The sequence below is a fragment of the Amphibalanus amphitrite genome, unplaced genomic scaffold (assembly GCF_019059575.1).
Source record: "Amphibalanus amphitrite isolate SeventyFive unplaced genomic scaffold, NRLGWU_Aamphi_draft 000657F_arrow, whole genome shotgun sequence".
Classification (NCBI taxonomy): domain Eukaryota; kingdom Metazoa; phylum Arthropoda; class Thecostraca; order Balanomorpha; family Balanidae; genus Amphibalanus; species Amphibalanus amphitrite.
Window position 1 is genome coordinate 79,949 of NW_024882151.1, and position 70,211 is coordinate 150,159.

Here is a 70,211-nt window from a genome sequence, read left to right on the forward strand (position 1 = left end):
CGAATAGTGACTATTTGCTTAGTTTTGATATGGCCCGAGTTTTGATATGGCCGTGAGGAAAACATTGGGTTCTAATACCGCCCGGTCGGTATTAGAACTGCCCTACCGGCCGATCTGACCGGCCCGAATTTATACAGGCCGGCCTTACGGTCATTATTGATACGGGCCGGGCAGCATTAATACGGGCCGAGTTTTCAAACGGACCGTAACGTTAAACATACTAAGTGTTAAGTGTTCTACAAAAAGCAAGACTGTAGAGCTTTTGCGTGTATAGATCTTTTGCGCTGATGTTGATATTTTATTATACAGAATAATTATATTTTTAAAAACACTTTGGATTATGGGGCTGCGGATTCCGGCGAGGGGGGAGGCAGGGCATGTGTAACCGAAGGTTTGTTGTCAATAGTTAAAACACTATTCTTTAGAATTGTGTTTTTCTATTGAAAAACAAATCTGAGTTCCCTGACAATTTGGCAAAAGCTGCCTGAGATCAGTACAACTTGATGCTCTTGAAAACGGCTGGTCCAAATATTCTGATTTTTTCAGGATTTCTAGTGGGCCAGGTAATCTACGTTCTGGTATGGGTCTCCCCTCCGCGGACCATCTGGTGCACGTGCCACGTGACTTTAAAAATTCCCGTGTTAAGCCAATGGGGAAAATGAAAAAATGCGTTCCACGGCAGATTGCTCGAAAACGATCCAAACGACCCCCCATTTTCTTACATGCAGATCAACCACCATTCGGTGCACTACCCATGGGTATGTCGCAAAGTGGCCGGAAAAGTCCAGAACCACGTGCCACGTGCCGTTGAAAATGACCCTGCACACCGGAAATTGGGACTTTTGGTCATTTCGGCGCACCCATGATGCATAGTGCATACTATGGCGTGGGTGACCAAACAGATTCCAGGACAAAAAGTCAAAAGACAAAATGTCAAAAGACAAAAAGTCAAATGCAAAAAGTCAAAATGGATAAAAGTCAAATGGAAAAAAGTCAAATGGATAAAAGTCAAAACGGATAAAAGTCAAAAGACAAAAAGTCAAATGGCAAAAAGTCAAAACGTCCAAAAGTCAAAAATGCAAAAAGTCAAATGGCAAAAAGTCAAAATGGCGAAAAGTCAAAAACGCAAAAAGTCAAAAGCAAGAAGTCAAATGGCGAAAAGTCAAAATGGCAAAAAGTCAAAAACGCAAAAAGTCAAAAGCAAAAAGTCAAATGGCAAAAAGTCAAAATGGCGAAAAGTCAAAAACGAAAAAAGTCAAAAGCAAAAAAGTCAAATGGCAAAAAGTCAAAATGGCGAAAAGTCAAAAACGCAAAAAGTCAAAAGCAAAAAGTCAAATGGCAAAAAGTAAAAAAAAACGCGAAAAGTCAAAAGACAAACGTCAAAACCGCAAAAGGTCAAATTAATAAAAGTCAAATGGAAACAAGTCAAAAATCAAATATGTAGAAAGTCAAAAGAAAAAAGTCAAATATTAATAATTTGTATTGTCTTATTGTAAAACGAAACTAAAAAAAAAAACCTTAGTCAAAGCCACTTGAAGTGAAAACGGTTAAATTCAAATGGAAATAAGATAAACAAGACATAGTCAAAAGTCAAGAGTCGTTCATTGTATCATTGTAAAACATATGTATCAACCCTCGCATGACCAGCGGATCGATGCGACCCGTGACGTTTTCTCGCGATAGCTTCCGAACGACGCGGCGGATCGTGATGAGAATTTGCAAAGCTGATGGGGCAACCCTTGCGCATATTTTAGTACTAGATGCCGGCATCACTACCGGGTTGCCTTGGACCAGAATCGGAGGCGAAAATGTTTGGAATGAGTGAGATTCGAACCCACGACCTTTCTATTTGTAAAGAGTTTTTTGGTCATATCACGTGCTACGTTTATGCTAGAGCGCTCATTCTTTCAGCATCTTGTAGCGCTTCTCAAGTTCTATCAGTATGCCAAGTTTCATGGTGCTAGCTCAATAGATGACGGTTTTAGAGCGTTTTCCGTCAAAAACGTTGTTTGCCTCTGGCACGTGCAGCTCGCACCCCTCCGGGACCGACCCCCCCTGGGATGAAGGTTTACTATGGGGAGCATGTGGCCTGTGAGTATGGCGGCTGTATCATCATCCGTTTGGCCTGTAGCCCTGACAACAAATTTTTGCAGAGCCCCACGTGGCGGCACGTGACACGTGACACGTGGCACGGATCGCCACGTGACCGACGCCATCGTCTTTCCGGCGGATCGTTGCGTCTAATGGTACCAACCCCGTCCCGATCGGACCAGCCGTTTCGGCGCTAGGACCCAAAATGCTCGACAGACAGACACACACACAAACACACACACAGACTCACAGGCCCGAGCCAACTTTTCCGCAGCGACCTCCCAATGGGAATCTTCGTTCGCTCGGGCGCGCTACGCGCGCCCTCGCTCACTACGATTCTGGATAATAATTTTGACCAGGTCAGGTCACAAGTTATGATGTCATAAGAGATACAGCCTCCGGCTGACTTTTCAATGGAATGATATTTTACCACAAATAGATGAGGCGTTATTGATACAAATTCAAACCTTTTATGCTGTTTTGGTCTGTGGTCAGGACGTTATACGATACCTATCCTTGTGCAATGTGCATCCCAACCATTGACCCCGAAAGGTCATCTGAGGTGAGCGGGCTCGATTAACCTCACCTTTACCCAAAATCACGTTTTTGTAACTATGCTGACCAGCTGCGTGAGGTAGGACCGGCGAGGATGTGGACAGTGCTGCGGCCGGTGATCGGGGCGGGGAAGAGTGCCACTGCTGCTGCGCCAGCGTGCGCGCCGGAAGCGCTCAACGCGTATTATGTGAGCGTGGGCCCCACCACCGCAGCCAGCGTCCCTGCCCCGCTGCTGCGGACCCCGGTACCTGTCAGAATCCCTCGCGTACTCACATGTTCCTTACAACTTCAGTGGGTAGGGTACGTTGCGCTGTATAATATTTTTCAAAAAATGAAAAGATCGATGCTTCGACTTTTATCCTTTTGACTTTTTATTTCATACTTTGACTTCGACTTTTCTATTTTATACTTTTTTCATTTTTTGACTTTTAGTCTTTTGACTTTTACCCGTTTTGACTTTTTGCTTTTGACTTTTTGTCTTTTGACTTTATTCCGTTTTGACTTTTTTGTCTTTTGACTTTTACTCGTTTTGACTTTTTGTCTTTTGACTTTTTTCCGTTTTGACTTTTATCCTTTTGACTTTTTGCATTTTTGACTTTTTGTCTTTTGACTTTTACACGTTTTGACTTTTTGCTTTTGACTTTTTGTCTTTTGACTTTTTTCCGTTTTGACTTTTATCCTTTTGACTTTTTTCATTTTTGACTTTTTGCATTTTTGACTTTTTGTCATTTGACTTTTTGCGTTTTTGACTTTTGCACATTTTGACTTTTTGCTTTTGACTTTTTGTCTTTTGACTTTTATCCGTTTTGACTTTTATCTTTTTGACTTTTATCCCGTTTGACTTTTTGCATTTGACTTTTTGTCTTTTGACTATTTGTCTTTTGACTTTATTCCTTTTGACTTTTTGTCCGGTTACCGACCAAACAATGGGTGTCATCCGGTCGGCAACTGTTTAAGGTGTCGTCCAGTGGGCCAAAGTGGTAGTTTCAAACTTTTGGGATCCACCACTCTGGGGATTCTTTTTGACAATATACTTACGTTTCTTGGCGCAATGTTCATTCCACCCAGCCGGTCGTCAATGCGTTAGATGACCCAAATGACGATTGACCTGAAGGAAGTTGGGGACGAGGAACACGCACGTGCCATCCGTTTTTTGCTCGGGCGCTTTCATCTAGGAGATTTTTGCAGATACGTCAATGCGTTAGATGACCCAAATGACGATTGACCTGAAGGAAGTTGGGGGCGAGGAACACGCACGTGCCATCCGTTTTTTAATCGGGCGCTTTCATCTAGGAGATTTTTGCAGATATCTTTTTGATTTGTGAAAATGACCAGCCTAGCGGTATGCCAGCCGCTGATAAATTATTATCTTGCTGCGGCCGGGCGCTTATTTGCGGTGTTTGCGTTTGGCGGCTGGCGGGCGACTTTTAGTCGTTTTCGGTTAGCAGTTAGCGTCGGTGCGGTGCGGGCGGTTTTATTTTTTTTTCGGCGTTTCGGCGTTTTTTTTCTGTGTGGTTTGCGGCGGTCGGGTGATTTTTTGCCGTTTGCGTTGGTTTTTCGGGCGTGCGTTTTACACGTTTTGCGGTGTTTACGTTTTGCGGCGGGCGGGCGTTTTGTGTTTTTTGCGGTGTTTGTCTTTGGCGGCGGGCGGGCGGGCGGGCGGGCGATGCGGGCGGTTTTCTTCTTTTTTTTGCGTCGTTTGCGGTGTTAAATTTGTTTGCGGTTGGCGGGCGGTTTTATTGTTTGCGGCGTTTTTGCGTTTTTTATTTGCGGTTTGCGGCGGGCGGGCGTTTGTTTATTTTTTGCGACGTTTGCGTTGGCGTTTCGGGCGTGCGTTTTGCGAGTTTTGCGGTGTTTGCGTTTTCCGGCGGGCGGGCGTTTTTCACAGTTCAAAGTCCAAACCTTCGGGCCACAGCGCTCCTCGAAAAGCGCTGCCCTCGAGTAATTGCAGACGTTGAAAATCCCAAGGTGTGCAAACTGCAAACACTAATTTTTGCACATCCACATTTCATTGCGGGCTCATGCGGGCTAATAAGGGCTCTCACAGGCGCTTGCTTGTCTCAGCCCGATGCTCGAGGGCCCCAGCCCGAGCCTGATGGCCCCGCACCGGAACTTTAAGTCCTAAACAGGTACAGTCCACAGCAGAAGTAATGTGTGGTTTCAGTCATGGGTATGTTCTGCTTCTGAAGCCTAGGAACGATTAGCCAGACTGCAACGAGACTTTAAATGTAGCTTACATGTATCTTCACCCTTGCAGCTACAACTTTGTCTATTGACGTCTTCTTTTCAATCAGTCCGCATTTAAAAATCGTCGGTCAAAGCCATCCGTTGAGATTGGTAAAACCACACATTAGGTACTTTAGCGGTGGGCTGTACGTGCGGGTGTTAACTTGCAGGTTATCTCAGGGCCCCATGGGCCAGTATCGAAAGGCTCTCGCCGACTCTTAAGGGCCCCGCCCCCAGCCCCCTTAGGTCTCTTGGGGCCGAAGTCTGAGGGCCCCGCACCGGTACCTAAAAGCCCAGTTATCCCAGCTGGCCCCGCCAGTTTCTAAGGGCCCTCACCGGCTCTGGAGTGGTGAGGATGACCCGGATACCATTTACTGAAATGGATAGGTCATCTGAGGTCAAATATGGTAAAAAGTAGTTTTTCCACGATATAATGGTGCTTAAAACTAGTAAATAGTGTGGTACCAAACTGTCATGACATGTCGATCGCTAGGTGCAAAAAGACCTGCTTGGGTCAAGACAAGACCTGACCTTGACGTGGGTCGAATAGTGAAAGTGACCTACCGACTACCGAGGTCTATCAAATACATATTTCGAACCATCTCGACGGAAAAAGGATGGTACAAATTTTATGTCTAACGAGTTCAAAACGATTAAGCTAAAACGGTCGGAGCTTGGGCGGGGAAGCTACCCCGCCTGCCCCCCCCCCATCCCCGTGGCGACGATAATGATTGAAGCCCAGAGGCTTTGCCTGTAACCGTACTAAGTTGAATTATCGGGCTGCAAATGTAGGTACAGGTAATCGGTCGGCTGCCATTAACCCGCGCTGGGGGTGGGGAGGGGGGACTACAGAGAACTCCCCTCGCTTTTCTGCAACATCTTCTAAACGACTGGGCGTATCCATGCACACGAAACTTGCAGTACCTACTACCTTGAACCTTCGGCTCCATCACTTTGACACCTCGTGTTCCAATGAAAATTTATTCGCCTCTCATAGGTCAACCGGAAATAAATGACACTTGGACTGAAAAGCCGTGAGTGCATGGAGCTTCCAAACGAAATAAATGATGATGATGATGATGAGCGTCAGAGTGACGTCATGTATGTATGTATGTATGTATTGTATTCATAAAAATCTCCACATCGTGGCTCTTCCGATTTCAGAGTCAGTACATTAGTTAAACACAGTGAACATGTTCATAAAACACGAAAAAATGATGGTTTAAAAATCACTATAAATTGCTAAAATGCGATAAAACTGAGCACATCTACTCCCCATGTCTCGCGATTCACCTCCGTGGGTGACACAGTAAACGACTCCTCCTGAGCTCGGCTGGCAGGCGGTTCCAGGCGGTGGTAGCCCGGCACATAAATGCACGGCGAGCGAGTTCTGTGCGCACGCGTGACATTTGCAGCAGCATACTCTCCGATCCCCGCGTGGTCCTTTCTGATACATCTGAACGGGACACAATCATCGTGCGGAGATGCTCAGGCGACTCAGGTGACCCCAGAATCCGACAAAGTGCCGCCAAGTCACATTTAGTAATCAGCTCATCAATTTTGAGCCATCCCAGTTCTTTTAAAGCGGGAGTAATATGCTGAGACCTCTTTAGTCCGGTGATGATCCTGGCACCAAAATTTGTCATGTTCGGCCAATTTCGATGCAAAACATTCAGCTACGGTAATCGCTCCCAAGAGCTTAGTTTCTTACCGATATGCATTTTACTTTTTAAGTCCCATGCTTTTCATGGTTTTTACTTTTAGCTAAGTGTTTATTTTAGCTTTATATATGTGCCTACCTATTTACTGTATGACACTTGGACTGAAAAGCCGTGAGTGCATGGAGCTTCCAAACGAAATAAATGATGATGATGATGATGAACGTCAGAGTGACGTCATGTTCGGCCAATTTCGATGCAAAACATTCAGCTACGGTAATCGCTCCCAAGAGCTTAGTTTCTTAACTAAATCATTTTTCTTAGATGAGAGAACTCAGAATACATACGGATCTGTACCTACAGTGGGGGAAGCCGGGGGAAGCCCGGCATAATAAGCTCTTTTTTATTTTTATGACATACCTTGCGTGATGTATAAAATGTTGATACCCTGTTAGCTTGATAAGTTAACTAGCCGTGTTGTCCCAAACACGGTTGCCTGGCCGTGTTGTTTATGTTTTTTTTAGATTTCACCTCTGTCGATCGTCCCCCCCCCCAGTCAAAAATCCGTGGCGACGCCCCTGCCTGCAGCCTCAACGAATAACTTCTAGTAAAGTTATCCATCAAACCAAATACCATCGACCTCCTAACCTTTCGGTAATGCCACCAGGCGCCAACAGCTAACAGCTCTGTCCGCAATTCATTGCTTTGTTAAGTGCATCTGTACCGGCCGAGCAACGCGTTGCCACGCGGCGCGCAGCCGGCGCCGAGTGCAGCTGCACCTAGCGAGCGAAGAGCTAGCACGCGGCGCACCGATTTGGCGCGCTTTTGGTTCCCGCGCTTTCTTGCTATTTGGCGGGAGACAGAGTGGCGGCGGCGGCGGCGGGAGCACAGAGCAGCCACCGGCAGTCGGCTCTGGTTGTTAATAAATATAAGCGGGATCCACTGTATAATACCTAGTGGCGTCATATTACCTAGTGACGTCACATCGTGAAGATGTGCCGCTAAACACGACGCATTCGCCGCCTGTCAAGCGAGCCTAAAACTAATAGTTTATAACAAATATGCCAGGTGGCGCTTCTGAGTCTCTTGAGTGGATCCATCTTTTCTGTATTGTTTTGGATGATACGATTCTGGATGTTGCATGCTTGGATGTTTCGCTCTTGGATGAACCGTCCTTGGATGATACGATTCTCAGATATTCTCGTGCTGCCATTTTGGATGATACGGTTTTGGATTCTGCATCCTTGGATGTTTCGCTCTTGGATGCTCTGAATGCTCCCAAAAGGGCCGATTTTGGATGTTATTTGGAGGTTTTGATCACTGGATGCTGCGGTTTTGGTTGTTGCGTATTTTGGATGCTGCGCTCTTGGATGCTTTAATAGCCCCCCGTTTCACCGGTGATAGCAGCACGCCACTATCAAATTGCGCGAGCTGACGTAATGTGATGACGTCATACTGCTGACGTAAGGGATAATTCTGGCGCACGATTGCCGCAATATTATTTTACGTCATCAACTAAATGTTCGAAGTTTACGTCCAAATTTTCCTTAAAACCAACTTTTTTTTAAATACATCATATTAAAAATATATATATTGAAAATAAATATACTATCATGACTGCATAAACTCCTACTTTTAAAGGCTCATACGTCACTTAATGCCGCGGCCAAGGTCGCGGCAATCGTGCGCCGGAACTGCCCATCACGTCAACAGTATGGCGTCATGACATGACGTCAGCTCGCGAAACGTGATAGCAGCGTGCTGCTATCACCGGTGAAACAGGGCCCTGCCCTGGGCCCTGTTTCACCGGTGATAGCAGCAAGCTACTATCAAATTGCGCGAGCTGACGTAATGTGATGACGTCATACTGCTGACGTAAGGGGCAATTCTGGCGCACGATTGCCGCAATATTGTTTTACGTGGAGCCGATGCAAAGGCTATTCCCCCGAAGACTCATCTGCATCTGCATCAGCTAAATGTTCGAAGTTAATGTCAAAATTTTTCCTAAACCCAACTTCTTTTAAATACATCATATTGAAAAAATATATATCAAAAATATATATACTATCATGACTGCGTAAACTCTTACTTTTAGGCTCATACGTCACTTAATGCCGCCGCCAAGGTCGCGGCAATCGTGCGCCGGAACTACCCATTACGACAACAGTATGGCGTCACGACATGACGTCAGCTCGCGAAACGTGATAGCAGCTTGCTGCTATCACCGGTGAAACAGGGCCCCGAGTTCGGAGTTCAAGTTGTAGTTGTACCGCGTGTTGGGGCGTCAGAACAGTTGAACTTTTTCAAGGCCCTATATACCAGGTAGGGTCGTCCGGCGATTCTACCTGATCGTGACGTCAGCTCGTGACGTCATCTGGGGGCAAGTCTTGAAGTCCCGTTTAAGTCCTATGCAAATGGGCGATTTTTGAAGCGCTGTAGAACAAACTCTGCTAAAGCTAGCACAAAACTTAGTGCATCATCGGAAAGTCGAGACACTTTTCTTTGAATTATCTAAGAAGCGTTTTTCACTAAACCCATTAGTTTTTCCAAAAATGCGTAAAAAGCCCCCATGCCTCCGCAGCCTCCCTTCCGCCGGCCGCCACGCCGCCGCGGTAGTGTAGTGGTTAGGATGCTTGCGCCGTAATCCAAAGATCGTGCGTTCGAATCTAGGAGCGGGTAATACTTAAATCGAAATTTCAAGCAGAATATGTGTTTTTTCTTGATAAATCACTTATATTACAGCTAACCGTTCATAAAACTGTCGATAACAATTGACTGAAACCCAAAATATAGAATACATTCTAATAAAACAAATTCAAATATGGCGGCCGTTGCGCCAGGCTCCGCCCCCGACTCCGCCCCTTCGTGTGACGTCATCTATGCACTTGGACACACAGGGAGATAGGGGACGACGGGGACGACATGGGCCTGAACTTTTTATGTCTTGCTGATATTTCAAATACCAGCTGTTTGTGATAATTGTTGCATTTTATTGAAATGGGAGGTCGGAAGAAGGGAAAATATGACAAAGGTTAGTGATTCTCTCAAGTCTAAAATAACTAGACCATTTATTTAGATAGGTACCTAATAGTATGGCAATTTGAGAAAATTTTGTTGGGATAGGGTAGTATAAGCGAGAATAATGAACAGAAATTGACTTGGTGGTTAATGGGGACATGAGTGTTGCACTTGAGATTGCCTACAATTTAATGAAAATTGATGGCTTTGTAGTCATTGGTGTAGAACCTCTATTACATTAGGTCATTGTATTGCACAATCACCTTGTAACATCGGGGTACCCAGACTGTGAGGGTGCAAATCGTATGCCACAAAGTTCACTTTTTATTATTGTCACAAGTGTCTTTTCACAGTGAACTATAAAACAAATCTTTATCTAACCTGACTTAAAGGAAAAGGGCCACCTTCGTGAAATATGAAGATATCGTTGTTTTTCATTTTTACATTATTATTTTTCATTTTCTTTTTAAAACTGGTGCCAGAAGTGCACAATTCGCGAAAAAGTATTTAAAACTATTTAACATATTGGTACTATGTTGATACTCTCTACGGCACCTACTGTATGATGGCATAGCGATGACGTCACACTCAAGCCAATCAGCGTTCAGAAGACAGACTCGTCGGATTGTGTCAGATAAGCTGATTGGTTAAAGCTGAGCTGGTTGGAGCTGATTGGTAAAAAACCAAAGCCTCGCCGCGGGTGGCTGTATTGTCGGATAAGAACGCATTCCTGGGATAAGGATGCATTCCTGGCGTATTTTCTTTTAAAATTGCCGATAACTACGAATGGAGGCCGAAATCGGCCGTAAGGAGGTAGACAGGCAGGTTTTCGGACACGGGCTATAAGATGGCTATCTCAGTTTCAATCCCCATGTTAAAGGTGGCCCTTTTCCTTTAACCTTCTCTTCAGCCTGCAACCTACCAACCTGCCATCCTCAACCTGCAGCCTACAACCTACATAATTTACTGTGGCATATGTGTGGCTAATAGGAACTGGGGAACATATGGATGCCTCCCGACTGTTAAGCATAACTTGAACTTTGGTTGATGAGGTTTTGTCTGTGCCAGGGTAGGGGCAAAGTGTGGTAATTTTAATTTATAGTCTGCAGTGGGTCAGGTCTGCCCAGTGCAGTGCAAATTAAATGGTATGTGGATTTTGAGTGGAGTGGTGCAGGCCCAAATGTTACAATGCTCAAATGCTCTGCTGGCACAGTGTTGTTTAAGAATGTCAGGAAGTGAAAGCACAACAAGGTGTGCCAAATGGTAAGGAACTAGTTTAGTGCAGGCTGGTGCTGCTGATTTCCAGCCTTTTTTTGGTGGGAGCTGGTGTATATTTGTCACCCTGGTGCTTAATGTAGCGCAGCAGCTCTGTTGATATGCTTCCCCCAGTCAGGAGTAATACCAAGAGTGATGTCTTGCTGGTGGCTTACCAATCTAATTACTTTTTAAAATACAATTCAAGGTTGCAGAAGAGTAAAAGCTTATTGTATGGTCAGATTTTTTCTGGCATACATTTATTTTGTTTCTGTGTATTCATTATTATTATTTTAGGCTTCTGTGAATTACTGGCTTGGTTGGTAAGGACTTGTGTAGATTACCTTCAAGTTATGCCCCTGGTCTGGTTCATTCCCAATGTTGCCATACATTGCAGTCTGCTAACTTTCACCAGCAGCTGCTTTGAACTCAATCCTGGCTCTCTCCACCTCATTAATCAATCACAAAGCATCAGGTGGACAGGTCTAGGGGAGATTATGATAGAAAAATGGGTATCCATACAATACAGCTCTTCTTAACCCTCGCCCTGGCAGGGGGGGGGGTCGATGCGACCCCCCCTAAGGTTTTTCGAAGATAGCGTAAAAACGGCGGCGCGCAGCGCCGCCAAATTTGGCACAGCCTATGGCGCAACCTTTTTACATATGACCTGAAAATTTCAGGTCCGGGTGACCTTGGGTCAGGTCACCAGGTCAGAAAAACCGGTACAAGGTCATGGTCAAATTTCAATTTTCTGTTTGCACCTGTCCAACTCACAGTTTTCGACTGATTTCCTTCAAACTTTCAGGATGTGCTAAGTTCACCGAGTTGTATAACATATAGTCCGTTTTTTTTTAGGTCACTGACCTGAGGTCAGTTAGAGGTCATTACGTCGTAATGTTAAGCCTATGGGAAAATACTAAATTCGGAAAATACTGGAGATATCCGCTTCGTTTTATCACTTTTGTGCTTTGAAACCACGGTACTTAACAGCAGGTCACTTGGTGCTTCTTTGTTTGGTGTACTTATCCATGGGTCAGGTCAAATGAGGTCAACTGAGGTCAAATGACGTTTTTGCCAATAACTTGGCACATAATTACGCTAAAGCTTAAAAAATGGTATCATTGTGTTCCTGGTGATGAGCCGAATCAAATGACATGCGATATGATGCAATTTGGTTAACTTGAACTTAATTTATTAAGTTAAGTTTACTTAAAATTTAAGAAAAACTTTAAGTACACTTGAGCAAGCTAAAAAGTATATCATTCGACGCGCCTTGACGTGCTGAGTTCACTGGTGCTTTTCTTTTTGCTCTATCTTAATTAGATCAAAAGTTATAAGCGAAAAACTTTTGACCTGTTTTTAGCGAAATTTTTACATTTATACCCCCCAAAACCCCCCTAAATATTGACCTAGAGCAACCAAATTTGCACAGGGGCGAGAACTCCGGGGGGGCCCACCTACCTACCAAATTTGGTGTTTCTAGGTGCCATAGGAGCCAATCGCGAGGGGGGGGGGGTCGCATCGACCCCCCCCCCCTGCCAGGCCGTGTTATGAAAAATGCCCTGCCAGGGCGAGGGTTAAAAAGGATTCTGATAGAAAAATAGGTTTCCATGTTACTTCTATAAGAAACCTGTTCTAGCATTTTCTTACCTTAGTTCTGGGCATGCCCTTCAAGATGCTCTGATCCAGTGATGCCTGAATCATTTAAATCACCAGAGCTAGTGTAGAGCAATACATCACCTTGAAAGCATACACTGGTTTAACATGCACACTGTGTTGGGAAACCTTAACCTTCCTGTCTCTTTTAGTCAACATTCTGCATTAGAGGCATCAAGGGGTCCACATGGATTGTAAAAACCAAGCTGAGGTTTCAAAGCAGCCTGCCTCTATGGTAGTAAGGGCCACTCTAGTCTTAGCTGCTGGTTGATATTCACAAGGTCACTCCCATCATTCAATGGTGTCCATGTCTTCAATTTCAGATTTTCGTGGAAAGAGGAAGACCTATGAGCCCCCATCTAACGACAACTCTGAGGATGGATTCGATCCGGAACAAGGTGAGCACAAAGCTAAATTGAAGCCTGCTACAACAAAAATGATATCCTGCAATGGTGGTATGATGCCCTAGCTGCGGACCAGTTCTTTAGTTACTGCATAATTTGGTGTATTCTTGTCCTCTGTTTCTCTGTATAGATAGAACAGTTTTAATGGATGAGTTTCTTTGTCAGCAGATGTGTAATTATTTTCTGTCTCATGTGCAGACGGTGTGCCAGACGCCGCGAAGCACGACGCCGAAAAGGAAGTGTCGACCACCGAGGACGAGTTTGGAGCCAAGGACTACCGGTCGCAGATGATCCTCAAACCAGATCACGCGTCGAGACCACTATGGGTGGTAGGTCTCAATTAGGTCCCACGTGTTACACTATTTCCATGATTATTGCTGTCTTGGACTCTTGCTCGACAAAATTGGATTTTCATTTATGTTTCATTGGTAGTATTCAGTATTCATAGAACGATTACCTGATATGCACTTGTATAACTTCGAAACCTTGTCATATCGAATAGCTTACTTGTTCTGACATATTTGTTACAGCCTTTGCCTCAATCACACTCAAGCTTATGCCAACCAGACTCTTGCACTGTGCCCTCACGCTGTTTGATTTCTTTCCTCTTCCCCAGGCACCGGACGGCCACATCTTTCTGGAGTCGTTCTCGCCCGTTTACCGGCACGCACACGATTTCCTCATAGCTATCTCGGAGCCGGTCTGCCGGCCGGAGCACATACATGAGGTGAGTGCTGAAGGGAGCCGAGGGGAGCGAACCAACCAACAACCCAACTGAGGAAGTCCTAGTGAAGTCAGCCCGACATTGGGTGAATGAATTATGTACTGAGATCAACTCAGTATCATTGAAGAGCCAGTTCTGGCGATATCATTCCAGTGTCCTAAAATTGGATATTGGTTGGGTGTGTCGATGAAGAAGAAAAAAATCCTAGGATGAGAAAAAAGAAAGTAAGTAACTGAAGCATTTTTGCAAAATGGTGTAATGCCAATTTTTATGCCAACTGATACCAGGATTTCATGTCAGGATCTTGACAGGGTGTGGAACAAAAGGATGTGGGTGCATCAACTATCAAGTGACATGTGAACTGGTTGTTGGGAATACATGAAACTCTTTTCAGAGATGAAGTAAAGTCGGTCATTCATATTTTAGAGATGAAAATATTTTCCCCATTAGGTGTGATTTTGCCACCAAAAAGTCTGAAAAAAAAAAATGGAACACTGTATCGTTCAGTAATGGTGACGTTCGAAACGACTTATCAGTTGTAGGCGAGAAAGTAAAAGGCGTTTTATTCTAAATACGTGGCCGCACATGAAGGCACGAACGTTGTTCACTGCTCCGTTGACTCGATGTCTTCCGTTTGCAGTACAAGCTGACGGCCTATTCCCTGTACGCGGCTGTGAGCGTCGGCCTCCAGACGGACGACATCATAGAGTACCTGAAGCGGCTCAGCAAGACGTCCATCCCAGACGGTATCATAGAGTTCATCCGGCTCTGCACCGTCTCCTACGGCAAGGTCAGGCAGGGACGGTTGTTATTTGGTGCCCTAGCAACCAGTGAACCACATAAATCTGTCTTTGACCTCGTTTTCCGACCCTCTGACACCTCCTTTCCTCGTTGTTCCTCAGGCCAAACTCGTGCTGAAGCACAACCGCTACTTCATCGAGTCGCAGCACCCGGAGGTGATCCAGAAGCTGCTGAAGGACCCGGTCATCTCCGATTGCCGGCTGCGCCAGACGGCCGAGACGGACACGGACGCTCTCATCACCGAGAAACAACAGAAGGCCGACAAAATGCAGGTACTGGACCGTCACAATTCCATGCTGCATTAAAACTATCACGTGTTGAAGCTCCTTCAGTACCAATGTCCGGCCGGCACCTTATTAGACAGAATTAGATACCTACGACGCTCAAGCTAATCAGAGGCTTATTAGGCGTTTTCTTCCCTTTTTCTCGCTTGCCAGTTAAAAACATAAAGTTCGGGTACTATGCCAATATTGCTACGTGCCTGACACTATTCCAGACTGCCTGCTTACCACGTTACGTCGACCTCTCCCCTCCTCTGCGTCTCCGTGCACCTCCTAACACTAGGCTCTAACTCCACCCTCCCCTGCGCCTTCCAGTTCGGCAGTAAGCCGGAGACCGCGCCGGCCGCCGGCGGAGAGACCGCCCCAGCCGAGAAGGAGGCGCCCGTCGCCGTTCCTGACGACATCACCAACTTCTACGGCCGACTGGACGACGACGATGACGAGGAGGCCGCCGAGACGCAGACAGTGTCGTTCGAGGTTCAGCAGGTACGGATAGTGAGATTGCAGGAGATGTTAGAGGCTGAGGATGATGTTATCGTTTGATGGAGGCCATGTCGATGTTGTAACATACCTATGCAAAGGACGAGAGCCATGCTTGCCATAAAATGAGAGGTTGTAATGCTATTTAAATTTGGAAGTACAAAGTTATACCTCGTAATTGAAGGAAGCGTCTGCTATTTAACCGTAAAGCAGTCAGGGTAGCAGGTTCTACACTCAATATGACATGACATTTCTTGTCATTTGTGAGCCATCCAAAAAGCTATTCACTGGACGTCTTCTAATCTCGTTCTGATCCCCGCCCAACAGGACCGTATTGAGGTGATCCAGAAGCGGTGTATCGAGCTCGAGTACCCGCTGCTCGCCGAGTATGACTTCCGTAACGACTCTGTGAACCCGGACATCAACATCGACCTGAAGCCGGTGGCCGTGCTGCGTCCCTACCAGGAGAAGTCGCTGAGAAAGATGTTCGGAAACGGACGCGCCCGCTCCGGGGTCATCGTCCTGCCGTGCGGTCAGTACGGGGACGGAAGGGGAGCCGAGAGAAAGGATAGAGGAGAGTTGAATAAGTGAATTAAGGAAGGTAATAACTAATAGCTGGGGTTATACAGGGTTACCTGGGAACAGCGTGGAGGGATATGCAGCCCTATGTAACGTCTTGTAGTGTAATTTGAACTGATGAACGGATGCTTCAGAGTGTCGGCTATCTGATTTTGCTACAACTTTTTAGCTTATTTTTGTTTACCCTTAATATTTTCAGCAGACTTTGACGTTTTTTTCGAGAAATTCATATGAGCCACCACTGATCCATTCCAATTTCCATTTCAACGCATTTATCATCTGCTCACTGCTGAATAAAACATACGCACGGGATTCTGCAAAGCCAGCTCACATTTGCATTGTGATTCGTAAGCCAACCTCATGGACACCCCACCCGATTCGGGAAAGTCCCTGCCCTGACCTGATTTCTCTCTGCCGTCCACAGGCGCCGGTAAAAGTTTGGTGGGCGTCACGGCCTGCTGCACGGTCCGTAAGAGGGCGCTGGTGCTCTGTAACTCGGGCGTCTCCGTCGAACAGTGGAAGGCCCAGTTCAAAATGTGGTCCACAGGTGAGTTTAGTGCTCAATGCTCATGACTCTGATTGGTCGGATGGTAACCGATCGAAGTTTCGGAGAGGCACTGCAGTTATGAAGTTTTGAAAAGAAAAAAACTTTAACTGCGAATCAGTTTTTTTTGCACTTATTTGCCGACTTTTCGGTCATGCTCATACATAACAAACTTCCTCGAGCCTCTGAAGTAAAATACGACCCCTTCTTCCCCTGACCCACGCCGTCTATCATCTGCAGCGGACGACAGCATGATCTGCCGGTTCACCTCGGACGCCAAGGACAAGCCGATGGGCTGCAGCATCCTCATCACCACATTCAACATGATCACGCACACGCAGAAGCGCTCGTGGGAGGCCGACCAGACAATGCAGTGGCTCAAGGAGCAGGAGTGGGGAATCATGGTGCTCGACGGTAAGGAACCGAGGGAGAAAGGGGAGATGGGATCACAGAGATGGGAGAATATATGACGATCAAATTAGTGATTTTTTGTTGGTGTGAGGACGTATGAGTGAAATGTTTCGGCGCTACTTTGTCCGGCTTCACATGTTTCTTATCTTGCTTTCCCGCTACGCACCCTGATCTTTATCATGTTCTGTCCACCAGAGGTACACACCATCCCTGCCAAGATGTTCCGGCGCGTGCTGACCATTGTACAGGCGCACTGCAAGCTCGGATTGACGGCCACCCTGGTGCGAGAGGATGACAAGATCGCCGACCTCAACTTCCTGATCGGTATGTGGCGCACGGGTGTGAGGAACTGACTTATATCAACTGGAGCCGTCCTCACTCCTAATCTTCTGCTGTCTCTGCTGAGGGACTTTGTTAATTTTGATTGTCCACTCGAGATCAAATATATGACGATAGATGCTAAGTTATGCTATTGGTTCGAATCCAGTGTTATTGAATCCAGCTCTGAAACGGCCAGACATTCAGAGGTGGCCTCCACTTCAAATTCGCGTCTTCGTAGCCTCTTTGACTCTGAGGAGTGCTAACCCCTGGTCCAGCCCAAGTTTTTTTTTTCTTCTCTGGCCTCTAACCCTGACCTGTGACCCCCAGGCCCGAAGCTGTACGAGGCCAACTGGCTGGAGCTGCAGAAGAACGGCTACATCGCGCGCGTGCAGTGCGCCGAGGTGTGGTGTCCGATGGCGCCCGAGTTCTACCGCGAGTACCTGGCCTGTCGCAGCACCAAACGGCTGGTCAGTGGCGGACGAGGGGCGGTCGGGAACGGGATTGGTAAAACAATAGAACAAATAGATATGAAACGGACGTGATTGTGATCATGGCCAACTACTATCTCTAGATAGGTGTGCCGATTTTCGTACCTCCTTAAATTGCGTGACTTTTTGGTAATGGGAAGTTACCACAGTGCGGCCGCGAACCACAATCCTAATTCGTGTGTACAAATGTTATGGTTGGACTTTTTTCTGACTTGCTCGAGTCGGTATGTGACTATATCGACCTGCGACTTTCAGCTGCTGTACGCCATGAACCCGAACAAGTTCCGGGCCACCCAGTTTCTGATCCGCTACCACGAGAAGCGCTCGGATAAGATCATCGTGTTCTCGGACAACGTGTTCGCGCTGAAACACTACGCCATCAAGATGAACAAGCCGTACATCTACGGACCGACCTCGCAGGTAACCATGGGAGAGCTGGCGGTCGTAACGGCGCTCGTAACGTGGAATATGTCTGGTATCTGGCGTGGAGAGTTACCATGTTCTGTGTAACTGATGACTCAGCTGCTAGCTGTTCCATTATGCACGAGGGGTAGGTACTTGTTGCGTCGTGTCGCCATGGTATTCTGATACATGTGAGTCATCAAATGCATCGAGATGTGGCTGAGACTTTCACCTCAGATATCCATTCTAAATTAACGAAATCATGTGACCGGAATGCGGCAAATATATTTAATTAAGTATGACCACTCAATAATCATTTCCAATGCTTCCACAGAGCGAGCGGATCCAGATCCTGCAGAACTTCAAGTTCAACCCCAAGGTGAACACCATCTTCGTGAGTAAGGTGGCCGACACGTCGTTCGACCTGCCGGAGGCGAACGTGCTGATCCAGATCTCCTCCCACGGCGGGTCCCGCAGACAGGAGGCGCAGCGGCTCGGCCGCATCCTGCGCGCCAAAAAAGGTCGGTGCATAGCCGAATGGTGACGGACTGAAATGGAATTGCGAAGTCCTGCTAGTTTTAGCAGTGGTTTTTGGTTTCGACCTGGTTTTACGCTGTAAGCTTGAACTTTATCGCCGGTTTGGAATTATTGCATGGGACAGAGTAGGATATTATCACATTTTGATCATAATGTCCCCGCACTTCATGATTGATGATGAGCATTAATAGCTTCTGAATTCCGGACGCCCTTAGACGAAATATTTGTCTCATCATTAACAATGTCTACCTGGTTTTCGCTCACCCGCCTATTTTTTCCAGTCTTTGATTGTATTTCATCCTCAAGCGATGCAACCGTTCCCAATCTTTAGCACCACAAAACCTTTACATCACCTTCACCGCCACCGCCAGGCGCCATCGCGGAGGAGTACAACGCCTTCTTCTACACGCTCGTGTCGCAGGACACGGTCGAGATGAGCTTCTCCAGGAAACGGCAGCGCTTCCTCGTCAATCAGGGCTACAGCTACAAGGTCATCACGCGCCTCGCCGGCATGGACGAGGTAAAAGCAGGACTTGATAGGCAATTAGTGGTTTGAATGGGGCCCGCTTGAGATCTAGCTTTTGTTGTTGTTGTTGTCGTTGTTTTTTTTTTTTTTAGTTGGTATCTTATCGCGGAATGGGAACAGCTCTTGACTTGGTTTTGGTAGATCGTTTACTTTTTTGAGCCACAAATGAAAGCTGTTAGTCTGATGGCGGATCTGCTGATAGGTAGTTTTAAATAAAATTTGCTCGTCGAATCCCTCCGCACCCTCACCCCTGTCACGCTCTCCGCCTTCCCAGGACCGTGACCTGCTGTACAGCGGCAAGGAGGAGCAGGGCCAGCTGCTGCAGCAGGTGCTGGCCGCCAGTGACCTGGACGCTGACGAGGAGCGCGTACCCGGCGAGGGAGGCCGGCCAGGCACCTCGGGAGGCTTCCAGCGCCGCGCCGGAAACATGGGATCCATGTCCGGCGCCGACGACGCTCTGTATATGGAGTACCGGCGCAATATCAAACATCCGCTCTTCAAGAAGTTCCGCATCAAATGAGCGGCGCCGCTAGGCAGTCTGTGGAAACGGATGCCCGGTGGAGAGCGAAGATGGTAGAGAACACAGGCTTTCCAATGATGACCAGTGTCTGAACTGGAGCGCTATCTGTAGCGGATGACCGTGCGATATGCGCCTGAACATTGAACGACAAAACCTAGGCCGGCGTGTGCCAGCTGCTGTATGGCTGTGGTTCGAATGCTCTGGTACTCTCTTAACGTAACTAGCCGGTCAGTGTAACTATGGGTAGGCGACTGTCCTTCCCCGAAGAGGACCATCCGGCGCAGCCCTTAAACCCAGTGCAGTAGGACTACTGTGATCATTGCGAGTCGCACCATCAGGTGATGGAACTACTGGGTCTGCGAGGCCTTGATGGATTTGTTGACGACAGTTTCTCGAATCTGTGCGTTCCAGCGTTTGTCGAGGGTGTTTGCAGTTTTGTACGGACGTGTGAAAGCACAGAAGTGACAAGTTAGTTGTGAGCATTAATCGGAAATCTGCAAATATTTGATACTGAGTGAAAACGATTTTACTGTTTGCGCGAAAAGCCTCTTCGCATGAAAGCAAGATGATCAAGTGGCATGGTTTGATTGAAGCGAGACGTGTTCCTATATTTATGCGTGATGTGACTTAGTATGAATACAGAGCAGCTTTCATTATTTTGTCTCACGGGCTAGCGAAGTATCTAGCTCGAAGGCACTACCTACAGAACTACGTGCACTACACTACCTTCAACTACATGCTACGCGCACTTCTTCAGTATGCGTTGACCGTACTTGGGCCGTACAATTATCATTTCAAATACGGGATGCGTCATTATTTGGTGTATTCACAGTCATATATAAATGGCAATACGGCGCGACGCAATAAGGCTCACTATGCATATTCCCTTTCGCACAATGTCTTATAATGTCCACCGCTTATATCCGATTGCATAGTTTGTGATGGTAACATACTCGGGGCTCATTAAGAGGTACACGAGCATAATACGAGTAGATATAGCACGGAATGCATAAACATGGAGCAGTGGTACAGCAGAGATTACGCGCTTATTGCCAGACAGATCTTCAATCCTGATTGACAACATTGGACCATGCGGAGGAGTAAACTCCATTGTTCAATTGCTTAGCGTGTACGAGTAAAAGGTGACAATTCAATTTATATTTGAGTACATGGTCATCCATCTACACGCTATCAATCCGGTAACATAGAGATCGTGGCATACAATAGAGGACCGTTAAACCATTATTGTTCGATACATTTGATAAGCGCCGTGTCCATAGTATGTATCGACCTTGATATCTTGGCAGGTTCTAAACATGGTATTGTCCCGAGTAAAACAGCCCAGGGTATAATGATACGTCTTATTTTACCGGAAATATAACTACCGAGTAGATAATCTGTAAACACACACCATAATACTGAGGGTGCTAACGAGCGTGACCATTACGAGAACAGAGATCCCATGGCTGTCTGCATCACCCCACAACTAGCACAGGCAGTTGGCTCACCGATCAATACACAGAGTATGCAAACCAAATATAATCCCGTCAACGAACCGATGTACACAGTACATACATACCTCAGCCCGCCGTCCCACCACTGAGTCTAATACTGAAGCCGCTCGGGCAGAAAGACGGTTAGTCACAGCTCTCTCTGAGGCGTCCCCAACACACGTCATCCTCTCGCGAGTTCTCCGATCGGCCTGGAGCCCATGGACCCAGTACTCTGGCAGCCGACAGTCCCTGAGCAGCATCAACATTGCTCGCTAGACTGAGCGCGAAACAACCCTACAATGTCGCCCTAACGTGACACCAGGCGAAAGGACCTGTGACCTGATACATTAGCTTCACGAACCATCAGTGCTCAGCGAATATAAAACCAGCGTGTGCCGGGAATGTTATCGGCCGTTGTGGCCACAGCCACGGCTATGCTCATTTGTACACGTTAGAGTGGGCCCTTATGCCAGTCGCACAGCCACGTCGAGCACCACTCGGTCAAGGCCTCTGACACCCACACACCGACACAGCCTTCAGATCCGGCCCACGCCCCCCTGTGACCTCCTCCGACGCTCCATGTCCCCGCCTCGCCACGTCAGACGACCTGGACAGAGGCGCGGCGCCGCTGCTCGAGCCGGCGGCAGCGCGCACAGCCGGCCGCCTCCGGGTAGCAGAGGTAGTGGTAGCAGGCGCCGCAGCCCGCACACTGGCGCACCTCGGGCACCTCGAACGGGAACAGCACCTGCTGGTGATGGCACGCCTCGCAGTGGAACGCCCGGCCGCAGCACAGCTGGTGGACAAAACGACGCCACTGAGCGCGCAGCCGGCCGGCCAGGGAGCGCAGGCGGCGCGGGCAGCGGCAGCAGCGCGCCGCCGGCCGCCGCCGGTGGCGCTCCTCGCGCTGCCGCTGCCGCCGCTCGGCGCAGCCCCAACAGTGGAACCCGCGACCGCGACACAGCTGAGGGCGGCCCCAGGTCACCGGTCAGGTCAGATGGGATCAGTGGGGGACGGAGCAGCCCCGGCAGGCGGACAGAAGCGACAGCCAGCAGCCAGCCAGTCCAGTGCAGCTACATACAACAGCACCGCAACTAGGCAGTGGCACAGTTGGGCAGAAATAAGCGCGGTTATACTGCATACACCGTGAATTATAACAAGCGATACCCGAATACCATGTGTTGAATATGTTAACATATCAGCGTAGCGTTAATTGTGCAACTGTATAACCATTCGTACGCACCTGATTCCATGTATATACAATGTGTACAGTTCATGAGGAAAATATAAAGAGGAGAGAAGATAAAGTTACAGTACGCCAGCCACCTCTACATTCACCACATGCACAAGGCTACACAATGCCAGGCGGCATATCACATATTCATAGAATAATCATAGATGAGCAGTTTCCCACGGCACGGAAAGTAGCGACAGAATGAAAATAGCTCCAGCCAGCCGATCCCGACAGCACATCAGTAAGTAGAATAATACCCATTACCCATGGGTGTAAGACACCGGGTGACAATAGTCCGTACAGAACGTGAGAAGATTGCCTGTGACAGGTCGATCGTGGCGTCCTGTGACAAAACAGCCATGAAGGCAAAAAAGGCAGGACAGAATGCAGGATCATCATATGTTGACGCGACGCGCACATGCCACGCACATTCGGTAGCGTTCGACCCGTACACCAAGCAGCGAGAGCTCTAGTGTGGCATAAATGGGGGCCGGGTAGGACAGGACGACAGGCTAGGATAAAAAGGGATAGGAGGATAGAACAGGAGATCAATAATTAGGCAGTCAGATGGTAGACCCAGCACAGAATCGACCCAGCACAGAATAACTACGCTGTGTGGAATGATAAAAGGAACACGGGCTCCTTACAACCTAACTACATCAACATCTACGGTAAACGGGAGCTGATATGACACACGATATGATGCGTCAGGTCAGAGCAAACATCAGAGCAAACAAATACAGAGAAGTGGCAGCTCCGCAATTACGTGCAAGGACATCCAATTCGCCAAATCTGTCAACAATAAAATGTAGACAAATACTGGGAAAAGATGAAAAGTTCTCGTCCCAATCGTGCAAGATTATTTTACTAAACGTGCGGAGCTAAATTGCTGAATAGTGGGTATATTATCAACCAACAGATATCTACCACATTGTGAATGCTGACTGAAGACTCTTACAGCCCTTCGACACATAATAATATGCATCTGTCGAGTCACGTACAATCTAATTTCATATCATAGCATATGCATTGATCGGGCACTCCGTGGAGGGCACCAGACCTAAAAATCAATTTCTTTGCGTGCAGGACTTGTCCTTCACTCGGTGTTCGTGATAGTGCAGACAAGGTCGGCCCAGTGTTTAGCCGTGATCTGACGACATTTCTTCAGGTATAAAATACATACACGCTACCTTTTAGCAATGCTACCCCAATACCAAATACCCCTAAAACCCCGTGCCCCGCCATCTGCTCCCATATGCTCTCGGTAGCGACCGACAACCAAAACCTCCCCGCAGCCACCCACTCCCCTTTCTAATGACGTTACACTATGAGTTATGACGTCACCCAGCCATCAGCTGGCTTACCTGACAGAGTCGACAGTGTTCCAAGTAGGCGTTGTACTTTTTCTGAAGGTCGTTGGTCAGCACCCTGCTGTTGGCCTCGACGAGATCTCGCAGGGAGTAGAGGTCAATCTCATCCATGATGTAGGCATCCGGCAGTGGATGGGTGCGCAGCAACCTGTCAGGGAGAGTGAACACTTAGCAAGACTGCGTGATAATGCCGAATTTATTTTAAGGAGCTCGGAAGTAAATCTCCCATCGGTGATGTTCTGCAGGTGACTGTACAAATGGACTCACGAGTCACGGATACACTAGTAAGTGAGCTGTGATATAGTGAACTCTGGCAGCTCACTGTACCAAGTTCCGTTTTTACCCAAAGTTCCCCTGGCATCTCCACGTCCACCTCACTCACTGTTTGGCGAAGCGGCACGACCCGACGTATTTCTGCGCCGAGCTGAGTCGTCTCCGCAGCACTCGGCACTGGTGTAGATCTGCGTGGTTCAACACCGACGCGTTGATGGCGTTCACGTGGAACAGAGGGTCACGCCAGATGGATAGCAGAAGTTGGTGGGAGAATATAGACACCGGGTACCTGGCGGAGAGGGGTGGAGGCCGGTTAGATGTCGCTTCAGCAGCGTTTATGGCGAAGAATTTGACGCCGCACAAGACGCCGACATAGCATGCATTTATTTTTTGTCGTTCGTTGGACAGCCAAAAACAAGAGAAACTAGGAAATCTAACTTCATATTCTGAAAGCAGGCGCATGCCAGCAAATGGGAATCATTTAAATGGATCACTGACGAGTAAACGCGAACAAATCCTACAACCTGCCGCTCCGACAATCAATATCAGTTTAATTCCTTCCGCACCGGAAGCAGAACAGTTTAAGCGGGCACTCACATGGTATAGTCGTGTTTGTGGATGATGCGCGCCGGAATGTAGAACTGCTGGTTGCTATGACAACCGGTGCAGAAGTAGCGCCCCAGGTACTCGCACCAGCGGAATTTCTTGGCGAGGGACGGTGACACCTTGAGGCCGCAGCCGGCACAGCGGTGGGACTGACGGGCCATCGCCACCGAGCGTCTGGGAAAGGGGTAGGGGGACAGCATGAGTCGGCTAGATGGAGATTACTGGACTAGCGTAAAGCAGCAGCAAGAGCTGAGACAAGTGGTGGCTGCAATACTTGTGATTGTTATACATATATTTCACGCGATTGATGGTCGCTGCTTACGAAAATGCAAGTTTAATCGCTTGCCCATTTATACAGGTGAGTGGTGACATCGAAAGCAGGCACGATTGTTTACTGTCGACTCTGTAAAAAGTGGACTGACAATAAAACCATGCTCACAAGCTTGACTAGTTCTGATTCAATTACACAGCAAAATACCAAACTAACCACAGCAGTGCACGTCACCAGGGCTCCCACGCTACGGTACTGACTTTCCCTGTTTGTGAATGGAGAATATGATCTGGGCGCGCGGTGGCGCCCACTCGGCGGTGCCGCGGAGTGTGACACCCGGCGGCGCCTTGCCCGTGGAGCTGGTCGGTGAGGTCCGCTCGTCCGGCTCCCCGCGATTGGCGTCCAGACTGGGCATCGGCAGCAGCTAGGTAAAGAGAGGAGAAGGGGGCGATCAGACAAACGCTGGGTATGATCTGCGACCCTTTTCACAATAAAATGTTACATTGCACATATTCTAAAGGCCAATGAATGGTGGCTTAGAGAACCGGAAAGTAGAAAGACTCAGTCTCTTAATTAGGGTAGGGTGGGGTAATTTGAACATGTGGGGCAATTTGAACATAGTGTGAATAACACAAAATTACGGAAAATCCATAAGTGGCATGACAATAAGACCAATGAGAGAAATTATCGTAACTAAAAGGGCTATCATATGAACGGGGTTTAAAGTTTCAGGGAATGAAGATGTTGACGCACAGTGCAAAAAATCAATTTCGCAAGGATAAACGCCTAAGAACACGTCATTGCAACTTCAATGCAGCGCAAAATCTTGCATTGCTAGCGCCTAATACGCAACGGCTTTTGTTGTACAATGACCTAATCAGTGCCTTCAATCCACGAAATTTGCTTTTGGACCCTGTTTTTAAAAATGGCAAAATAACTATTAGCGTGGGGTAATTTGAACATAGTGTGAGGATTTCAATGAAGACAGGGATAACTCCGAAAAAAACAACGCTCCCAGTTTTTTTTGCCAATATTTTCGACCCAAAGCAGTAGCAGATAAGTGATGCCAGTTTTATAACATTTACGTCTAATATCCGTCTAATGTCCTGCATTTTCGTTGATTTACCGTCCAAAAATGTTAAACTCAACTATTTGTCCAAATATGCCCGAAAATTATGCAGCTATCAACACTCAAAACCGTCATTTGTATTGCTTATCATATAATTTTACCAGCCGAAAAGTGTTCATTATATTGAGAGCTTAACAAGCTTTCCATTCGCCAATCAATGCTACGCACGATTACTTGATAAAATGCTTAAGTGTGGCAGGCCATCGCCCAATGTTGTCCAGACTACTATACCTTTGTGCAATCAATTCCGAATTGGACATTTTAAAGCATTGGAATTCCGAACGTTCAGGTTCCGATTGGCACCACTATAACAGATTAAGTAAGGTTTGGTAGAGTTTTTACCGAACTGTGATGATAGACGTTCTGTTAATTGAAGAGAGGCGAATTTTGTCAACTGACCGGTGTGCAGCGTGCAGATATTGATACTCTGCAACTGTTATTTTTGTTGTTGTGTTGATTTTTCAAATGAAGGTTTGTTTAGAATTGCTCTGCCTATTCGTTTATGGGTCAAACGACATCGGTGCTGGCGAGACTATCGTTTTTATGGCAGGTAAAGGCAGTATGTTCAAATTACCCCACGGTGGGGCAATTTGAACACACCGTGACTTGGTGGAGAAGTGATGCTATGCTATTCAAGGTATGCTCGGCTCGTCCAAAAATGAGGCTTGCATGGTGAAAGCAAGGGACACATGCGCTACTGAAACAGTTTTTCTTCATCCAGGGTTGAGCTGGAATTTGGTACAACGAAGAAGACGTAAAAATATGTTCAAATTACCCCACACTACCCTATTATTCTGAGCGACATGAAGTTGTTATTCTGACATCATCACTCATTGATTAACAATGTCAGAACAGCTCGAGATCAAGAGACGAACCAGATACTGAAAACGGCGGCCACACAAACTAATGCGTCGCATATTGTGAAAAAGATGATCCGTGACCACATCTGAGAACGGCAAGCTAAAAAGTCGTTAGTGACGTTACTGGTTTATGATGACCGACAAGGATATCAGCGTGGCCTCTGTAGCACATACCCAAAAGAACCACTTGTGGGCTGTAACACACATAAGTACAGACTGTACCTGACATGTTTTACAAACATTTATACTACACCTAACGCATAACACCTAACATAACAATATCGCTCAAGTTGAACAAGGCATTCATCAATCTAATTAACTTTAAAAAGGAAAAGGACGTAAAATCTTACAAACACATCCACTGGAAGCGTCCACCAAAAAGATGTTGCCATCTGGTGATTGAATGGCGTGCCTCACAACAGATCCACCACCCCTTCCACCCTCCCCGCGCACTCACGCTCTGCGGCACCTCATCCTCCCCGACCAGCCAGACCAGGTCGGACGCCTTGGGCAGCTGTTTCTCGGGGAAGCGCGACAGAAGCGACAGCGCTATGTTCTCGGCGGTGGCGGAGCGCGGCGCCGGGGCCAGCGGTACCGGCGGCTGAGGCGGCGGGGGGTCCGGCTGACTGCTAGGGATGGAGACCGGGGCAGAGCGGCGGCCACAGCCGGGGACGACGGGCGCAGAGACGCCACCTGCCGGGTACAGCGGGACGGGGTCAGGAGACTCGGCCAGACTGGGTCACACGAGTCTGACGGAACTGACTCACAAGTCAAAGTGGACCGACTGAATAAATCACACTCTAGTCAGTAACAAGGAAAGAAAGTGAAAGTAACTTGACGCCTTAAGTCCAAAACCACTTGCGCTCTGGTGCGCTCTGGTGCGCACTGTGCAGATAAAATGGCTGGAGGTTGCAGAGGGAATACCAGCAGAATATTGAGGCGATAAATCTGATAAAACTCTGCAGCTTTCAACAATACATGAGCCTAACTTTCCATGACAAAGTACAACATATCCGTGACCAAATCGCACCTCATTTCCTTCCACCAGAGTCAAAACAAAGCGCGGAAACATTCCGCTAAAACCACGGTACAGTGGCACTGGTAGCGCGGACAACACTCTAGAACAGCCCAATCCCATCGACACTCGAGACCGGACCGGGCTTCACGAACTAATGGTTCAAGTCCGGTCCGTCCCATCGACCCATTGACTGTCATCACGCCACGTTTGACTCACCGGGGTCGTGAACGGCTGAGCTCGGGGGTGTGTCGTCCGTCAGTTCCAGATCGGAGAGGCCCGAACAGGACGACGGGGAGCCGCTGGCTGCCGGGGGACAACGACAGAGGTCAATCGAGGTTACAGGATATGTGGAGATGAGCGCAAGTCACCGAGGGTTAAGATGGAGGTGATAACAGGTCTGCGCAAGTGATAACTGAATCAGATAGTGGAAGGCTTAGCAGCAGCGTAAATTACGTAACGGCAAAGAGAACATATTTTGCGGTACATACACAATCGGGTTACCCGAATTTCAGTAAAACGTGATAAAAATAAATACCAGGCGATAGACTACTCAAAACACGCCTAGCTCATTCCTCACATCTTCATCATTCTGAAAGGCGAAAGCCTGCATCATTTCATGATACCCAATCCAACCGACATCCCCACCTCATGTTTATTCTCCTGTCTATCAGGACCGACAGCAGAGGCAGAAACGCAGTCAATTGCGCACCATTTCAGCACGGACAAGCCTGCTAACCAGGCCCCTGCCTGAGCGGCCCATCACTGCATGGTGCCGACCGGACCGGCCCAGAGCACGGCTCGGGCGGACCGCGTGACTAGCGCCGTATAAACAGAGTGCCAAGGTCGCGAGGTCCGTCCGACCGTCCGTCCCAGGCCGGGAACAGCTGGGTGACACCGGTACGGCAGGGGGTGTTTAAGGGGTGAAATTAGCAATCGAATGTGTCTGAAGTTAATCTCGGGGAATAAAGATCGCCAAACGGCATGCGATCGCAGCTGGAGCCGACAAGTGTAGGTATTTGATTTTGTTATTTCTTTTATTTCTTATTTTTAAAGAGCCACATCAATACGCCACACATCTCTGGTGCTTTTCAAACATAAATGCAAACCAGGTTTATCTTTTCATCTTGTTCTGTTTTTTTTTTTTTTTTTGCTTACATACAGATAAAAACAAACACGGCAAACCACAGCAGTCACCGTGCGATTCGCCACCAACTTGAATTCAATGAACCTGTACCCTATTCAAATGAACCTGTACCCTATTCAAACAAGTGACTCAGACTCCCCACAACCAAATAACAGAGTGTGACTCATCCTGACCAAAAACACCATCCCTCGCTCCGTGCCCGCCGCATAGCGCAGCGTGCCTCCACCTCGTGCTGCACACGTGACATCCTGCGCGGCTCGCTGTCCCCGCCCCTCCCGGTCACGTGACTCACTGTCGCTGATGAGTCGCTCCCGGTCGGAGGCGCCCGACGCCCCTCGCTCCACCAGTCGCCGCCGTAGGTCACCAATACTGGCTGTCGGGTTCGACCGACGCCGCTCTCCCCCGGACTTTGACAACATTCGCATCTGCCGGAGGGGAGACGCAAACAGGAGGGAGTTAGGCGTAAGAGGTCACGTGAGAGGGAATGGTCCGCTTTGCGATGATTGTCTCAATCACGTGATGTGGTGGAGTTTGTAAACTGGGTTCATTGTTCGGCTGTGTGGCGAACGCGTCTGAGATATGACACGAGTGGAGATGGTACACGCGTGTCAATTGCCGGGATGTAAGTCGCAAACACCGTGGCCATCGGTAGTAAACAAGATAGTACGCAGGGAACTGGAGGCACAGGAAGACAACGGCACTTCGTAACTAAACCATGTCACGCAGATCAATGCAATGACACCAAAGCCGAGAGGTATATGTAATGTGTTTATGATATAATTGATATACAATTAAGATATACAATTGAGAAGTTCAACCAAAATAAAATATGCAACACCCGACAACGAATGGCGTTATACATCGGGAATGCTTATGAGTCATTACCTACCTCTGATCCGACCATCTCAAAGGCTGCGATGAGCGACTCCGATATCCGGAAGTGGGCGTTCTCTCGGTCCAGCTCTGCCACGTTCCGTTTGAACTCGTGTGAGCCGAGGAAGTCAGTCAGCGACTGACCGTCGCGCGGCTTCGGGAAATATCCGTCCAAGCCGTACACCAGCGAGTGGCCGCCGCCCGACTCGACAAAGCTCGGGTAGTGCTCCCCGTGACGGCCTCGGTACGGCAGCGAGCGCGGGATGAAGCCCAGCTGCTCGTGCTCGGACGGAGAGGGCAGCGTCTCCTCTGCGGGCTGCGTCGGCGGCCGGGACGAGGTGGTGGCCGCGCGCACCAGCCGCCGGCCGCCGGACGGTGAGGCGGCCACACGCGCCGGTCCAGCGCCTGCGTATGTGGCTACGGCTGAGGCGATGGCGGCGGCTGTGACGGAGGCGGGCACCGTGGCCGACTGGGAACGACCGTGTGTCGGCCTCTTCGGTACGGCGCCCGTCGGCCGGCTCTGCGCGGCGGCAGCGGTCGGACCAGAGGCGGCGGGAGGCCGCGAGGGCCCAACGGGAGGCTTACATGCGCCAACCGAAGCACTATCCGCAGCCGGCGCCGCACTGTCCGTAACATCCTTCTCCAGAGCTTTCACATCCGTCCGCGCTGTCGCCGGTGAGGTGCCTGTGGCTGCGGCTGCGGCTGCGGCCGCGGGTTCTGCGGGCGCGGTGGGCCTTCGTCGGCGCGTCAGGCGCTCGCTGTACCGCCGCCGCCACCGGCTGGGCGCCCCCTCCTCCGGCGGCGGAGCGTAGTCGATCTGGAGGATCAGCGGCGCCAGCGGCGGCCGGTCGGGCGGCGGCGGCGCCGCCGGCTCGGCTGCCAGTTCCGGCCAGCTGCGCGCCCGACGCATGACGGGACGGCAGACGGTTCCCGTGAGACGCGCGAGCAGATCGACTCTATCTTGCCCCAGGCAGCCTTCTGCTGGCACTGCAACAGGCTCCAGGGGCTTGCCAGTGGAGTCCCTCTGTGGTTGGGTTGGCAGCATGACTAACTAGCTTAACTGTGGAATAAAACAAATGATTACCATCAGCAACTACACAGCAACACCAACCCTACATTATGAACTAGACATATAGGTACATTATAATACTGGTGAGTTTAAGTAGAATAAGGATGAGGACAGAATTACAAGTACTTAGAATTTTGAAACCCTGTATGCCAATGATCTATCAACTAAATTTGTTCTTTCAACACATTGAAGAATACAGGCAATACTAACCTATCTCCCAAGTCCCATAGAACTTTTAATCACCAACCCTTTCTAATGATGATGAGAGATGACGACGAGCAGTGATGATGAGCGAGGAACCAGTGGCGCAGCCAGGGGGGGGGGTCAGAGGGTCAGCTGACCCCCCCGAAATTTCTGACAGGGGCCCGCTCTGGGATAGCGAGAGAGAGAGAGAGAGAGAGAGAGAGAGAGAGAGAGAGAGAGAGAGAGAGAGAGAGAGAGAGAGAGAGAGAGAGAGAGAGAGAGAGAGAGAGAGAGAGAGAGAGAGAGAGAGAGAGAGAGAGAGAGAGAGAGAGAGAGAGAGAGAGAGAGAGAGAGAGAGAGAGAGAGAGAGAGAGAGAGAGAGAGAGAGAGAGAGAGAGAGAGAGAGAGAGAGAGAGAGAGAGAGAGAGAGAGAGAGAGAGAGAGAGAGAGAGAGAGAGGGACGGAGGGAGGTGAGAGGTCCTAATATAATCGGACCAGCCCGCTTCGAGAAATGCCTACTGGGACACCACGGGTGATGGTCCATGGGCCCCAGGTGCAAAGGGCCCGGGTCCCTGGGTAGATGGGGCCCGGACCCCCGGGTAGATGGGGCCCAGACCCCCAGGTAGATGGGCCCGGACCCCCGGGTAGATGGGGCCCGGGCCCCCGAGTGGATGGAGCCCGGGCCCCCGGTGGATGGGCCCGGGGCCCCGGGTGGATGGAGCCCGGCCCCCGGGAGAACGGAGCCCGGGCCCCCGGGAGAACGGGGCCCGGGTGGACGGAGCCCGGGCCCCGGGTGGATTGAGCCCGGGCCCCCGGTGGATGGAGCCCGGCCCCCACCCGGGAGGACGGGGCCCGGGCCCCGGTTGGACGGAGCCAGGGCCCCGGTTGGACGGAGCCCGGGCCCCCGGGTGGATTGAGCCCGGGCCCCCGGGTGGATTGAGCCCGGGCCCCGGGTGGATTGAGCCCGGGCCCCGGGTGGATTGAGCCCGGGCCCCGGGTGGATTGAGCCCGGGCCCCCGGGCGGATTGGACCCGGGCCCCAGGAGAACGGGGCCCGGGCCCCGGTCGGACGGAGCCCGGACCCCCGGGAGAACGGGGCCCGGACCCCTGGGAGAACGGGACCCGGGCCCTCGGGTGGACGGGGGCCCGGAACCCGGGTGGATGGGGCCGTGCCCCGGGAGAACGGAGCCCGGACCCCGGGTGGACGGAGCCCGGGCCCCCGGGTGGATTGAGCCCGGGCCCCGGGTGGATGGAGCCCCGGGGCCCGGGCCCCTGGTGGATGGGCCCCGGAGCCCCGGGTGGACGGAGCCCGGGGCCCCGGGAGAACGGGGCCCGGACCCCTGGGAGAACGGGACCCGGGCCCTCGGGTGGACGGGGCCCGGGCCCCCGGGTGGATTGAGCCCGGGACCCGGTGGATGGGCCCGGGCCCGGGAGAACGGGCCCGGGCCCCGGGTGGATGGAGCCCCGGGGCCCGGGCCCCCAGGTGGATTGGACCCGGGCCCCGGGAGAACGGGGCCCGGGCCCCTGGTGGATGGGCCCCGTAGCCCCGGGTGGACGGACCCGGGCCCCCGGGAGAACGGGGCCCGGACCCCTGGAAGAACGGGACCCGGGCCCTCGGGTGGACGGGGCCCGGGCCCCCTGGTGGATGGACCCCAAAGCCCCGGGTGGACGGCGCCCGGGCCCGTGTGGATGGGGCCCAGGCCCCCGGGTGGATGGGGCCCGCTAGGGTCACCCACTTGCTCCGCAACGCGGATAAGTGGTATTTTTGATCGGTAGGCGTTTGGTTGGTCTTGTCTCCGTGGGCTATGTATCCATTTCCGTCGATTGCTTTTTGACGGCTAAACATTTTGGTTTGGGAAAAATATCCTTCGCATCGAGGTGTCCGTGCCAGATAAGCGTGCGTTCTACTATAGAACATGTCAAGTGTATTTTATAACATAGGTTGACGTAAGTTATTGAAAAATGAAAGCCAGCGATGAATCGCCATGTAGAGGTTTGGAACATTTATCTTTTTAAGAATGCTGTTGCTCGTCTTGCAAAAGCGATGCTTGGATCTTGGACAAAATTTAATGTTCTTTCCAACGATGCCATTCTCAATTATCAAACATATCAGGTTATGCAGCAAAACCCATGTAATTAAGCAAGTGGCACATGATGGACAAATACTATGCTCTCCAGTCTTTGTTCCACCTTGTTTTTGATCAATTAGCTTTTCACATTTTTTCATGAGAAGCGGTACATTTCTCTTGCCTCTAGGTGTTGTTTGAGTTCGCCCCGTCTGACAGTCACCCGAAAATGGTATAAGGTCCAAAATCCGTCTGAAACGTCAATTTTTAAGCAAAAGTGCCTCACAGGTGCACGTGGCGCGAGCCATTCCCTGCATCGCACACCATTCGATAGCCCGTTCGATTCACTACACGATACTGTGTTCCCCGTGCCCATCGGATCCACGGTTACCGAGATATTGCACGGGGACCGGACCCGTGTCGGGCAAATTTAACCATTTTCGCCCGATTTTGCAAGCCGACTTATACATGTAAAGCATATGACGCGAATTTGCACTTTTTGGGCATGGGCCATGTGCTCACTATCGTTTTAGATCCCCTAAAAGGCACGTTGTCCATCCTTGTTCTACCTATAAGTTGCGCAAATTTCAGCGCGCTAGGTGCAACAGTCTGCAGGCCTGCACCCCGCACTAAGTAACACCATGGAGTAACACCATGCCGGGACCTCGGTAACAGACAGAATCTACATCACCACATTACCACACCACAACAAACCCGGCCAAAGGCACTAAATGTCTGATATGAGCGCGTTAAAATTTCTTGTGAGCGAATTCGCGTAATGAAGAAGAATAATGGCACAATCTAGGTACTACAGCAGCCAATAGATGACTTTAGGACAGGCACATGGGACTACAAAGTACATATAACATATATTGTCCGACAGAAGCCGGCAACAGCTCCGTTTGCATATATGCTATGCATATTGCCGAAGGCGTACATTTCGGCCTCGAAAGATACGAATTCATACTTCATAGTAACAGTGCCTACCTATATTTCTGTCGTGGTCAATTTGCGTGGAATTTAACCCATTGATGACACACCGGGTGATTACCGAGCTATTGTTCTATCAAAATTTTCCGATTCAAACTCGCTCAGGGTTATCGGGCAGATAAAGGGGGCCCGCCCAGCAGAATGTGTATGAAATATGGAGATTCTGAAAAATGGGTGGGGGGCCCGCACACTAGGGGGCCCGCTTTGGAGGCGATGACCCCCCCGAAATGAAATCCTGGCTGCGCCACTGCGAGGAACCCTCACTAAATACATTTTAAGTTCATATGCATAGGTACCTAAGTTTCCAAGATCAAGATACAAAGCCAAAATATGAGGGTGCCCAGTGGCTACCGCTTTAACTTGTCCAGGCCCTAAACACAAAAATACTGGTTAGCGCTGATATGGTTATGAAGAAAATTAAAATCAGTTATCACTTATCAGGTTGTCTTCAAATTGATAAAAATGATGTTTCGCCATTAGAAGTAAGTAAATAATACTACCCGCAATATTTGCGGCCATTCCCTGAACTCACCCTCGCTTGTATTTGGCCTTGATGGTTAGAGGGCCTTGGTATTTTAATATTGATATTAATCCAGAAAATAGCACGCCCCGATATGCTGATTCTGATTCACAAATGCTCCAATCGGCCACAATCGGAGCCCTGATCGGCGGCCAGCTAGTACTCTTGCCGGCGCTCACACACAATTGCCTCCAATCCTCTGCTCAAGGCAATACAAATCAAAAAACATTTGACTTCTATAATGGGAATTGCAGAAATTGTCACTGGGACGCAATTTTTGGAACACACTTAAAGATATTTCCTTTATATGACGTCGTTTCCAAAAAAAAGCTTTGTTTCCTTTTTGAAATGATCTGAAAAGTTCAAAAACGAAAAATTTTTAGTTTTAAATGGAAAAAATACTCGTGTTGAAAACTTTTGAAGATCTTAAAGACGATTAAATAGTAAAATCTACATTTTTTCGCAAGATATATTTCATCATACAATTTTTCATGATTTTCAGTGTGTTCAAAACCGAATACTTGACATGAGTTTCCGTACTCTCGGCAGCTAGACGTCATATAAACTTTTTCAGCCAACATTTTTATCACATTTTTATGTTTTGTTCACCAAGTCAATATTTCATGCTATAAACTACGTAGAATATCACTTAAATTCTAAGTCTTGTGGTCACAGTCGATTCAATGCTGCTGATGAAGGGAACATTTACGTCATCGTAGTTGACAGAGTTTGATTAGTAGGGATTACATGAACACAATTCTATGAGCCGTAAACCGTGAGCCGTATAATAATAATAATAATAATCAGTGCTTTCCGCGATAACTCATTTTCGGACCTGCGATAACGGTAAAACGATAAGTAAGGTTTGCGATAACGATAAGCCTGGCAGCTACGCGCCCTAATCCAACAAGAACAAGAACAAGATAACGATAAGCGATAAAAATTTGCAAAAAATTAACAGCGATAGCGATAAAACGATAACGGTAATTGTTCTGTTAACAGCGATAACGAAACGATAAACGATACAACGATAACGATAATTGTTTTTTAACAGCGATAACAAAAGCGATAAGAAATACAGCTTAAATAAGTGTACTTTAAGTTTATTTGCAGATCTATACACTAAGCAGATGGCAACAGGTTGTACACACATACTGTCGCACGACAAACACTGTCAATCGTCTTCCATTTTTCCATCATCCCGTTTACATTTTATCGTTTATCGTTCATAATTTTTGTAACTTGCGATGAGTGGATGAGCGATAATTTTGAAAATTTAGCGATAAATGATAACAATACCTAACCGATTACTTAACAGCGATAATTATCGCTTAGGTATCTCTCATTCTATTGCATGCGGAAACCACTGATAATAATAAACGGGACGGACGCCGATTTCACTGGCGAATCCGAATCGAAGATTCCCTGAAAAGTTGTCTTTTTCTGATTATATTGTGGGTGTAAGGTTTATGACCGACTAACCCAAAATGTTGAATTTGAAATGAGAATTTTTTACAGTTTATCAAGCAGATTTGTCAAATAATTGAGTTTTGACTAACAGAAAAGAATCTTTTGTTTTAACCTAGGCATTTTAACAGTCATTTATGATCATTTCCAGCCTAGAGCATTATGTTTTTTTTTTGGTATACCTATAGGACCTTGGTTTTTATTTGCTTAGTCATTTAATTGCCTGTGCCATTGCCATTTGATCCTGATCCTGGATCATGCTAACTTGAACTGGATAGTGGAGACCTCAAACTACGGCCCGGGCATACAATCAAATGAGGTTACAGGGCCAGGGTCGGTACTTTCACCGGTTATTGATGTAACTTTTTGCAAAACTTGCAAGATCAGGTACCTAGCCTACAAAATTTGAACTGAAATAGGTACCTGCTGCAGCTGGACATAGTGAAGCTCCCTTGTGCTTTGTTTGTAAATCCTCTCAATTTTCAGGTGTTGATGGAGGCTGCATCTGATACTTTGCGTTGGATTGCTGTTGACAACTCACTGGCGAAGTCCATTTGGTCTGGAGCCAACCAATTGGCTGGCTACGCATCTTCTCACTGTTCCAGACAGGTGGGTGGCTGCACTTAGGGGCCTACCTTAGAGACAGTGTGAACTGTGAACATTGCAGCCATCTAAGCTATTTTTAAACTGCTCACATGATGTCTTCTGTGTTGTAGACTGCAGAGTCCTGTGTTTGTGATGTACTGAGTCAATGTCAGTTACTCAGCTTATCTGCTATGCATGTGTATGTCAGTATGTGCATGTCAAGTTCAAAATAACTTTTGTTTTGATACCTGCATTTAGGGCAGCACAAACAGGTGTTCAGACATGAATTGTGGTATTTGGTTAAGCATTTCACATCTTGTACACTGCTCAGTGCTCAAAGCTCATTTAGGCTACCTATGTTTCCTTGATCTTCAATTGTAACCATTTTGCACTATTACTACCAACAGCAATCAATATCAGATCAACATGACTGTTTATTTGCTGCTCCTCCCTCCCATAATAATGTATTTCCCTACCTTCTGTTGCCCCAGCCAGTAGCCACCCATATCACTTCACTTGCCCTCCTCTCCTGTGACTCAACTCTGACTGCCTCTCTCCAGACAGCTCCCTCCTCCCCCGCCCACATTTCCCTCTGACAGCACCCCTCCCCCACAGCCCCGTGGCCCGCCCCGGCCACCTCTCCCCCTGACAGCGCTCCTCCACGACTGGTGATACCGTGCTGCCTCTCCCTCTGACATCGCCCCTCCCCGACAGCCCCGCGGCCCGGCCCCGGCCATGCGGCACCCGTCTTCGCCGGTTCGCTGGCTGCTGGGCAGCAGCGGCCGCACCGCCGTCCAGCTGGCCGGTGTCTCGGGCGCTGCGGCCGTGGCTCTCGGGGCGTACGGCGCCCACAAGCTGCGGGCCGGAGACCACAACCCCGAACTGGTCCAGGTGAGGGCTGGTAGAGTCAAAGAACTTTCATTGGTCAGATGTTTTTGGATGCTGGGAATGGGGAGAGGGGGCACAGTGTGTAGTTGTGGAGGGTGGTGGACAGATCAGATAGCAGAAGGAAACAATTTTCTATGCGATATGTTGCCGTTAGGGAGCTTCCAAGAAACTGACCCCGCGTTCGCAGTCTCTCGGACAACGAAGATTCTACGCCGTCCGGCCAATAACGTTCGATAACCGCGGCCCAGCCCCCGTGGACCTCGAACGGGATTGGCCGGACGGCATAGAATCTTCGTCGTCCGAGAGACTTAGAACGCAGGGTGAATTGCACCTTGGAGAGAATACTGAATATCTGACAAAGAGAAAAGTAATGGTGGGAGCTGCTAACGTGGTTGTGTGATATGCGATTTTATCGATACCAAAACCATGTGTGTGTTTTGTGATTTATTCCCGGCGTAAACCTCGGACGATTATCTTTCTTACAACTGGAGATAACCATAAATTCCTCCACCGTCGGCAGGTATTCGACACGGCCAACCGTTACCACATGCTGCACAGCCTGGCGCTGCTGGGCGCGCCGCTGTGCCGCCGGCCCGGTCTGGTGGCCGCCCTGCTCTCCTCTGGCATCCTCGTGTTCAGCGGCACATGCTACTACTACGCCCTCACTGGTGATAAGTCCGTGAGGCGCTTCACACCGTACGGAGGTATGCTGCTGATTGCCGGCTGGCTGGCCATGGCTCTCTGAGCAGAAGGTGATGAGATCGCGGGCTATCGGCTTTAGGGATGACTGCGATGGGATGTGGTTGCGTCTGGTGGCACTCGGGTGAGTACGTATAGGTGGTGTCATCTGACGGTGAAGGGATGAAGTAAGTCAGGTGGCGCTATGATTTCTTTTTATGACTAGGGAAGCTCTATTCGGATTTGAGGGTCGATAGTTTTCTGAATTATACTGGCCCAGTAATATTCCAGGTATATGGATGGCTTGTAGGGAGCACCATGTATTAACTGCACTATGGAATACTCCAAACCTAACATATTTTATGCAAGCTTCCGTATTTTCTGCTCGTCTGCTTCAGTCTACTGCCCATACGATATTTGTACTCCAACTGATAGACTTTATTGCTTTGAGCCCATCCAGTCAAACAGAATTTTCTTTTCTACATTCTCTGACGATTATTATACGTTTCCTGCCGCGGCCTCGCCTACCACGGCCGGCTCCCTTTTGAACTCTCGAAATTCCGCGGAAACCCCAGCTGACAGCACTTGCCCCACACGCATCCACCCACATCCGAAAGGTCAGACTGTTTGTGGGCCCAGAGCTGTGCATTTTTAGCCGTCAGAGGCGCCCTGTGGTTACCTGCGCGGATGTTGTCACAGAAGCCACACGGATGGTGTGTGTGGGCGAGGAACGCTGAGCGTGTCCTGTAGTTGTCGAGAGGTGCGTCTGTGATCACGGGCTTTGTTGCCACTGGGAGCCCATTTGATGATATACTTGTGACGTCGAAAACGCAGCGGCGGCGGAACCGAACGCTGCGGCATTCGGATTTTGTGAAGAATGTGATCAGTCTTGTCATGCCTGTTTGTGTCGCGATGTAGTTCATCCAATTGCGTGCGAGGGATAACCACACTGTACTCGTGGCCGCGAAGGAACAATACACTTTCAGACCTTGAAGATGCACTTTGATGTCTACCGTGCCCAGCTGGTTGGCGAGACCTGCGTGATAGAATCTCAAGAGGAAGGTTTTTATCCCTTAAGTGTGAATTGACAATTGCAGGCTGTTTTTTATGCTTCGCTATTTATTTGCCGGATTGGGAAACGACAGACGTGTCAGCAGCGCTTACTGGCAAAGAACGCTACAAACATCGCGCGAAAACGTGACACCTACGAGCATATTGGCAACATATTCCGCTAGCACCGGTATGCCTTAACAGTCTGAGCAATGCTATTCCAAAATATAGACAACAAAGCCTATTTCTATGGCATCGTAGGCGAAACTTCAGGGGGCATTGAACTCCTCAACTGAAGTATCTGGTCAGCTTCGCAACGCTGAAAGTGAAGGTCAAACGGTCTGCTGAGCTGGACATGTGATGTCCAACAAAGCATTGTGAGTGCATTTGCAATGCAGCAGCATCTGCGAGCGATATGATCGATGGAAAGAGTTTTTATCAGTAACGGTTCGTGATTTGATGTTATCCACAGATAACCATTCTACCACACGTGTGTGAAATTGGGAAACGAAATATGTACTATATGGAAGGTAGGTAGAGAAATGCGTAACAATTCATCCAAACAACTGGGGTCTGACAATCATGACCAGATATTCTTCTAACCCGAAGAAAATTTTTACACACAAAAATGGCGCAATGCAACTCAGTTATTAAATTCAAAACGATTGATATAGCGCTACAACACCCGGCTTTTGCTTCAGCCCATCGCTGCAGTTATACCACCAGGCTGAGAGTGTACTTTGACACACGTAAATAGCAGTAGCACCATACCTCGTTACTGCGCAAATATAAATATGGAAGTAAATATAAGAAACCCGATACAATGCGTTGGAGACTGTGAATGGGACCACGTGACCCAACTGCTCCGCGGAGACTGCAGTAAGCTGCAAGACACGTAAATGACACCGGGCCAGGAATTGACATGGAGACTGCAGTAAGACACATGCCAGTAGCACCAGTCCTGGAATGAGCCGCGGAGACTGCATTGCTGACAAAGTGCCTAACCCATTACGCTGGAGACTGCACTAAGCACACAACAATAACCGCATCTCGCAGCTTTGCATCAGAGACTGCAGAATGGCATACGACAGTAGCACCAATCCTCGAATGGCCGTGGAGACTGCAATAGGATACAAGTCAACAACACCAGTCCGCGAATGCGTGACGGAGACTGCAGTAAGGCATACATCAATAACACCAGTAATAAGATGGCCGTGGAGACTGCAGTGCTAGAAAGGTGCCTAACCCAATAAGCTGGGAGACTGCACTATTGGCATACAACAATAGCACCACATCTCGCGGCTTCGCACTGGAGACTGCAGAAAAGCATACGTAAATAACACTAGTCTTCGAATACGGCATGGGGACTACAGCATACATCAATAACAACATGTATCACGACTGGTCCTTGGAGACCGCAGTAAGGCACACGTCAGCAGCACCGGTCATCTAATGGCCGGGGAGACGAGACTGCGGCAGGGACACAACAATAACACTGGTCCTCGTATACGTCGCGGAGACTCTGGTGCTATTTAGGTGCCTAACACCATGTATCGCAGCATTGTGAAATACACGCGATCATATAGGTAGTTGCGAACATCGGAACTGGAGACCCTGCAAACTAGTTGGCATTTGATCGCGACGTGGGCCACTGGACCATTACGGTTACTACAAAAACCATGTCCTGAAACGAATTGAGTGCCCGTAAACTCTTGGCCATGAATGCAAGATGTAACCATGCAGTTTCCCACAATTATCTGAAACGCCTGTTGTCGCCTGATCACCCTGGACTCACACCACTCAGCTCAGCCATTACGCCACCTGATTGCAAATCGTCGTCCGCCGCAGACCATGCTTGAGTAGCTCCGTTACATACAGGCAGAGAGGTCTCGAGCCGCTGCGGCCATGGGAGGGGTCCGAAGCAGATACTCCACCGCTGTGCAACGACCGATACCCACAACAGGGTCAGTGACGACACTGAGCGGCAAACGGTGTGAACGGCCCCTTAGCAGTGTTATGACACATCGCTGGGTGTTTAGAAGCTAGTTGATTGATTTTCGTCATGTGATGTACTTATATCCCTGGTATTAAATAACACATTCAAGTTGGCTTTCAGGCGAAGAAATGCAAAAGAAATAAATGGGCTGAAAAACTATCAACGCTTTTCACCTGATATAAACGTTAATATTAGTCGGATATGACCAATATTCTAAATTCTCAAGAAATTTTACCAGCTACCCTGTATTTAGAATCCGATATTATACATATGAGCATGTTCGCTTAGCATTCGTTGTGTCACAACTTGTCGCTCGAAGTGAAACTTTATCATACGAGGAAACCACATGAGCACACAACGGATTTAGCAACTGTTGGAAAAGAAACCAGTTATACGAACCAAGGGGCAACCTTCAGTTGAAATTTATTCTTATCTTATATTATACATCACAGTGTACCTACAATGGTACATGACATCACATCTTTACATCGACTCGAATCATGAATTCGCTCGAAACCTCCCGTTTTCATGACTGAGCCCCTGTGTCTCTCCGTGTCATCCGTGCATTCCGTTTTGTCCGACTCATGATACACTTGCACTGATTGACAAAACGGGGTCAGAGCCGCCAGTGTCACTGTGCAGCTGGGGTCACGTCCCGTGCACCGCTCATCCCGTCATCACCCCTATCAATCGACCCTGTCTCTGTTAGTGTCACTGCACTAGTCCGGTCCAAGGCCCAACAGGAGTAGTGGATCGGGCGCTTGACGCCTTTCTGGCCTCTCTCTCCCCTTTTCATCTCTCTCTCTCTCTCTCTCTCTCTCTCTCTCTCTCTCTCTCTCTCTCTCTCTCTCTCTCTCTCTCTCTCTCTCTCTCTCTCTCTCTCTCTCTCTCTCTCTCTCTCTCTCTCTCTCTCTCTCTCTCTCTCTCTCTCTCTCTCTCTCTCTCTCTCTCTCTCTCTCTCTTTCTCTCTCTCTCACTCTTTCTCTCTCTCTCTTCCTCTCGCTCTTCCTTTTCCTCTCTTTTTACATGCTGCTTATCCTCACTATCCTCTACAAGTGCTTTTTCTCAGCTATTTCAACCAGAACAGTCAATCATTATTCTCACGACATGTTTTTGTTATGGTCGAAACCCGCTGCAAATGGGTCATTTTTACAATCGATGCTCTAATCGTGATCTCATCAACGCCAAAATCGATACCGATTTGCATATCAGTCACCAATCAGTCACTAAAACAAGTGAAGTGCGACATTAAATGGCAGATGCACCAATAACCCGTGTGTGCACCGTATATTTGAAACGCTAAATGTTGCTAAACACACAATATTACACATGATAAGCGCAAACTAGGTTACGATAAAATGTCATATGATGCATTCGCATTAACATTTTTGAGGTATGCAAGGTAAACAGTGTTATTTGATTTGATGATATGATTTTCGACCGTCACCTCAGCTGGGACGCTCACGTCAGTGACGTGGTTCAAAAGTGCATGGGTCTCCTGCTGGGTCTCCGCCACCTGAGACACTTCCTCCCGCGGCACGTGATGTTCACCATTGTGGAGGGGCTGGTCATCTCGCGCGTGAGGTATTGTATCGCTGTTTATGGAAATGGTTCAGCGTTGAATGATCGGAGGCTGATGAAAGTGGTAAATTTCGCTGTTCGAATTCTGACGGGACTCAAAAAGTTCGATCATGTATCTCGAGCGCGGGATGACCTGCGCCTGCTCACGCCCAGTCAGATGTGCAGCGCGCAGACCGCAATCGCCGCCCACAAGGCCCTCTTGCATTGAGAGCCTGGCGACCTTGTCGAGCTGTTACGCACCCATGGCGAGACACGGGATGGTGACCGGGTGACTCGACAAGACCGTCGCCTGCGCCCGCCAGCCATGCGTACAGCAGCCGGACAGCGTTCATTTGAATATCACGCGGCGCACCTTTTAAACTCAATCCCTGAGTGTGTTGTAGAACTAGGTCCGGTGGGTTTTAAACGAGCCGCCAGACAATTTTTCCGGCGATAGAGTGATGAGGCGTTTGTCTGTGTGTGTGAGTAGTACGTGTGTGTGTAACTGTATGCGAGTTTCACTTTAACCTGTCTTTTACTGTGACATTAATGACCCCTTTTACTTACCATCTGACTAAGGACACGTAATAGCCACGAATTGTCTGTGGAGTGTCTGCTGTGGTCAAATACAAATACAAATACAAATGTTAGCAAGCACTCATTCACATCATGACCGTTCGGAATTCTGTGATACCTTTAGTTCCAGTCGACCCCTGCTGCCCGACACGGTACCTGACCACGTGACCTACAAGTAGGGTATTAGCACGCATCACGTGACAGTGTCAGAGGTGGCAGAGCGCGTGTCTCGTGCACGGAAGCGTGACGGCGAAGGACACCTGCAGCCTTCCACCCAGCGACGCCCAGCGGAGGGAGGGGGAGGGCAGGGGAGAGGAGGGGGTGACTGGAGAAGGGGCAGGACGTCGGACTGCACCACCTTTCTAGGGGTGCATTCAAGCGTTGAAAATTACTTCAGTGAAAGCTAGTTGGGTGAGTGCACTAAGAAGATGTCTGTTGCATTGCTTTGGTAACATTGTTGTCTAGAAGGATCAATGCATCATGTCCTGTACCTAATGCATTGTTTCGTTATCGAGTGTATGCAATTGCTGGAAATAGCATGATTCATAAAGCATGGTGTTTTTTTTCATAATATGATTTGATCCGGAAAAGTTCGAATAAAACATACCTATCTATTCTTATATTTGATTAGTTAGACACTAGCCGTTTTTACGACGGGCTATCCGGCGAGTGCACATAATTTGACCAAATTTGCACCTAAGCTCTTTTACAGCAAATACCTTTATATTATTAATTTATTTCAGTGTTATAATCGATGATACTCTCTGATAATGTGACAAAGGAGGCTTATAAGCAATTAGTGCTACCCTAACTGATAGCTACGTAGAGACACACTAAACCTAATTTGACCAAATCTGCACCTAATCTGCACCAAATGTGCACCAAATGTGTACCAGATGGCCGCCGGGCAATTCCACGACAAATCACCTAATTTTTTCCAATTGTTCACCATGACCTCTCCGATTTTGCTCAAATTTGGCATGCAAGTTGACCTATGGGCACTACTTCGTCCCAGTAAATTTTTAGTCTCTAGGTCACAGGGGTCATGAGATATGGGTCATGCAAATTTTTAGGTTTTCCGGAACATTGAAATATAAAGTATTTTCTATCTCTGCAACGGTTCACCAGATCAAAAAAAGTTATATATGAAATAAGAAGCGCAAAGGCTGGTGCGTCTAGTAAAAATGTGAACGAAACCCCAGGGTCATTTTTTGACCCTTGACCTCGTGACCTTTTCTTGACCCCGTGACCTTTCAAATTTGTCCTATTTCAAAAATTCTGATTTTTTCTATCAGACATGTCTTATCCATGCTCTTAACCCTATTCCTGGCGGGCTCCGCCGGGACAAGAAACTGGCGGGGGGGGCCGATTCGGCCCCCCCCCCTGAGATCTCGAGAACGAAGCAAGATAGCGACAAGCGGTAAACGGCATCGGATACGCACGGCCAAGATCTACAATTTTTAATAAGGTCATTTTCAGGTCAGGTCAAAGATGACGTCACAGGGGTCGAAAAAGTCAAAATGGCGGCACTAGATATGGAGAGAGTTTTTCTCGAATAACTTTCGAATTAGTCAAGATAGGAACAAACTAAGGGCATCATCGTGATCCTCTCGTCAATCCGCATCGAATGATATATATGTTGACCTCGAAAGGTCAAGGTCAAAGGTTGACCTCAGGTCACGTGACCTCGAGGTCATCATGTATATCATTCGATGCGTCTTGACGAGCTGAACACAATGAGACCATCCACGCGTCTGTATCTTGTTCCTGTACGGAGTTATTGGCCAAAAACCTTTGGTGACCTTTGATGACGTCACATGACCTCACAGCTGCCCAACAGCAAAACAGACCTCAAGGTAGTGAAGGTTGATCGTATATGAAGTCATGTATGGTATATGGGGCCATTCCGACCCGTTTTAGTGGTAAAAACAGGGAGTTGATTTTTCCCCCATTGACTTATAATGGGGAGGTCGCGAAATTGACCTGACCTTAGGTCACCGATATCAAAATTCCGAGATATACAAATTGCACATACTGGTACCCTAACTAAACCCTGAAGAGAAGAAATTGATCGGTCAAAAACTCTAGCTCTGGCGTGATTGCAAACTTTTCTGAGGTAGCGTCACCAAACCGCCTCTGGTGACCTGACCTGAGGTCAGATCAACTCAAAATTTTCAGACATGTTGCGTAGAAGCCTTTTAGGAAAAGTCAGAAAATTTGAGCTTCCTAGCTCAACGCGTTTGGGAGATATAACCAAAAAACCTCAGGGGGGGGGGCTCCTGAGGCCCCCCCCCCGCCAGGAATAGGGTTAATAGTGGTATGTGATTTGGTTGGTATATCGGACCCGTTGACCTCAAACTGAGGTCAACAATGTGGTCATGACCTGACATGAAAATGACATCTGCCGAGAACGTCGAGAATCATAGGCAATATGGGTGTCATATGAAAGCTTACTTCACGGAGAATACATTGGTGGTGTTTTTAAGTAGGTATGGGTCGGGCCAAGGTCACATTAGGTCAGTGACCTAACACAGCATTGTGTTCTTTGAAGGTGGCGTATTTTATTTGTTTGGTAAGCCCAGTGATCAGCACACAATAAAAAGGAAACAAAACGTCATAAAACACCGTCTGTCTTTATTCAAAAAGCACAGATAAAATGCATTCACCCATATACACACATTCGCACAAACACACACACATACATACACCTTGTTCGAGGAAGATCTTTCAAACAAACCTCAGTAACACACGCGGTGTGAAGAACGAGTCTTAGAAGCAGGGCTGCGGAGTCGATGGATTTTCGGCGACTCCGACTCCGACTCCGACTCCGACTCCGACTTTCAAAAACCAGCTCCGACTCCGACTCCGACTCCAGGCAGAATTGTCGACTCCGACCGACTCCAACTCCCGACTCCGACTCCGCAGACCTAGCAGGGCTGCGGAGTCGACAGATTTTCGGTGACTCCGACTCCGACTCCGGCTCGGGTTTCTAAAATCGACTCCGACTCCGACTCCGACTCCGGTCACAACTGTCGACTCCGACCGACTCCGACTCCGACTCCGACTCCGACTCCGCAGCCCTGCTTAGAAGACTAGGAGAGCTTGAAGGCTGCTATGGTGTGGGAGTCGAGCGGTACAAAGCGGTGAAACGTCCTGGTACCTACTACCTACCCTTCACCATGCGGGCACTTGTGAACCGTTCTCTTTCATTTTCGTCTTCGTTCCTGCTATTTGCGTTGCCGAAACGAAGAAGAAATGCATTTTATCGGTAAGGTGGTCCTCACAGTATTACCAATACCATCGCATGCGCTTTTGCCATGCGAGGTCGCAAAAAATCCACTCACATTGAACACCGAAATCCTCAGCATGATGACATATATTTGCAAAATTGTATTTGTTCTTGTACTGGGGCGCTGCTCCGTCAGAGAAGTAGTGTATTTTTTAGTCTTGGGCATTCATTTCAAATGTGGGGAATAACCGCTGCCTGAAATGCCGCTTCAGCTCCCGCGTCAGCTCCCGCAACGCAAATAGCAGAAACGAAGACAAAAATGAAAGAACGCTTCACAAGTGCCCGCATGGTGAAGGGTACCAGGACGTTTCACCGCTTTGTACTGCTCGACTCCAATACCATAGCAGCCTTAAAGCTGTCCGAGTCTTCTGAGACTCGTTATTCACAGCGCGTGTGTCACTGGGGTTTGTTTGAAAGAACTTCCTCGAACAAGGTGTATGAATGTGTGTGTTTTTGCGAGTGTGTTTATATGGGCATGTGTGCACTGTGCATTTTATCTCTGCTTTTTGAATAAAAAAGACGTTTTATGACGTTTTGTTTCCTTTTTATTGTATGCTGATCACTGGACTTACCAAACAAATAAAATACGCCACCTTCAAAGAACACAATGCTGTGTTAGGTCACTGACCTAATGTGACCTTGACCCGGCCCATACCTACTCAAAAACACCACCAATGTATTCTCCGTGAAGTTAGCTTTCATATGACACCCATATTGCCTATGACGTTCTCGGCAGATGTCATTTTCATGTCAGGTCATGACCACATTGTTGACCTCAGTTTGAGGTCAACAGGTCCGATATACCAACCAAATCACATACCACTATTAAGAGCATGGATAAGACATCTCTGATAGAAAAAATCAGAATTTTTAGAATAGGACAAATTTGAAAGGTCACGGGGTCAAGAAAAGGTCACAAGGTCACAAGGTCAAAAAATGACCCTGAGGTTTCGTTCACATTTTTGCTAGACGCACCAGCCTGTGCGCTTATTATTTCATATATAACTTTTTTTGATACGGTGAACCGTTGCAGAGATAAAAAATACTTTATATTTCACCTTAAAATTTGCATGATCCATATCTCATGACCCCTGTGACCTAGAGACTAAAAATTCACTGGGACGTAGTATTGCCCATAGGTCAACTTGCATGCCAAATTTGAGCAAAATCGGAGAGGTCATGGTGAACATGCCTAGGTGATCTGTCATGGAATTGCCCCGGCAGTGAAAACGACTACTATGTATGGCACAAGTCACTGGCCTTCAAAAAATGTATCAGTCACATCGAAAGCAGCTTCATGACAAAACTTGAGGGCGTCACAGAATGGGGACACAGACATGACACATTACACTGTGCGCTTTTCATGTCGGTTCTTACGCGGCTGCAGTTCACACATGAATAGAGGGTTAAGGAGTGGACTGAGCTGAAATTAATACCAAAGCAAGCCCCTTTAGATAACAGGATGTCATCTTTGAAGACACGCCGAGAACTCCCCACTCAGTAAGACCGTGCTAAAATGACGCTTCAGTTGACGCACATTTACATACGATAACAAGCCGAATCTATTTAACCCGTGACCCTAAAAGTCAGTGGCAGTGACGTCAGTGACGCTTCAAATCCATGTCGCAATGTCGGACGGAACTCCTCTGTAACGTCGAATCTTCAGTGTGAGTTGGCTGAGTCACCCACTGTAGGACATATCCGGAACATTAGCATATTGTCAGCGCAGGTCCGGTGCGTGTGCCCGTTTAGATCCGGCGGAAATGAGGACACTCCCTCCATCAGTATCCTACATACGAGGGGGTATCGGAAAGTTCTGATCATCACATAGAAGATGTAGACCGATTTTGATGATTTTTGGTTGGTATTATATTTGGTTCTTAAGAACAATGTTCCCGCAAAGAGAATCCTGAGAAGTGGTTTTATCTTATGTAGGAGAGACTTAGAAGTAAAAAAGATGAGTATTGGGCCCATTGAGGACCGAACCGTCATCCAACTAATGCATTTGAAACGGTATCACATTGAGAAAATACATCAAGAACGTGAAATCAGTTTATGGCGAGGAAAGCCCATCTCATGCACTTACCGAAAAGGAAGAAATAATTTTCAACTTGGTTGCATGGCCCTTGCAGGGGAGTCAAGAAGTGAGTGGCTACCAGTGACTGACAAGGTGGTGACTGTGAAGGAAGTGGAGGACCTCATCCTTACAGATCGTCGTGTGACCTTTCAGATGATTGTGCAACAGAAAGGTCTCAATGCTGGCAGTGCCTGAAAATATTATCAGCGAAGAACTACAGACGATAAAGGAGTCAGGTCGCTTAGAAGTTCGTGTGTCTACTTTGTTCAAGAGAAAAATGCGTCTTGGCCCTTCGAAATCAAAACTAGGCCTTTTTTAGGAAATTGAAGACATCTTCGATAATTTGATGACTTGTAACGAATGCTGGGTCTATGTGCATGATCCAGAGACAAAAAGATGATCAAGAAGTTTAAGCACGGCACATCTGTCCTTCTTAAAAGGCGAAGATGCAGAAGCCGATATGGAAGGTCAATGCTATCAGTGTTCTGGATCTGGCGTAGGATAGTCATTACCGACTGTCTTGATGATGGTCGGATAATGATAAGCAAGCACCACTGCACACTTTTGAAGAAGTTGCGAGATGGCCTCAAGCAGAATCGCCGCAAAAAAGCCCAAGAAAGATGTTTTATCCGCACCGACAGCGCTCCCGCCCATTCGTCCTGAGCTGCGATTGAAGGAAGAACATGATGTGGACATTAAATCCTACCGCATCTAAGAAATTCACCTGACCGGGTATTAACTAACTCTTGCTTGTTACGGGAGATGAAGAATCCACAGTATGGCCGGTGATTTAAGGACAGAAATGACGTCATTGATGAGATGGAGCAGTGATTTACGGGACATTGCGAAGGTTCTACAATGACCGCCTGAGGCAGCTCAAGAAACGATGCAATAAGTTTGCGGTCGTGTGTGGTGACTTGTAAAGGAGTAATGAACATCATGTAAAAAAATCAAATTTCTATCACATCTCATTCGTGGTGATGATCAGAACTTTTCGATACCCCCTCGTAGGGTCAGCCGAGACGGAGATGGCCTACATAAACCACTCACTGAGCAGCTGTGACGTAATTCGGCGGGAGAGAGACGAGGATGTGGTGCGGAGGGGTGCCACGCGGAGTGTTGTCAGGGCAGCTGTCGTATAATGTTGTTAGTTTAGGCCGTTAACCCGCGCCCCACTGGGGGGGGGGGGGGCTATTCATAGCCCCCCTCTCGTTTTTCTGCAATAACTTCCAAACCACTTGACGTATCGACGACAATCTTTCAGTACCTTTGGCTGCATCAATTTGACACCTTGTGTCAAAATTTGAACTTCGTAGCTACCATAAGTCGGCCGGAAATGACGTCAGAGTGACGTCATGTTCGGCCGATTTCGACGCAAAACATTGAACCACGGCAATCGCTCCCAAGAGCTCAGTTTTTAAGCTAGATCCAAGTTCTTTGCATGGAAGAACTCAAAATGAGCTGCGCTATCAAACTGCTATCTCGGATTTTCAAAATTTTAAACATTTCGAAAATTTTATATAATAATATTCCAAATTTATATTTTTATATTTTTTTTCTTCAAAAAGTTGACTTTTCGAAAAAAAAAACCGAATATATGTGACAGAACGCATGCTTATGACTAACTCTAGCAAGTTTTAGCTAAATATCTTCAAAAATGGCCAAGTTTTACGCATTATTGCAAAAAATTCACAATTATTAATTTTTCAAATCAATTTTTCAGTACGTATTTGACATCGTACACCAATATAAGTAGCACCATCGTGTTTCTGAACTCAAATTGCATCCAATAGGCACCTTTTTTGTTGAAAAATTTTAGTTTCAAATTTTGACCTTTTTTGACCTGAAAGTGACCTGACCTAAGCTAGATTCGACTCAAAATGACCTCGAATGACACAGACGACATCAAATTCGAAATCTATGGCCTAAATGGACTGCATAAAACATGTGTCACGTGACCAACGCATGATATAATATTTCCGTGACCTGTGATGACCTGACCCTGACCTGAAAATCAAAGTACAAGTTTGGTACCTTCAAAGTATCTAGAGCATCTGTTCACGAGTATGGAAACCAAAAATGAGCCTGATCTGACTTGTAAGACGGCGGCCAGAGCCCAAAATGTGAACATGCCAAAATGCTAATAATTTTTACTTTGACCTGACCTGTGACGTCATCGGTGACCTTGAGGTCAATGAAATTAGGTTTCGCACGACAGATTTTCCGGGGCTATCAGAAGCCGTTTGAATTTTGACGATCGGCCCAGTAGTTTCGGAGTTAGGAGGGGGGCTATGGAGAGCCCCCCCCCCCCCCCAGTAGGGGCGTGTTATACGCAGACCCCAGTGGGGCGCGGGTTAAGGCACTATATGCTGATCCTGCGGCGGACTCACCAATTCACATGTTCCGTTGTTCGACATTGCTTTTACATTGTGTGAGTAGTGCAACTACAAAAGAACTAAGAAGAAGGTAAAGCGATATGATTTCATTCGTATCTATACGGAATCACATGGATAGATGCTTGCACAATGCCTTATTTCCGCACATCCGGCTTCCTTGCAGGAGAATGTTATAGTGCAACTCGGTTTAGTTGATTGGTCGGATACCATTGTAATTGTAATCACAGCCAATTCCCATGCAATAACGCGGAAAGCCGTTATCCCACCTCACTTTCCCTTTTACCCTGCACTGCACTGCAAAATAGCCCAGATTATTACACCACCAACCGGAATATCCGGATCTTACATCGACCTCAGGACTAAGGTCTGAGTCATTCCTGGCCTACCTACTGAAACACGTCATTGAAGATATTGCGTCAAAGTGGTTCAAGAGATCGCCGGATGTGGAGTGTGGACACAGACGACCAGGGAAGGTCGGCGGAGATCGGAATGTGTTAGATCCGGGTCGCAGCCGGATGGGTATCGAAGCTGGGTCAAGCGGACGCGGTGCCTCGCCCGTGGGTGGCGTCGGCGGGTAGTTAATGATAATGCGGTATCGGTCGGCTGGAGAGCGGGAGAGTAGAGATGCGGACCGCTGGAGGTTCTGCCGCTGACGGTATGGGACAGTGCCGCCGGCGCACCCTCGCCAAATGAGTGTTTACCATGCTAGTCAGGAATGTCGATAAGACGGCTTCATCATCTCGCCGTGTGTTCCGGAAAACAATGGTGGATAATGGGTTGTAATCGGTTAATTGCCCTTGCTGGACATTGTGAAGATGGAAAGGCAGGAAGTTGTTTACTCTTGTAGGAGAGGAATATGCAAGGAGATAGAGCGACTGCGAGAAGTCCGTGTGATAGCTTGGTAGTCGGAAGGAGATGCTCCGTAATCGCCGTTTAATTCCACTACCGCATGTTACGTACAGACATCTCCATCACAATGGGTTGTCAATTGTCATGCGACACCCTCTGAATTGGCCCATCCCTCACCAGCCCACACGAACCCGGAACATGTCGCCTGGAGGCACAGACCGTCGGCGGATACTCCACCCCGCGACCCGCCACGCTCGAGTGAGCGCACTACATCGCCGTGCGGCACCCATCCCGCCATCGACTTGCCCTTCCTGGCCGCCTGCGACCGGGCCATTGCACAACGAAACGATCAGCGCCGCCGGAAATGATAGGTCGTCTCGTGCCACTGTGGCCTCTGTGCCACCCGGTGACGTAACCCGCGCAGCTGCGCCCACACCGCCAACGCCGCGGCCGACCAGCCCACCCGATGGAGCGGCACATGGCGAAACACGTCAGGGAGAACCGGCGAGAGCGCTTCCCAATGCCATTTTTCAGCGCGTCGGGTGTGAGCGCACAGTAAACACCACCTTCCGGTCGCCGCGAGCTCGCGGCTGTTTTGTCGAACTCGTGATTGCGGTGATGAGGTGATAGGACCCGCTCTGCCGCGGTCCTCGTCAGGCCACTGCTGCGCGAAATGGTTCCGTGGTGGTCCGAGTTGTGGCCCACGGGAGTCGACCAGTAACGCAATCGGTGGCACTTTGTTTGCGCACATGCTGTGCAGTGGACTGCCAGAGCGGACCGGCCGGGTCAGTTTTTGCAGAGCACTTTCCCGTGTCTGCGTCAGGCAGCGGAGCACTATCGAGGTGTAATGAAAGGCCAGGTCACGGGAGGCTGCTACCGCTGTCTGTTCCTGAGAAAGTGAGCAGGCGACTGTGCGGCTGCGCTCAGCATTGTTTGACAGCATCTGTAATTATAACCATCTCTTCCAAATACGTGACCGACTTATCTGAATGGTGAAATCGAAGTGAAGGCTTGAGCCATTGACCTATGCTTGTCATGCCCCTGGGAACCCTGGGCTGCGAATTATGTAAGAAGGATAGAGTCTCTCCCTTGTTATCTCAGCGGCTGCTTTTGAGGGCTGAGTGTGAAAAATAAATAGGTATTTTTATGAATTTGAGGCACATCGCGACGATTTAGTCATAATCGGTTAGATGTGCAATACTTCACAACTGTACCGAATAATTTCACACCTGACGCATGCCCAGACCTTCAAGGACATACTCTCTCTGCAGTTTTCAGCCAATCGCGTGTTCGCTGCACCTTTTTGCGCCCTGTTTAGCGCAGATGCACAATGCATGCATGTAGCAAGTGTTTACAAAACATGACACGAAGAGAAATAGAACAGACAAACTGCTGCGCTATCACGGCAAGGGGCTTACAGACCCCGGTGACAGCCGCAGACCAAATATTTCATAATTCACATCGTTTATAAACATTTACAAGTAAAAAAAAAACGTAAAAAAGAAATTATTTTCCCACACCGTGGACAGAGGTAACATGCAATTTATCCTGTAACGCGTCATAAAACGTTATGGCAGACGTTCACTTATTTGCTATAATAGACGTTTAATAATTTGTTAAGCGTAGCCCATCCTGAGGTATAGACATGTAAGCGAAATGTCAATGGGCGACATTCCTCGTGGTATTCGTTTTTCGAAAAACCCGATAACAGCCCGAGGGCTTTGTCATCATCCATCCTTGCAACAGAGACGTATTATACATTGCTGATTGGGTCTATCATTTAATAATTTTCCGCCAAATGTGGCAAAAAAATATAAAAGTTTGTCTTGGAGGAAGATACGTAGGGGAGAGTGGGGCACATTCTGTCACTTTTTACAAAATTAGCTCTGGCGCGCACAATAGGGTTGGGACCTATCTGCATGCTCTGTATGTTTTGGTAAAATAAAAAAGCTCAGAATTTTTAATGATTTAATTTAAAATCACTTTGTTAAAAAATGCCTAGTTAATTCAGAAATTAATTATTTGTGGCTGAAAACAACTTGCTTCTGATTGGTCGGGCTAATCATGACGTCACATGTAGGTATATAACTGTCTGTATATTTGGCGCAGTTGAGACATACATTTTCTATGTATTTTCCTATGGTAAATCGGAGTGATTGGTCGTGTTTTCAGTGTCTCTTTATTTTGCGCTGGTATTGCGTGGCTAAGAAGTTTTATCAAGAATGGCATATACTAAAATGTTCCTTTAATAATGGAGCTTCAATATCTGTGAGTTTTATTGGCAAGCGAAAACTAAATTCGCTGTTATTTTATCTGGAAATTACTCATTTTTTTAGGTCAATATTCAAAATATTTTACGGGAACAAGTTGGCACTTTTCTTGATTTTTGCACTCAAATCGCGTGCGATTAAACTGTATTGGAACTTGCAAAGAAGCTTGGTGATTAATTAACTGTGTTGTCATGGCACTGTTTGCAAAGCATTGACAATGAAACTCTGCCACGGCCAAAGACTTAGCAATGCCTCAAGTAATACGCAGGAGGGACAGAATTCAGAGTCCGATCGAGAAGAATCGGTGCAAATGCTACGAAGACCAGGCAGCTCTACAATAGCTAGTCGTCTCACTACTCTCACTCCATTAGACCAGCTGATTCCTGACAGCACCGACTCGGATGCAAAGATGGAGCTCATCTTCCAAGCCAGAAACCAGTTCTTTGATGGAAGATGTGATGCTGCCTCTGTCTCTGCTTTGTTGGCCACTTTGGACGGGGCGGAGCTCCGCTCCTTGCGTGAGCGGTTATTCGCCTGTCATCCAGAAATAGTTCCTTCGTTTGCTGGCCGTTCCCTGATTAGGTGCAATACGGGGAGCTGTAATCAGGGAAGTAACTTTCCATATGAAAGGGGTGCAGGTGCACCCCCGTCCCCCATCCACTAGAAGTGCACCCCCATAGGCTAAGCGGCGCCCCACACGCCGCCCCACACGATTAGCTCTAGAGCAGATGGCGAGGGTGATTTCCCGGCTACATTCCATCTCGGCGTCGTGATGCTTGTGGGCTTGGAAAGCGTCCAGTCGTATGTAGGGTAGTGTAGGGGTAGGGTTGAGTTCAATAAGGTCCTTACATTTGAAAGGTTTGAACAACCCGCAATCAGCACAACATACCACAAGTTAAAAAACTACCAAACTCCGCCCAACTAATATTAATAAACATTACAGCCAAACTAATGGCCTAAATAAAAATATATCTCAAACCCTAACAGTTATCGCGGGTGATGGCGCCATGAGTTGCTATTATCCAAAACAGATGCAAATAAACATGTTTGTATGTCCTATGTATGTTTGTTTTAAAAACGTTGCAGCGGCGCTGGGAACTGCAGTCTTAGATCTGGGTATGTTTGGCATCTGCAACTCTTCATATACACATTAACCCTATTTCGAACGGGGAGGCCTTTCAGGATTTTCTTGTACAATTGCCTGACGCCGCGAGACAATCAGCTCATGTTTGGTGACTTTTCCTAAATGCTCATTGCGCACATCTCAGCAAAAAAAAAAAAAATGCCGGGTCAGGTCAGGTCAGGTAACCAGAGCGGGTTTGTTGACCCCACCTCAGAAAAGTTTGCAAACACGTCAGAGCTTGAGTTTTTCACGAAGTTATTCCTCTCATCAAGTCTTCAAAACAGTACCTGCAGTATGTGTCGTTTGTATATCTCAGAATTTTTGATCTGTGACCTGAGGTTAGGTCAGAGTCGTGACCTTCACATTGCAAGCCTATGGAAAAGTATTGAAATGCGACCTGCACCTCGAGTAAACGAGTCAAAACCACCCAATTCTTTAAGAATTATGACAAATTATCTTATCTGTAATGATTCAGGTGCCATTTACTGACAGGCGGACACCGGGGAGGGTTATCTGAGCCGAGATCATGTGAGGTGATATCTACCATACATCAATGCTCACAATACTTACAATATTGACAATGCTTTTGCTTACAACACTTACAATACTTACGATGAGACCAGCAAGCACTCTGCCGTTACAGTTCTAACTTCTGTTTCGAAAACCGACGTTACACACATTCGCTGCCAGCATAACATGTATTGTTTGACAGTAACAAAATACAATTGACATCTGAGCCCCAAACGGACCGCCATCCACTCAAATTTTATAACCCTGACCGGTCAGGGGGCGAATGGAGGTCATCTCCTGGGCATTACACTCAGCCCTTGCACAAAATATCTCACCTCACTGTGATCATTACAACAATAGCACCGACTTGATAGTGGATTTCAAAGTACTTGCATCAGCTCTTCCTGCTATTGCAGACGATCATCTCCTCAGGGTAATGTTGTTCGGGACATGAACGAAGATCGTTTTCGGAGTTTCATAAGTGCTACTGCAACAGCCTGGCACAAAACAGGACTTGTACGCTCTTCTCTGCACTTTGCCCTTCAGTATATCACAAAAGAATTGTTTAGAATCCATCTTACGCTTCTTTCAAAGTCTCCCTTGCCAACGTAGGGCGTAGATAGATTGCTGTTGCTGGTAAGTTAAGGCACGGTAGATAGAAATTACCTCGGTTCTCAACGCCTTAAGTTATTTTCATAAAAAAGAACAAATAAATGATCAATAAGATGACAGGAATGTAAACATTTTAATCGTAAAGTAGTCCAAATATTGGAATGAGCTTTTGCTTTTCAGCATCCTCCGATTCATCATCTTTATCATTTGAAAATTCGAGGTACATAAAATGTTTATCACGCGCTCAATGTTAAGTGGGAATATAGTACACGGCAGACACATCAATTTTTGACACTGAACATTTCATCCGTAAATGTTTTAGCATAATTTAAAGTTAAAAACAGCGCGAATGGCAGAGTGAAACAAACAACATCTTTCACCCATTGATATAACATGTACTCTGTGGTGCGCCAGGGCTGTCTCATCCCTATCTCCGTAACGTGTCGTGTGCGACCAATGACGTCACGGCATTGCGGCGTTCTGATTGGGCGGCAGCTCTGAATCGCCCGACTGGTGGTCCCCGCTCGACAAGCGCACGTGCGCCGACTAGACATTTGTAGTGGCATTGACGGCAGAAAAAGTGAGGTAATGCAGAGCTCTGAATATACTTGAATAGAGTCTAAGCCGTTAGTAATACGTAAAAACGTCAGAAAGGTTTCTTGTTCGTCTTGATTTGAGCTTTTATGTGATAGAACTTTTACCTTAGTGTCGAGGTTGGCAGCTATGTGGGAGAGCCCTAAAGTTGGGTCATTTTCCATAGGATTGCATTACAGCCGTCCGACCCTTCGTACCTGTGACGTCACGGAAATCGCTGCTCCGGCCTAATGAGCATACCTTCTATATAGGGCCTTGGTGGTGCGCCAGATGCGCCATTATTTGTCAACCGCAGAAGGTGACATGTGACGTAACAGCATCAAGAGCATCTTTTTTCAAGAACTTTTCAAAACAAGTTTCCTATCTTTCTTCCCCCATTTCTCTCAGCATATTGATTTTATGAGGCAATGGTATGTGTTATAACGTGAGCTCTTTATTCACAACCAAAGCCGCATTGCGTTAACCTTCCTAGAGCGCCAAACACCGATCGCTACTACCACAACCGCGCTCCGCGCGGGCCGGCGGCCGACTGCTCTCGAACCCCACGTCTGCGCGCGCCGGCGCCGCCAATGGCGTCGCCAGGCCCCCGGGCAGGGGGGGAGCAACTGGCGTCGCCAGGCCCCGGGGCAGGGGGGGAGCAGCTCGCGACACCACACCCTGCCGCCCTTAAAACGGAACACATTCACTTTAACCTGCCGCCCTTAAAACGGAACACATTTTAAACCGGAACGTGGAAACAAACACATTACGCGTCGGAACGTGGAAACAAACACATTACGCGTCGGAACGTGGAAACAAACACATTACGCGTCGGAACGTGGAAACAAACACATTACGCGTCGGAACGTGGAAACAAACACATTTTAAACCTCGGCGATCAGTCGCCTCGGGCACCTCCGGCGCCGAGCGGAACGGCGTTGCGAGGGGCCCTCAGTGTCCCCGCCGCCCCTGCCGCCGCCGTCACCGCCACCGCCGGTGTGACTGTAGCCGCTGAGGTCACCGGTATCACCGCCGCCGCCGAGGTCACCGGCACTACCGCCGCTGCTGACGGCATCACCGCCGCCGCTGAGGTCACCGGCACTACCGCCGCCGCCGGGGTCACCAGCACGGCCGTAGCCACCGGGGTCACCGGCATCCCCGCCGCCGCCGAGATCACCGGCACGGCCGAGGCCGACTGCTCCCCGGTCACAGGCCTGACCGGCGACGCCGGCGCGGCTGCCGTCACCGAGGCCATTGGCGCGATCGTCTCCGACAGGGCGCCCGGCGCTGCCGCCGGCGCCACCAGCCCGGTCACCGCCGGTCGTCGCTCTGACGTCACCGCCGGTCGTCGCTCTGACGTCACCGCCGGTCGTCGCTCTGACGTCACCGCCGGTCGTCGCTCTGACGTCACCGCCGGTCGTCGCTCTGACGTCACCGCCGGTCGTCGCTCTGACGTCACCGCCGGTCGTCGCTCTGACGTCACCGCCGGTCGTCGCTCTGACGTCACCGCCGGTCGTCGCTCTGACGTCACCACTGGTCGCCGCTCGGACACTACCGCCGGTGGCCGCTCTGACGTCACCGCCGGCGCTGTTCCCTGGGTCCGCCGCCGCCGCCAACAGCTGGTCAACGTGGCGCGACCAGATCACGTGTCCCACGTCCACTTCATACGACACGGGACCGGGGCGGGCGACCACCGTGCCGCGGACCCACTTCTGACGACCGTCATACGAGCGGGCCCACACTGTAGCTCCCACGGCGAATTCCCTGCTCCGTCCGCCGGCCGTCTCACGCTGCCGGTCCCGAGCCGCCTGCAGAGCTGTCTCGGCGCTCGGAACCATGAGGTTCATACGAGTGCGGAGGTTCCGCCCGAACAGCATCTCAGCGGGAGTCCGTGCGGTCGCGGCGTGGGGCGTCACTCTGTACGCCATCAGAACTCGGGCGAGCGCCAGTTCCATGCCTCCGCTGTCGTCTGCTGCCAGAGTCGCCTTCAGTGAGTTTTTTAGCGAGCCGACCGCTCGCTCCGCCATCCCATTAGACGATGGGTGATGGGGCGCCACTCTGACATGTCGGATCCCGTTAGAGCTGGCGAACTGGGCGAATTCCTGGCTCGTGAACTGTGGGCCATTGTCCGTTACCAGCACCAGTGGTAGTCCGAGACGAGCAAAAACCGTCCTCATCACCGCTACGGTCCGCTCGGACGTGGTCGTCTTCATTGGGATCATTTCAGCCCACTTGGAGAAACTATCCACCATCACCAGGAACCAGGTGCCCTTCAGAGGTCCGGCAAAATCGGCATGCACCCGCTGCCACGGGCCGTCCGTCGGCTCCCACGGGTGCCGTGTCGCCTGCGGCGGCTCAGCTCGCTTTGAGACGCACGCCTGACACCCGCGAGCCAGCGCCTCCAGCTCAGCATCGAGTCCCGGCCACCACACAAAGCGCCTCGCCAGCTGCTTCATGCGAGTGCAGCCGAAGTGACCCTCATGCAGCTCCCGCTTGACGGTGTCGCGCAGGTTGCTCGGGATGACGACTCGGCCGCCCCAGAGCAGACAGTCGGCCTCAGTCGTCAGCTCCTCTCGGCGATTCTTGAAGGGAGCCAGGTCCGGGTCCACCACCGCCGGCCAGCCCGATCGCACCGCCGCCAGAGCGCGGGCGAGCGCCGGGTCTCGGCGCGTGGCCACTGCTATCTGCTGCGCGGTCAGACACGGCCCCTGCTCGGCGATGAACATTACGCCGCCTCCGCCGTACGCCGCCTCCTCTTCTGCCGACAGCCGGTTCTCCGCCTCGTCCGGCACCGACAGACGGGACATCGTGTCCGCCAGCCTCATGTCCTCCGTCCGGCGCAGCTCGATCTTGTACTGGTACGCCGCGAGCTGCAGCGCATACCTTTGCATGCGAGCCGCCGCCAGAGAGGGCAGCTCACGGTCCGGGTTCAGGATCCTGGAGAGCGTCCTGTTGTCGACCACCAGGGTGAACGGCCGACCAAACAGGAACTGGTGGAACCGCCGCACTCCGAACGAGACGGCTGCGGCTTCCCTCTCCACCTGGGCGTACTTCCTCTCCGTCGGAGTGAGCGTTCGGGAGGCGTACTGTACCGGCCTCTCGAGCCCCTCGGGCGTCACTTGCATCAGAGCCGCTCCGACTCCTGTCGCACTGGCGTCCGTGACGAGCCGCAGCGGCAGCACGGGGTCGTACCGCATCAGGACCGGCGCCGTGGACAGCATGTCCTTCACACGGCGCACTGCCGCGGCGCACTCCGCCGTCCATGCCCATTTGACGCCCGTCTTCAGTAGCGCGTAGAGCGGCGCTAGCACGGTAGACAGGTTGGGCAGCAGCCGCTGATAATAGCTGACTGACCCGATCAGAGATCGCAGCTCCTGCACGTTCCGAGGGTCAGGTGCTGCTGTGACGGCCGCCGTCTTCTCTTGCACCGGGCGCAGACCCGCCTCAGACAGTCGCCAACCGAGATACACCACTTCTCGGACTCCGAACTGGCACTTCTCTTTCTTGAGGCGGACGCCGTTGTCCTTCAGCCGCTCCAGCACCCGGTCCAGCCTGTCCATCAGCTCACGGTCGCTGTCGGCGCCGATCAGCACGTCGTCCAGGTAACAGACGACTCCTGGAAGACCATCCAGCACCTGGTCCATGATCGCCTGGAACTGCGCTCCACAGGTGCTGATCCCGTACGGGAGACGGTTCATCCGCATCGCACCACGGTGTGTGGTCACGGTGGTCATCTCTCGGCTCTCTTCGTCCAGCTCGCACTGGAGATAGGCGTTCCTGCAGTCCAGCTTGCAGAACTTTTTCCCTCGTATGCTGGCGAATAGCTCCTCCGGCGTGCGCATCGGATACTTCAGAGGCTGCAGCTGCGGGTTCACCGTGATCCGATAGTCCGCGCACAGCCGCACGCCGTCCTTCTTGGGGATGGGTACGAGCGGCGTACCCCATCCGGAGAAGTGTCCAGGAGGCACCTTCTCGGCGATCCCTTGATCCAGCCACTTGTCGAGCTCCCGCTCGATATCTTGCTGTAGCGCAAACGGCACCGGTCTGGCGCGTCGATAGACCGGTTTGGCGCCTTCCTTCAGTCTGAGCGCCACCTTCACCGGGATTCTGCCCAGTTCTTCTTTGAACACCTCACGGTGTTTGTCCATCACCTCCTTCAGCGTCGGCTGAGTCGCCACCGGGCACACGTTCAGCGTCTCCAGACCCGACGCCGTCCTCAGCGCCTTGATCCACTCTCGTCCCATGAGAGGTCGGTGAGAGCCCATGTCGGACACGACGAGTCGCAGCCGTGTCGCTCGGCCGTCCGTCTCCACGTTGACGTCGGCCTCGCCTCGCAGACGGATTTGCTGGCCGGTGAATGACGTGAGGTGCAGCTCACTCGGCCGCAGCGTCAGACCGGGGATGTGAGTCTCCGCGCTGATTATAGTCACCGGTGAGCCAGTGTCGATCAGCATGGTGAACTCCTGGCCGTTCACCCTGACCGTCGCCCACTCAGCTGCGGCAGGCTGCACGGCGCTGACTTGCCAGTCAGCCTGGTCGCCGTCCTGAACCAGCTTCACGCCAGTTCGCTGTTTGCCGCAGTCACGCTGCAGATGCCCACGCTCTCCGCACCGATAGCAGCGCGGCGCGCCGGCCCGCCATGGCCGCGCGCCGGCCTGCCGCGGCTGCCCGCTGTCCTGCCGTGGCTGCCCGCTGTCCTGCCGCGGCTGCGCACCGTCCTGCCGGGGCCGCGCGCCGGCCTGCCGCGACTGCGCGCTGGGACAGTGGCGCCGCCAGTGGCCCCGGCCGCCACAGCGGAAGCACGTGCCTGGCCCCGGGGGCTCGGTCGGCCTGACCCTCTCCGTCCGCTGCGGGCGTCGCACCAGGTGAACTGCCTCCCCGTCCGTCTCGGCCGGCGCCGGCGCCCCTGACAGCCGCGTCGTCAGATCCATCACGTCCCTGTGCGCCCGTGCCGTCCGCCGGACGTCCTCCAGAGAGAGGTCGTCACCCTTTAGCGCCGCCTCCCGGACCAGCTTCCTCTGTAGCTCACCTCGGCTGCCCAGGACGCATCGGTCTCTCAACTCACGGTCCACCTGCGCCGGCTCGTAGCCGCAGCGCAGGATTTGCGTCCGTAGTCTGCCCAGGAACTCCTCCAGACTCTCTTCCTGCTCCATTTTCATCCCTTGAAACTTTCCTCTTTCCGCCACCACATTATTCTTCGGCACCAGATACCGTGTTAGCTTCCTTTTCAGGCGAGCAAACTCGTCTTCTCCCTGTCTCTCGGCGTCCTCCTCAGGCAGTGAATCGCTGACATCGGCGAGGTCCGGGCCCACCAGGTGCAACAGGACTGCACACCGTCTCGCAGGCCCTTGAATGTCAACAGCGATCATATACCGCTCCAATGCCCGGAGCCACTTTTCAAAGTCCGTGCCTGGACGGTACGGCACCGCAGACACTATCTGCATCCCCGTTGGATCCATCGTGCCGCCGCCCTCTCACCAGCACGTCGTTTCTCCGGTCGGCTCGCCGCCGCTCCACCGTCGGCCCGCAGCCGCTCCACCGTCGGCCCGCGGCCGCTCCACCGTCGGCCCGCAGCCGCTCCACCGGCGGCCCGCAGCCGCTCCACCGGTCGGCCCGCAGCCGGGCGTCACCGCTCACACCGGCCGGTCACCGCTCACACCGGCCGGTCACCGCACACGCCGGTCGGTCACCGCACACGCCGGTCGGCCACCGCTCACGCCGACCGGTCACCGCTCACCGCGCCGCCCTGCGCCTGTACTTGGCGCTGCAGCTGCGGTTTCCCGCGCTTTTCTCGACGGGGGCGTCACGTGGTAGTGACGTCACACGCACGTCACCGCGCGCGCATGCGCACTCGCCCCACACCGCCCGGCCGCGCGCCAGCTTCCCGCCGAAATTGCCCGCTTCGGGGACCAGGCGCCTCAAACCGCATTGAGGCCCTCTCCGCCGCACCGATCGGCCAATCACACGCGCTACCACAGCTGCGCGTCACCCCCGGCCGACCAATCAGCGTGCAGGACGCCGACGCATGCGCCACGCACACCACACTGCCGAGGCATCATGGCCGCCACGAATTTCGGCGATCACATGGGAAACCCTGCCAGGACAACGGCCGCCGCGCGACAGGCACACTACCAGCAGCAGCGCGAAAATAAAAATACTAAGCAATACTAAGCACTAAGCATTCGTACTAAGCAACGTTTGCGCCCTCACCGTCCGTGGCCTGTCCGCCCTCGCTGACCACCGCGCACTGATCACTGGCCCGTTTCGCCATCACTCGCAATCACAGCTCCAAGGCTTCACCTTGATCTGATCCTCGTCGCCAGGATGTTATAACGTGAGCTCTTTATTCACAACCAAAGCCGCATTGCGTTAACCTTCCTAGAGCGCCAAACACCGATCGCTACTACCACAACCGCGCTCCGCGCGGGCCGGCGGCCGACTGCTCTCGAACCCCACGTCTGCGCGCGCCGGCGCCGCCAATGGCGTCGCCAGGCCCCCGGGCAGGGGGGGAGCAACTGGCGTCGCCAGGCCCCGGGGCAGGGGGGGAGCAGCTCGCGACACCACAGTATGCACCATAAATTCTGTGAAAATAGTTTGATCATTTTCATGCATTCTTAAAAAATCGAGTTCCCAACCCCATTTCAACAGCTGGTGTTTGATACTTTTCTGGTAGGTATATTCCCCACAACAAAAGCTTCAAATGCCCCATTGGTGTTCCGGTTGCATCTCAAGTGGTTTCGACGCTAGAGTTGGTTATGTGTCGATGCGTCATTTGACAGAAACTGTCCCATATACAGGGCAGGTTCTGTCAGCAATGGGACGCATCCTTCTTATCACCGCACGCCATCCAGTGTCCCTGGAATGCACGGGCGTAGGAACGTCATGAAAAGTGGGTGGGCCACCCTGTCAAGGGGCCTCCTTTTCCAGGGGGCCTCCTATTTTCAGGGGCCTCCAACTTTTGCCTCATCCTGCTGGCTGCTTTCAAGTATGACCTCCAAATCTAGCTTCTGAGATCGGGCAGATGTACCCAGGGGCGTAACCGCTAAAGCGAACAGTGCGGAAAGTCCGCACCATTTTTAAAACTTCTTCCCCCTCCGATTTTTTTTTTAGAATCTTTTTGCCGCAAACGGCGCATGACCCCTGAAAACCCTTACACAAATGTCTTCCTCGTTTCCCAGGTGCCCCCATTAGCTTCATAGGCTCCCTCTTTGGCATATAAGCGCCCTACGTGCCTATAGTCATCAGAGACATCCCTATATGTCCCACAGTCGCCCCGTTGTCGCATACAATGTGCGCTTATCATAGGCGTCTCTCTTTTATGGACACTTGAAGGCGCCTCTCTTTGCCATGCCGGCGCCCCTGTTTCTTATGAATGCACCCCCATGGCATTGATCAATTGCAATTTGCAGACCTCTATTGCATGTGGACGCCCATATATGTAGGCCTCAGAGGCGCCCCTCTTTCGCATTGAGGCGCCCCTATGGGCTTCATAGGCGCCCCTCTATTGCACGTATGTGCCCTACTGTCTCAGAACCGCTCCCCTTTGGCATGCAGACGCCCATCTTTCGTACGGAGGAGCCGCTGTGGTTCTTAGAGACGGCATGGTGCTCCCAGACGCAGATGGGGCTCTCGGAGTCGACAGTGACAGCGTACTCTTACACACCCCATATGGTAAGAGTACGCAACTGCAGCGGTTCAGAAAATGTCAGTTTTAGACCACTTCCATTTTCGCTAAAGGATCGTTGCCCCATGGGTTGATGGCTAATTCAATGAACTTTAATATTCCCTATTTGCGATTTCTTTCTTTCAAATATTAAACAAATGAGAGCAAGAAATCCACTAAGTGCGTACTCTTATACGACTTCACCCTAAATGTGGATAGAGGGCCCCCTCAGATTCATTACGAGTGGACCTCTCTGACTATCAGTCTCAGGGGCCTCTTGTGGCCAGTATGCATATAAGAGCCTCTCAGACCATCGGTCTCAGGGGCCTCTTCTGACTAGTGTGGATAGAGGGCCCTCCCAGACCACCGGTTTCAGGGGCCTCCAGTGGCCAGTTATATGAACAGAAGGGCCTCACAGCCATCAGCCTCGGGGGCCTCTTCTGACTGGTGTGAATATGAGGGCCTCTAACCACCCTTGTGGCGCAGTTGGCAAGTGCGTTCACGTTTGGTGTGGGAGGTCCTTGGATCAAAGCTGACCTCTGGCAGCGTTTTCCTCGGCCGGCTCCTACCCAGGAGATGGCAGTAACTGGGGAGTGTTCGCTCGGCCGTGGGGATTACCGCTGTGCCAGCCAGCGCCCCCGGCCGCAGGTACACGGGCCTGATCCGCCTTTAACCCTATTCCTGGCGGGCTCCGCCGGGACAAGAAACTGGCGGGGGGGGGGCCGATTCGGCCCCCCCCTGAGATCTCGAGAACGAAGCAAGATAGCGACAAGCGGTAAACGGCATCGGATACGCACGGCCAAGATCTACAATTTTTACTAAGGTCATTTTCAGGTCAGGTCAAAGATGACGTCACAGGGGTCGAAAAAGTCAAAATGGCGGCGCTAGATATGGAGAGAGTTTTTCTCGAATAACTTTCGAATTAGTCAAGATAGGAACAAACTAAGGGCATCATCGTGATCCTCTCGTCAATCCGCATCGAATGATATATATGTTGACCTCGAAAGGTCAAGGTCAAAGGTTGACCTCAGGTCACGTGACCTCGAGGTCATCATGTATATCATTCGATGCGTCTTGACGAGCTGAACACAATGAGACCATCCACGCGTCTGTATCTTGTTCCTGTACGGAGTTATTGGCCAAAAACCTTTGGTGACCTTTGATGACGTCACATGACCTCACAGCTGCCCAACAGCAAAACAGACCTCAAGGTAGTGAAGGTTGATCGTATATGAAGTCATGTATGGTATATGGGGCCATTCCGACCCGTTTTAGTGGTAAAAACAGGGAGTTGATTTTTTCCCCCATTGACTTATAATGGGGAGGTCGCGAAATTGACCTGACCTTAGGTCACCGATATCAAAATTCCGAGATATACAAATTGCACATACTGGTACCCTAACTAAACCCTGAAGAGAAGAAATTGATCGGTCAAAAACTCTAGCTCTGGCGTGATTGCAAACTTTTCTGAGGTAGGGTCACCAAACCGCCTCTGGTGACCTGACCTGAGGTCAGATCAACTCAAAATTTTCAGACATGTTGCGTAGAAGCCTTTTAGGAAAAGTCAGAAAATTTGAGCTTCCTAGCTCAACGCGTTTGGGAGAAATAACCAAAAAACCTCAGGGGGGGGCTCCTGAGGCCCCCCCCCCCCGCCAGGAATAGGGTTAAACAGATCCTTCGGTCCGGTGACATGTCCCGAGGGCACGGCCTCGCTTCATGTCCCGGAGCAGCCCTCTAACCTGCCGGGCCCGAGAAATCGGGATAGCCCCAGCGTGCGCACCAGTGCGGTGCCACCTGGGGTGCGTGACAGGAAGCGTGCTGTCAAGGCTGTCCCGCGTAGCGGGTGCCGAAAACGCTTTGTACCACTGCCGTGTATATAGTGTACTAACCCAGTATGAATGTGTGCTACTAACGACAAAAGCCCGGGTCGGGCAACAAAAATATTTAAAAAAAAATATGAGGGCCTCTCATACCATCAGTCTCAGGGGCCTCCTCTGCCCAGTGTGAATATAAGGGCTTCCCAGGCCATCAGTCTCAGGGGGCTCTTCTGACTGGTGCCACTGGTGCCGGATTGAGGGACCTCCCAGACCGAAAGTTTTGGGGGTCTCCTGTGGCCAGTATGAATAGAAGGGCCTCTCAGTCCATCAGTATCATGGGCCCCTTCTGCCTGGTGTGATTATAAGGGCCTCTCAGGTCATCAGTCTCAGGGGCCTCCTCTGACTACAGTGTAGATGGATAGGCCTCCCAAACCATCAGTCTCAGAGGCCTCTTCTGACTATTGAGGATAGAGGGGCCTCCTCTGACTAGTGAGGGTATGGGGCCTCGGCTAGACCGCCAGTGTCAGGGGCCTATTCTGACTAGTGTGGATGGAGGGGCCTCCCAGACCAGTGTGGATATTGGGGCCTCCTCAGATCCACTAGGGCCTCTCAGGCCATCAGTCTCAGGGGCTTCGAGTGATAAGTATGAACAGAGGGCCTCCTTGGATCCATCACGGCCCCTTGGAGTCCGTGCGTGGGGATTCGTGGAACTTATTTTTACCGAGTTTGTTTATTCTGGAAGGTGACGACGTCCTCTCAAATCGAGACGAGGGGCCTCGAGTAAAAAGTGGGTGGGCCAAAACACATGGTTGGCCCCCCCACCTCGAAAAGTGGGTGGGCACTTGCCCACCTGGCCCCCCCTGTTCCTACGCCTATGCTGGAATGTTTCATTTAAGTGCTTCCCACTCATTTTCGTATCATATATAGAAAATGGCAACCAGATTTGGTCCTGGCAACAAATTTTCTCACGTCTTCTATCACGCGCCTGAAATATTTTAGACAACTCCAGGGAGAGGAGGATTGAGTGTAAAGTGTGAACCCAATTGCAAATTTTGGTTCGGCTCCGCTGCACCTGAACGAGCGAGACGACGGCATGCACAAATTCCAACAAATCTGAACAGATGGGGTTGATTCTGGATTGAGTGACCGAGTGTGCCCCACTCGATGAAAATCAACATATTTGTTTTTTATTACAATCCTCAGCTATATGGACAACATTATGTTCAACACGATCATGCTGACATTTATAGCTAACCGAAGGGGTATTCAAAGTCACCATCACACTATCTGAATAGTCATGACCTAACGTTTTATTCTAGTAAAAAATGGATTTCCTTGCAAAAACAAGCTTTTCACATTTCATCGAAAATGGTCACGGGTATGTTGTTGTATTGATAGGACAGGACCTTGCCAAGCAAAAACAAATTTATCTCAAATTACCACGGTGACTATAAATTCAAACTAGGTACAACATCATACCTGCGCTCGATAGTTTTGGAGAAAGCCCCGCTGACAGGATGTACCCCTTGACAGAATCTGCCCCACTCTCCCCTACATTTGTCTACTGCCTCGGAACCTGGGAAAAGTTTGATAAGGATAATCTGAACTCAAGTTTGTTGGTGCTATTATTCCATAATGCCATCTCATTCGAATTGTTCTCGATGTCGTCGAAAGATAATAATCAAGCAGTGTGAGAGACAAGACCTGTCCCTGAATCATTTTTGTAACCCATGTAGAAACGCTTAAATGCTAACAGAAAATAATATGTTGAATGCTCCGCGATGGTGCAAAAAAAAAATCGGAGACATCCCACATCGTTTCAAGGATAAATTATGTAGAACAGTACTTACCAGCCATTCGTTTTTTAAACCAGTAGCAGCAGTGAAAACGATCAAATACACGCATCTCAAAACGTTTTAATAAACTAAGCTAGAACTATGAACATGAAGCCCGTTGGGCAACCTTGCAATCCAAATATCATCAGATTACGTCCGAAAGTCGATGTTTCTCGCAGAATGCCAGCAATGCGGCCGGATTTCGCCGTTCGATTGCGCGTGTAGGAAGGGTGCATGATGCCGGCACCGGATCGATAGTGCCGGCGAGTGGCGGCCGCGGAGCCGGATAAAACTACCTTACTAACCTACTTCGAGCCAGTGCGGGTCCGGCCGTCGGCGCGAGGTGGTCTCTGTGGCGAGCGTGGTGCGCATGCGCAGTGGTGAACCGACCCAGTGCCGCCGGAGTCGAACGGAACAGCTGATCGGAACTCGTCCGGTGAGTGACTCGGCGACTCGACTTGTGTCTGCTGACTCTATACCTGAGGTGGTGGACGGTAGTGTGTGCTGGCGACCGCGAGTCTTTGTGTCGTATGTCAAGAGCCAGTCTATCTTGTATCTTGAAATAACATTTTTAGTTTTAAGTTCTCAAGACTAAAAAGCAATGTAGGTAACCGCAATGCTATTGCTTTGTGCAAGTCGTGTGAAAGGTGCAACCGAGACTTTACACATGGTAAATGTCAGTTTATGCCTAAATATTTTACACTTTAAAGACATCTGAAAGATATTCGAAAATGCTTAGTTCACATTTTCTTTGCAGATAGGTATGAAAAGGCTGAAGGTTCCAACGTACGAGCAATTCATTCATTTGAAAGCAAAGAACTAAGCGAAGTGGCAAAAGTATACTTTTCATCTCATAATATGAGAATTGATCATGTTGCGTATCAGTTAATGAGACGCTGTGGACATTGAAACCTACATACATACCTACACAACTATGTATGTAGGTAGCTCCTTATCCTTTCCATGAAACGTTATTCGACAAAAACGTCGTTTTATGACTTTTGTTATAAGAGCCTGACCATTCAAGTGACCGTTGGCTACCATAACTAGCTGCAGCCTGATCATAGCAAATTGAAATGGGTAGAGAAGTCATGCTTCTGAAACCATCTCGTGGTATGGGCTCGCTTGTTCAAAGAAAGAAGCATCTTCTCACTTTTCTTGTTTTATTACAGTAAGGTCATGAATTGACCTGAACCCAGGTCAGAGACGTACAGCTTCCGAAAAGTAGATAAAAAATGTTTATTGCTTACCTGTAAGCTACAAAATTTCACACTTTTTGAAAATAATCTATAATGTAGGAGTCATAATTACATTTTTTATGCGCTGCCAAACATATCTTGGAATATGTTTCAAAATCTGTGTTAATAACTGTATTCATTAGTATTGCACGAAAACAGAAAAAACACTTTGCATCTAATATTAAGGCTAAAATACAGTATCCGGGAATGCAAAGCATCCGGGAATGCAAAAACGATGTGATGGGCGACAAATGATTTGCCTCTGGTATACCGTGACTCGTATTAGGTATGTGTGCCATTCGCGCTAGCGGCTTTTCCTAAAAGTAGGCTAGTAGACTGGACTGTTTGATACCATACCCATCTATTCACGCCCATATTCGTCCATTCACTTCGCATTCAGCTAAACAATGATATATTTCCCCACATCATAAACATGGTGATTTGCTCGCATGACAATAATGACGGCATTTCAGCAAATCAGTTGCCCTCCTACCACATTCAGGTCATCCTTAGCTCACACAACACGTGTGATCTAATTTCATATCCATCTCTTTCCCGGTCATTTTGTGACCCATTTTGAATTATATA

The 70,211-nt window shown here is 49.5% G+C and overlaps 5 protein-coding genes across 10 annotated transcripts in view; 3 read left to right on the forward strand and 2 right to left on the reverse strand.

The window, feature by feature from the left end:
* The first annotated feature begins 9,415 nt into the window (after positions 1-9,415).
* LOC122364125 (general transcription and DNA repair factor IIH helicase subunit XPB-like) lies at positions 9,416-20,130 on the forward strand. The gene is made up of 16 exons (XM_043334228.1): positions 9,416-9,561; positions 12,782-12,856; positions 13,061-13,191; positions 13,479-13,589; positions 14,227-14,376; positions 14,489-14,659; positions 14,984-15,154; positions 15,476-15,680; positions 16,152-16,274; positions 16,512-16,685; positions 16,878-17,006; positions 17,331-17,470; positions 17,747-17,911; positions 18,228-18,414; positions 18,802-18,950; positions 19,231-20,130. Exons 1-16 carry the CDS (start codon positions 9,528-9,530, stop codon positions 19,474-19,476), a joined length of 2,361 nt encoding a protein of 786 aa, XP_043190163.1. The 5' UTR covers positions 9,416-9,527; the 3' UTR covers positions 19,477-20,130.
* Positions 20,131-20,282: 152 nt separating this feature from the next.
* On the reverse strand, positions 20,283-34,798 carry LOC122364129 (run domain Beclin-1-interacting and cysteine-rich domain-containing protein-like). Of its 2 annotated transcripts, none has more exons than XM_043334237.1 (10): positions 34,584-34,798; positions 29,761-30,804; positions 29,164-29,296; positions 27,944-28,030; positions 27,167-27,402; positions 24,981-25,144; positions 24,441-24,623; positions 23,953-24,132; positions 23,565-23,718; positions 20,283-21,762 (listed from the first exon to the last, which is right to left on the reverse strand). In XM_043334237.1, the coding sequence occupies exons 2-10, from the start codon at positions 30,787-30,789 to the stop codon at positions 21,568-21,570; spliced, it is 2,361 nt and encodes a 786-aa protein (XP_043190172.1). In that variant the 5' UTR covers positions 30,790-30,804; positions 34,584-34,798; the 3' UTR covers positions 20,283-21,567. The 2 variants fall into 2 exon arrangements, with proteins under 2 accessions (XP_043190172.1, XP_043190171.1); XM_043334236.1 differs by having other exon boundaries at positions 20,283-21,930; positions 34,584-34,779.
* A 316-nt stretch (positions 34,799-35,114) lies between these two features.
* Positions 35,115-39,183, forward strand: LOC122364126 (transmembrane protein 256 homolog). Of its 5 annotated transcripts, none has more exons than XM_043334234.1 (4): positions 35,115-35,554; positions 36,525-36,647; positions 37,338-37,514; positions 38,032-39,183. In XM_043334234.1, the coding sequence occupies exons 2-4, from the start codon at positions 36,531-36,533 to the stop codon at positions 38,254-38,256; spliced, it is 519 nt and encodes a 172-aa protein (XP_043190169.1). In that variant the 5' UTR covers positions 35,115-35,554; positions 36,525-36,530; the 3' UTR covers positions 38,257-39,183. The 5 variants fall into 5 exon arrangements, with proteins under 5 accessions (XP_043190169.1, XP_043190165.1, XP_043190167.1 ...); XM_043334230.1 differs by having other exon boundaries at positions 35,273-35,307; XM_043334232.1 differs by having other exon boundaries at positions 35,299-35,417.
* A 19,765-nt stretch (positions 39,184-58,948) lies between these two features.
* Positions 58,949-62,223, reverse strand: LOC122364113 (uncharacterized protein K02A2.6-like). The gene is made up of 3 exons (XM_043334200.1): positions 61,906-62,223; positions 59,257-61,656; positions 58,949-58,987 (listed from the first exon to the last, which is right to left on the reverse strand). Exons 1-3 carry the CDS (start codon positions 62,221-62,223, stop codon positions 58,949-58,951), a joined length of 2,757 nt encoding a protein of 918 aa, XP_043190135.1.
* A 6,371-nt stretch (positions 62,224-68,594) lies between these two features.
* Positions 68,595-70,211, forward strand: part of LOC122364131 — a 10,485-nt gene continuing 8,868 nt past the window's right edge. Inside the window, exon 1 of the mRNA XM_043334240.1 lies at positions 68,595-68,821. Coding sequence (XP_043190175.1) covers positions 68,756-68,821 — 66 coding nt within the window. The 5' untranslated portion in view covers positions 68,595-68,755. The remainder of the gene's footprint in view (positions 68,822-70,211) is intronic.

What these genes read in the sequence shown, in the direction of transcription:
- LOC122364125 (XM_043334228.1), top strand. Translation starts at nt 9,528, where the DNA reads ATGGGAGGTCGGAAGAAGGGAAAATATGACAAAG. An exon ending in GGCCGGAGCACATACATGAG is followed by an intron (nt 13,590 to 14,226) that starts GTGAGTGCTGAA and finishes TTCCGTTTGCAG; the next exon opens with TACAAGCTGACGGCCTATTC. An exon ending in CATCCTGCGCGCCAAAAAAG is followed by an intron (nt 18,415 to 18,801) that starts GTCGGTGCATAG and finishes CGCCACCGCCAG; the next exon opens with GCGCCATCGCGGAGGAGTAC.
- LOC122364113 (XM_043334200.1), bottom strand. Translation starts at nt 62,223, where the DNA reads ATGGAGCAGGAAGAGAGTCTGGAGGAGTTCCTGGGCAGACTACGGACG. An exon ending in GCCCGCAGCGGACGGAGAGG is followed by an intron (nt 61,657 to 61,905) that starts GTCAGGCCGACC and finishes GGGCATCTGCAG; the next exon opens with CGTGACTGCGGCAAACAGCG. An exon ending in CGACCACGTCCGAGCGGACC is followed by an intron (nt 58,988 to 59,256) that starts GTAGCGGTGATG and finishes GATGGCGTACAG; the next exon opens with AGTGACGCCCCACGCCGCGA.
- LOC122364126 (XM_043334234.1), top strand. Translation starts at nt 36,531, where the DNA reads ATGGAGGCTGCATCTGATACTTTGCGTTGGATTGCTGTTGACAACTCA. An exon ending in CTTCTCACTGTTCCAGACAG is followed by an intron (nt 36,648 to 37,337) that starts GTGGGTGGCTGC and finishes CCTCCCCGACAG; the next exon opens with CCCCGCGGCCCGGCCCCGGC. An exon ending in ACAACCCCGAACTGGTCCAG is followed by an intron (nt 37,515 to 38,031) that starts GTGAGGGCTGGT and finishes CACCGTCGGCAG; the next exon opens with GTATTCGACACGGCCAACCG.
- LOC122364129 (XM_043334236.1), bottom strand. Translation starts at nt 30,789, where the DNA reads ATGCTGCCAACCCAACCACAGAGGGACTCCACTGGCAAGCCCCTGGAG. An exon ending in GGAGCGACTCATCAGCGACA is followed by an intron (nt 28,031 to 29,163) that starts GTGAGTCACGTG and finishes GTCCCCCGGCAG; the next exon opens with CCAGCGGCTCCCCGTCGTCC. An exon ending in TCCATTCACAAACAGGGAAA is followed by an intron (nt 24,624 to 24,980) that starts GTCAGTACCGTA and finishes CCCCTTTCCCAG; the next exon opens with ACGCTCGGTGGCGATGGCCC.